Below are 60,948 nucleotides of genomic sequence, written 5' to 3'. Positions count from 1 at the left end.
TCAAATCCTTATAGTCTTTCTGGCCCCTAGATGTATTTTCATGTTGTGTTTCTCATATGTCTTTTCCATGATACAGATGCTCATCGGTTTTGCAGTTTCTGCCATTCTTCAATGTTGAATCTACAAATAAACTGGGAGTCTATTGGCTGTTAATAATTGTTATTCCTTCATTGTTAACATTGCTAGGTAACCCACATTCAAAAAAAGTAAAAAGATTTATGTGTGTGCTTGAGCTCATGCTTGTGAGGTGAGTGACTTCATCTGTTTTACAATCTTTTTGGTTTTTACTTTGCTGGTAGTGGTTGCTATACTCACTGTAAAAGACACGAGGTGAATCACTTTCATCGCTTCCTTCAGTTCTGTCGCTGTACTACTAGACTCATTATAACTATTTTTATGTATTAAAGGTAATGAGTGATGTCATAAATGATTGGTGTATTATGAATAACACACTAATATTAAGCCTCACCACATACAGTCGGATTGTGTCTTTTATATTTCAACGCCTTACAGAAATATCTAACCTTTTGTCTAAATGACAGGTTTGTTTTCCAAGTGAATCAGTCTCATAAGAAGAAGGTTGTGGATTCTATCCCACAGTCCAAACGGGACAGAAGCTTGTTCATGACTGCCAGTGGCTGTAACTGGTGTACTACCATCAGCCCTTTATTTCCTGTGACCAAGCAGGTTTAACTGTTGTTGAGCGCTGTCTGGCACCCTCTGGTGGTGGTGCCAAAACTGCAGCCGCTGTGTTCTGTGGAAGTGTAGCCTGAGTAGAACATGTTAATGCCACAAAACACAAGAGATGAACGTAGTTGGGAATGTAATGACATGTTTATTAAAATGGGTAATTGAGATGGAGCATTTTATCTGATCTGATTGACTTAAGTTGGGTATCATTTTGGATGGACAAAAGCAACACAAATGAGTTTCACTTTAATGCTGGACTTTACTGCACTGAACTAGACCCAGATGTGTTGGATGCTGTTTGGCAGGGAGAGTCTGGGCGAGCAGCTCAGGGCAGCGTAGCACTGGCACGTGAACTGTTTCGCCCAGTACTTGAGGTCATCAGCCGACGGGAGGCCCACAGCCACGTACTTCCCATTGTCCCGCAGGATGCTGAAGTGCTGCGGGTTCAGGTGGAGGTAGTGGTCTGAGTCGTAGCTCCTCCTGACACAGCGGCCCTTACTCTGACACAAGACCCGGCTGCACAGCATCGCAGCAGCCGTCACATTGGCTACATACGGGCTGAGAGTGGACGCCAGGTAGTCAGACAGAGACTGGCAGGAAGCCTGGCAAAGACACGATAGGTTTACTGGTCCGTATATATATATATATATATATATATATATATATATATATATATATATATATGCATATACATATATATTTTTTCATTAATGCTGGAAAACGGATAAAGTATTATGTAATTCATTTCTGAAATTATGATAAATATTGAATGGGATTTTTTTTCTGTATGTTCACCTCAAATAGATCATGCCACACTTTACACCCTTCAGCCAGCTGGAGCACCATGATATTTTACTACTACGCTAATGTACAGTAAAACTGTGTACTTATATGCCAAGAAAACAGCATTCAGAAAGTTCAGATCAAGTAGAAGATCAACTTAATGAAAATCATTCCCCATATAAAAAAAAGTTACAAAAAAAAAAATAATAATAATCACAAGAAGAATCTTCACGCTCCATCTGAGTGATACACTTGAAGTAACAGATGGGTGAAGTGTGAACTGAACAATGACGTATCGACACCAAAAAGGCAAGTTGAAATGTTCTGTGCAGGTTTCCAAGAAAATCGCTTATGCATACACAGTTTGTTATTACAGAAGAATACTTTTCTCCCTGGAAAGTCTCGATTAGTATTTCAGACAGTGAGCAGTGTATTTACTGTACCCTGTTGTTGTAATCCCTGGAGCTTCCCCACATCACCACTCCTGCTGCTCCCAAGGCTGCAGACTCACCCAGGGTGCTCACAAGGTCCGTCTGCCAAAACAATATGGAGATTTTCGTGCAATATGAAGACTATGACAACGTGCTGAAGACACAGAATGATTGGGCTGTTTGGGGGTAAATGATGATGGTTTAAGACTTACTTTAGTTTGGAACACCTCAGTCTGGCCACGATACAGCGGCCTGGAGTAGACGTATATGGGCATGGTGAAAGGCTTCTTAGGCAGCCGTGCCACCCTGAGGGCTTCATGGACTCGGTTGCGGACAAAGAGCGCTGCGTTATGAGAGTTCCTGATGGACAGGTGGAGGTAGACGGACGGGAACAGGACAGTGCTTTTCTCCCACAGCCACATCATCTGGTTGTTCTGCGCCTGGGCCTTTGCGGAGCACTTCCCTGTGTAGTTGGACTTGGTCCAGCCATAGTTAAAACAGTCTGGGAACAAGTAGAAACCCCATCGCCTGCTTGGACGCTCACCGATGCCGAGGCTGATGGTCCTCTCCATGAAGTGCTGGCCTGCGTCCTCGAACTGGTGCTTGGCTAGCTGGGACACTGCATTGGAAGACAGGAACGGGGCTATTTTCAGGGCATGAGACAGAGACAGCCTCTGGTATATGCGCTTGGTTCCCCAGTTCTGGTCCCACAGTGGACGCCAGGACTCCCAGTCGATGACTGCGAGCCCAGGCGCGGCATCATTGGAAATGGAGTGGTCGATCTCATCTTGGGCTTTTGCCAGGTGCTCTGTCAGATTCCCATTCTGCGGGACACCTCCTCTTTCTATTTTCTGTTTGGGGAAGTCTACTTTAGGGTACAGTCCGAGGCGGTCCTCGTAGAAGATGGTGAGGAACTGCCCAGGGACTGCTGCCGGAGTGGTCACTGCCTGGAAGGCGGTGGTGTCCAGGGGGATGTGAAGTTGCTTGCACCGATGAGTGGGGGCATTCCAAATAACCACGAAGGGGTGACCGTGAATGAGCGGTGGCTCGGTTGGAGGTAAGGACGACACGGTGGTCACAGAAGAAAAGACAAGAATGACAAGAGAGGACCAGAGCGATGCTGCCATCGTGGAAACTCTGGAATAACAAGAAACGCACAACACAGTTACATATACCAAGAGTCACTCCATGAATTTACGACATAAAGTTTAATGGCAAAAACATCACATTCTAAACTTATAAATTTAAGGGTTCAAAAGCATATCTCAACCAACTAAACAGGTTTTTAAAAACACCTACTTCTGAGTTTATTAAGGCAGAACGCAAGAAAGATTAGACTAAACTCACCTGCTTCTCACTTGAATGGCGTCGCGAAGAGCTCTAAACTTCCTCATTTATTTTTGCCGCTTCATTTTTAAAGAGGAAGCTGATCGATTACGATCAAACAATATCTCACAGCAGGAACTCAGAAGTCGTGCAAGGAAGAGCAAAGGAAGAGAGTGAAACAGACCAAATTCAAAGCAACATTGCACAGTTTAAGATTGTTTTTTTCCGCTGGTAAAAGAGCTTCAAAGTCCTCATCCTCCCTTCTACCATGGCAAAACCGCAAAAAATGTTTTGACAAATATAGCAACACTCTCAAGCTTAAACTTGGTAAGGGAACTTTAGAAGCAACTATCATTCCACTTCAGGAATCAAACTCCATCATTCATCCAGTGAAGACAGCCGGGCTCCACTGAGAGGCTGAAGCAGTAGTAGTGAAGTAGTGAGACCACTTGATCTGGATAATAAAACTTTATGGCGACTGCACGTTTCAGAACAGCGTTCATAAACTCACTAACAAAAGAATGTGGATATAATATATTAACATGTCTATGTACCAATTGCTGTTTTGGTAAGAGATGGGAATATAATATTTTGTTACAGAGGTTTCTTTGTACATAATAAATGCACGCTGTCTTCCGAGAGCATGGTAGAAAAATGAGTGTGGTGCGAGCCAGTAACCGGAAACCAAATATATTACAGTGACCATAGAATAGTACAGGCGAAGAGGCAGCTTTTTTTCCAGTCTAACTTTATTACATCATGACTCAGCATGTTTCAACTAGGAGCAGAGCATACAAACAGCCCTGTTTGGCTAATAAAATGACATGTTTGTTCGCATCTCAAAAATATATACCGCACATTTGGTGTCACTCTCAGAGCACGTCCATAGTCGCCGAGAGGAAGTTACATTACAGATGTGTTATACGAATAACTAGAGCGCCAGACTCTGTGGTTTATAGCTGTTCAATATAAAGCATACTATTATTGAAAATATGGAAATAAAATACTTCAAAATCTGATCTTTTATTGCTTTGTGCATTTATAAACTCTTATTTGCAGAAACTGTGAAATGATGTGAACTGTATGAAACCAATCAGCAACACACAAACCCATCCTCGAAATATTTCCATCGAGCACAAGATGACTGCAAGCTAGAAAAAGAAATCACTTGTACTCCAGCACTCAACATTTTTTTTTAAAGATACGCTTGATTGATAGTGTAAATTTCATTTTATTACAATGAATTTACATCCAAAATGACAGATGTCTAGTCCTGAATTGGGGTCAGCACTGAGCAAAGTGCTACAGTCTCTCAGGAAGAAGGATGTAGGTTTGACTCCAACCTCCGACTCCTGGAGTAAACCTGGGAACCCGCCGTTTGGACTTGTGTATGTTACTTTTGGGCCCTCTGGTTTCCTCCCAGTGTCCAAACACTGAGGGAAATTGGAGACCGTCTCCATCTCCAAACTGTCTCCAGGAATGAGTGCACATCAAAATGTAAGTTTGGCAACCAGACCAGGGCGCCTCCTGTGTCTATCCTCAGGTAGATCCAGCCACCCATCGCCCCTTGTAGGGAGTGAGTGGAAGAAAATGAATATTTTTGCCTCAACAAAACTTCTTGTTTGGTTAAGGACATTTCATGAAGAAAAACAGATTTCAATTCCACTCAACTTGAGATAGAGAAGAAAAAAAGACATGTTTATGAATAACATAATAATAATTCCATTGGGCCAAACATATCTAGTTATTAATGTTTCATTCAGAGAACTATGTATCATCAGTAATGTGGTTTTGGTGACTGCTTTTCATTGGTTTTTCCACTATTCTACGGTCCCAGCCATGTGGTCTAACATTCACTTTAAGTGGATGCCAAACCAGATGAACTGAAGACAGATATTAATGGAGACTGTAAACACTGTGTCATTTAACCATTAACTGCGAGAACATTTGTTGTCTTTGAGTCCGATCAAATGGCTCAAGAGCTTTTTAATTTGTTGAGTCACTGCTGTTGAGAAACAGCGCTTGCACCGTCAACACCTCTTCCTCTTTTCGACTCAACACTCTTGTAAGTGCTGCAACCCCAGACGGGGGAAGGTGACACGGTACAGTCGGTTTAAAACCAGTTTGTAGCAACCTCGTGTTTGAAGCTACCTGTGGCCTCTCCGTGTGTATGTTTTCTCTGTGCTCAAAAGTTGTTTTTTTTCTCTGTTCTACTCCACATTTCATCATTCAAAATCACACTATGGTTAATGGATGAACGTCAGTGACATAGCTGCAACCTGTCGTGGGTCATGCCCTTCGCTCACATTCTTTCTATCCCCTCAACTGTAGAGCTACAGGGTGTTGATGCGCTGATAACTGGACCCCACACCTTCACGATCTTGTCGGACCCGTGAGGCCAAAGACTGTCTGACTGTCTAGCGGAGCTAACAGAGCAACCAGAGCTCACTTCAAAACTTTATTGATACTCATAGACAAAGTTTCAAAGTTTGCTTTGTGGTTTAAAAGTTGGTGAAAAACTAAATGCATAACAAAATGAATGTGCTCCAAAATGTGAATAGAGAAAGAGTAATTGTTTTTATGAAGTAAATTCATTCAAAGAATGCTAAAGATTTGTCTGGAAACTCAAAACTACAATAAAATCATGCAGAAGACAAGTGTTAGAATCGAGACAGTTCTTTAAAGTAAATAAATCATGAAATATTTTGCCATATTGCTCGCCCCTTTCTGGACACATTTGAAACAAATGCATTTTCTGCCATTTGTTTCTGCAAACAGCATGCCATTATTCACAAATGAATAGGGATGTTCTAAAGGACTTCAAGCACAAGGGCATGAGGCCGAGCTTCCTTTGGTGGTGTGCCTCGGGATTTTTTCAATGAACCAAGTGTGCCGTGGCTTGAAAAAGGTTGAGACACACTGCTCTAAAGGATCAAACTGCTCCCTGAATGTTTTGGTCGTCCATCTATCAGTTTTCACAATGTGGTAGACTTTATAACACAGCTTTGAATCAATCAATTGTATGCAATTTGGTTGTTTCAAAGGCCAAAAACAGTGACAGATATTGTGTGGCGGTGCTAACCAAATTACTGCTGCTGTATTATTTCATGATTTAAACTGATCTGAAGTGAATTCTTTGTATTGTGACATCATAGCAACTATGTGTTCATTCATACAGTAACACACCAGTACACACTGATGATTCACCACCAAACAGTTTTATTTTGCAGTGCATTCACATTCATATTACATTTCTCTTACGTTGTTCAGTCCTTACTGCATAGTTGAATACAATCTTTGGAGTGAAAAAAAACGTTATGACAGACAGCAAACACCATAACTCAGAACTATTTGCGTTTACTATTTACGTTTATATTTTTGATCCCTAATAAATCAGGCAGTAGGATATGAAATAGAGCCACTGATAAACTGGAACTTGGATCATGAGAGTCTGACAAGGCTGCTGATCTGAGTTTCGTCCTGTGTGGACAAAGATATTCAAGAAAAAATTCCAAAAAACACGTATGTGCCGCATCACAACTGGCAGCGTTGACGAACACTGCAGGTCAAAGACATGAACTGCTGACACATGCAAACACAAGCTCCAACTAACACAAGTGACTACAGCTAGTGTACAGCATCAAGTAAAACCACGGTTTACTGAACACGTGTATGAAACACAAGAATGTGTCTGTCATGGCGAGACATCCAAAATGAATAGCATTATATCCGCTGGTTCAATGCTACCTTTGGTTGGCGTCTGCGAAACCCATCCCAGAGTCCAAGTCAAGTTTTCAAATCTGTCGTTTATTGCTGATAGGAATGGCCTGCAGCGCCACCTTGAGGTTAGAGTGTCATTCAAGTTTTGAAACCCTTTTCTCTGAGCAAATCTGGAGAGGTGAACACATTATACATACATTCAGCTTCAGGTGGATATTATCTAGAAGCAGACAGAGGCGTCATTATTTGGTAACCATTTCAGGTAGTATACTATAATATCAGTCTGCAAAATCCAAAGAGAATCACTGGCATGTCAAAAGTAAAGTGCCCTGTACACAACTAGTCTACATGCAATGCTGTGTTTCCGCTTACAGTGACTGTTTTAAAGATTTGGTGTTGTTTATTTCTGGACTGGATCGGTTAGATACTGTATTTAGATGTTTGTAATTACAAAAAATAGCACCTAGTCTACTCCCACACAGTTGCCTTTTATAAGCTTGTTTTCCTTTTTAACCCAATATTTAAAATAAACATTTTGTCAAGAACAAATCTCACCTCTTGACCTCGTCTAAATTGAGGTGTCAAACTCAGTCACTCAAGGGCCAAAGTTCTTGTCACTAGCCAAAAAAAGAAATTTTATGAAACAGTCTCACTGGTATTAACAGAGAAGAGGAGGTGGTCTCTGTTTCAGTTATCTCTGTGGTTAGCTTCAACATACGCAGACTGCAGAGATATCAGCGCTGATGGACCGTGTACATGCTACAGAATTATAGCCTCCATACTATTCTTCATAGGTCACAATACTGACATGTAATTGAAGTGATTCACTTTAAGTGAATGACTTGGAGGACTGGATTTGGCCCTCAGGCCTTGTGTTTGATTTGTGTCCTGACTGTCGTAACAGTTTCTCTTTTATCATTTACTGGCCACAATGCTACAAACAGAGCTCGACCATGGGCCTCTGGTGAAGTGACTTACTTTCATAAAAGAGTAATCCAAAGCCATGGCACTGACTATGACTACTAGCCCAAGAGCTAACTTCATACGTGAAGTAGAAGGTCACACTTTGACCCAGCATTCTGGAAACCATAACCCTAAAATAGTCTATAAGGCACATTATTGTCAATAGTAGTATGCAGCTGGCCAGGTTGTTTTAAAGGCACTTCTATCCGACCCTGTTACAACTCCCAAAGTCATTTATTCTGCAAGCATTTTCAACAAGAACAGCACAATCAGGTGACTTAAAAAAACCTGGCAAAGATGGCGGTGTGTTGGCGGAGTAGTGTTCTGGACCGTCTCCCATATTTCACCCTGCTCATCCTCCCACTCTGTCCTCTTCTTGTCCTGTTCATTGTCCTCCTCAGTTTTCTGCTCATCGTCCTCCATTACCGAGTTAATGCTGTGACAGTCTTCGCCCTCGTGACCCTCGTAGCAGTGACAGCGAAACCTCTCAGTCATCTGCTGAAGTTCATGCGGCGAGTGCCAGCCAACGACAGTGAAGTCCCCATCACCAGATGGAAGTATTTGGTAGCTGTCGGAGCTCAGGTGGAGGTAATGTGGCGCCTGCGGATCCCGGCGAATGCAGCGTCCGTTCCCCTGGCACATGACGTCGCTGCAGACTTCAGCGGCCCGTGTCACGTTGGTGATGTACTGACCCAGGCGAAAGGACAGGAAGTTCTTCACTTTGGTGCAGTTGTACTGAAGGAAAGAGGATTTCAGTATCAAAGAACATCCTTGCTGCTCCAACACGCCCCAAAAGTACTTATTTAAAGCTAAACTATTTAAATCGACAATAGCGTCTTTTTAGATGCTAATCTGTAAAAACACTTTTTATTGATCAGTTACAAGAGCTACATAAGTTGTTTCATCATCAAATGATTATTTATTTAGCTCACAAAAAACGTACTCTCGATGAGGTCAGGTTGAGGTCGCCCCAGATGACGAACCCTGCAGCTCCCAAAGCAGCACTTTCCCCGATGGTGTAGATCAAGTCCTTCTGCAAAACCACACACATAAGGTCCGTTTTAGAAACATTCCCCACTGTTTAAAGTAGTTCTCTCCAGGCCACTCCATAAGAAGATAGCATTGTGATGGGCTCTTTGGGTGCTGTTTGATGGCCAGCAGAGGGCAGAAGTGACCAGATCAGGAGGCTTCACTCAGTTCTGACTCCATCCAGCCGCAGCTACTCTTAAAATACTCAATAATCTATGGGAATTTTGCCTATTCCTGTGAGATACACTGTATATTGTGAGTTTTTTCTACAAGTTAAACAGGCTATGTCACAAAAGGATGACTTAGGAGTGTGTTTGGGACTTCAAGCAACCAACCACAAGTGAAACACAAATGAAGGCGTGAGTGAGATGAGTACTTGCTTGTGCGTGAGGAAAACCTTGAGAAACCACTGGATTGAGTTACTTGCAATGTTGCACAAACCCTCTAGATGAGGCTGATGAAGAGCTTACCGTGGTGAGGAAGGCCATGGCCTCCTCTCGATAGCCCAGTCGCAGGTAAACATAAGTGGGGAGGTCGTAGTCCCTTGAGGTCAGTGAGGCCACACGCAGGGCCTCTCGCACCCGGTGGCGTGTAAAGTGCAAGTTGCTGATGCTGCTGGAGTAGCTTTTCCTAATGGCCACAGACGGGAAGAGCGCCGTGCTGCTGTTCCACAGCCACAGCAGCTCATCGTTCCTGACACTCTCGATCAGTGGGCAGAAGCCTATTTCGTTGGCCTCGTGAAAGTTGTAGTTGTGGCAGTCGGGGTACAGGTAGAAGCCCCACAGGCCGTTGGGCCGCAGGCGTGTCCCGAGCTGAATCGTTTTCTGCATTAAGGCTCGAGCGCTCTTCTCAAATCGGCGCCGTGCTAACTCCTCGATCTGCATGGGTGTCAAGTTGAAATACGCCTTCGCCGTCAGCGCTCGAGACTTCTGCCTGTAAATGTCTTTCTTGTGCCAGTTTCGGCTCCACTGAGGCCGCCAGAACTCCCAGTCGATGACGGCCAGGCCTCTGAAGTCCTCAGCTGGGATGAAGTGGTTGATGTCCTGGTAGGCTCTGAACAAGTGGAGGTCCATGCTAATGTTCTGAGGGACGCCACCATGCACAGCCACACCCTGTGGCGTGTAATACGGGTAGTAACCCAATCGGTTGGCGTAGAAGATAGTGACATTTTGGCCTGTCCTGCTGGCTCTGGGACTTCCTTGGATGTGGAAGAGGTGGTCGAGGTTCGCAGTGACGTTGTACTTGATGGTGCACATGTCAAGTGGGGCGTTCCAGGCCGCGATGAAGGGCTTCCGCCCCAGCAGAGGGAGCTTGGCAGGTTTCTCAGTGCGGGCTCCCTGCATGAACAGCAGTAACCACACGCAAGTGAGGGCCACAGGTGCTGCATGCTGGGAGGAGGATGCCCCGCCCACCGTCACCATAGGCATCCTGGGTTTAGGATGAGCCGTTGTCAATCATCCTAGGGAAAACATACATTGACTCAGTGACGTAGATCAACAATGGTTTCTGCCACTTCTGTTGTTTTTTTACCATCTCATCTTATTCTCATCCAAATTCAGCTAGAGTCAGCTAAGCTCGAAGTATACAGACAGAAACTGTGGTGTCATTGTCTCCACTCTCACAAGAATAGAATAAACCAACCTTTTCATAATGGTTTCTGTCTGGACAAGACAGACAGAAATCCACTTAACTTAATTAAACCTTCAATTTGGATTCATTGAATCACAGTTCCACGCAATCCAACTCAATATAAACTGTCTTCATTGAAATAGAACCAATTTGTTTTTCTCTGTCCTCACGTCACTGTGTGGGACACATTCCCCAGCTGGTAACCTCCACGTTCAAAAGTGTCATCAACTCTGAAAAATGATTTCTGACGCAAAATATGCCAATGTTTCAACAATATAGAGCTCTGTGGAGGAAGCTCTTATTTAAGATGTGTTTCATGTCTGACTGTGCAGACCGTTCTGAACCACAGAGTCTGGGGATTTACTAAAGACGGTAGGTACAGTTTAAATCAAATACAAATTGCTGGAAACTGTATAAATCAGACAGCAGGGTGCGCAGCATGGTGCATTTTGGGAGGCACAAGCACATGGAGCTTGAAGATTAAGAAGCCTAAACTTACAGTCAATACATCAGACAACACTTCAGAAAAAGGGGAATATTGAACTGTATTTGTGTCAGGAAAAACAACCAGCATTGCAAAGCTAATGAAAATGCTTCATATTAAAACTTAATAAAATAATAAATAAACAACAACAACAATAATAATAATAATAATCAATTCAGAACTAGCTAACTTAGCTTTATAAAACACAGCATACAATTGAATCACTCAAGTTTCATGTGATTATGGCAAGAAATATACATATTTCTATTATTCAGATATTATTTAGGGCAGACTTGGGCAAAGTGCAGCCTGGGGGCCAAATGCAGCCCTTTGACTGCATTTATGTGGCCCTCTTGAAGTCGGAGTATAACTATAAAATTGAGATTGTTGTTGTCTCTGACATTATTGTTATGCGCATTGTTTTTTGTTCATTATGATGCGACTGAAACATAACTTTCTCTTTTGATTATTTGTCTTAGTTGTCTTTTCCAATGGCTATTTTAGGAGTATTTGTTGTCCTGTAAAAGACATCAGTATTGATAGTAGATTTTAAATGTATCAGACACATCGGGAATCTCTAAATGGAATGTGGTTTAAATTAAATAAAACACAACGCACCGACATTTTCTGTGCATATTTAAAGTGTAATTTCATCATCGCACATGATGCCATCACTTGATGTTTATTTTCTCTTCCCCTCCTTTCTTTTGGTTTGACGGCCCCTCTCAACCGTCACAATTTATAACCTGGCCCCTGAGGAAATGTAATTGCCCACCTCTGATTTAAGAGTTACCAGAAGGCAAGTGTGAATCCTAACTCAGAGATAATGCTGGGTAAATATTACTGATGGCCTAGTGGCTGAACTTCTGTGTTGCCGCCATAGTTTCTCAGGTTCCATTCCCCAGCCAGGCATCGTTTTAACCGTGACTCAACACAATTCTTGAATCATGGACATTGTTTCATTGGATATGTGAAGTAAATCAATCGAGTAAATCTGAATAATGTATTAGATATACTCTGCTCATGTGTGCAGAAGTACCGTCTGATCTTTGAAATCCAAAAATATTCCACGTTATTTCCCCGCCAGTCGGGGGTCACGACAAGCAAGTCGGTTGACACCCAATGACTTGAACTTGTTCCCTCCTTCAAACGGCAGTTTTCATGTCCACATCTCGTCAACCCTCCAACCAAACTGACCACAATGAAGGGCTTCACTGCCAAGGATCTCCTTGAGGTTGCACGTCTGTTATGACTTCTCATGCAGCATGAAAAGGGATCCAGAGCCAATCGCCGGTCTGAAATGTTTGGGAAAGCATTGCGCCATAGTGCCAGTCAGCGACAATGTAAAGCGGAACAAACAGAGAAAGGTTCTTAAACTGCAGTATAAACAGTGATGGAATGAGACGGGATGTTCGGCCTGACATTCCAGAACCTAATGACTGTGAGCTGGTTTGGAACCAACCCCTCTGTTCCTCTGATTCCATGCCAGCTTTCCACAAAAGAACAGGGGATATTTCAAACCACAGTCGCCTGATCGGCACGGCCATTAAACATATAGACGGTTAATGACGTCGAAACACTTCCACTCATTTTTTTTCTGTGAAGCCACATGAACTGATGTTTCCGATTAGCTGCTGTTGTTGCAATTGAAAGCATGTTCTTATCCTCTACGTCCTTCAAACCTAAGGAATAGCTTGTTGATGTTAGGTTTCCAGATATTTAACTGCAGGTGTGAAGAATACGGCCTCCATCTTAAAGGGGAAAGCTCTCATCTGGGGAAAAAAGGCTCATTTTGAAGGTGTTGATATTGGCGCAAGAGGTTATCAAGGCTTCGGAAAATAGTATTTTCCATTGTATGGGAACGTGACTTAGCTTCAGCAGCAACTTAAAGTGCTCGCGATAAACACCTCAGAGAAGCCAGAGAAGCGCTGCGCCGCAGGTCAGTCTGGCAGCGATTAAGATAAGAGACTGTGATGTCTGTGGTTCTTGTGGTATGGCTGCCCCCCTCAATCAACAAATGCAAGCAAGACAGTCTGATTTTCAGTGTCTCCACTGGAAAATTGGGGAGAATCAAAGCCAGGTTTGGCAGAATCTCAAACACTGAAGGTTCTCAGAGCTAACCAGAGGACTGTAACTGAAGATGATGGAGGGTCTAGGTGAGGCAAGGCTGCCAGACTCTTAGCTAAACTTCAGTCGAGTCGACCGATGTGGATTCAGCGGTTTGGCTCGAAATGATTTCATAACCTTGATGCACTCAGGTACCGGTGGAAGGCCGATAATTCCTGCCAAAAGACAGCGCTTCAGCATGGAGACTAAACACTCTGTTTAATGGGGCCACTTCGAAGGAGAGAGAAAGTTGAGAACACTGTGCACATTTAGAGAAGCCAGCAGTGATGGAAGTCCTGCATTGGAGGTAAGAGCACAAAGCCCATGGAGTGCCCAAGAACAAGAGCCAAAATGACAAATTGTCTCATATTTGCCATCTGCTGTATGAAAGTGTTCCAGTACCAAATGGGCGTCGCATCTCAGTCAGACCCCACACATCAAAGAAGAGCAATAACACTGTTTTAAACAACGGGAGGGTGGGAGCTCTCTCTGAAAGCTCTTCTTACATTCTAGTGTTTCGTTTGGTCTTATGTTAGAAATGTTAGAATGATGAAACCCGGGAAGTCAGAGTAATGTGAAAGAGACTGTCTGTAGCTCTGTGGCTTGTTTGATTTATAAGCCCATTTGATACACATCTGCAGATCTGTTCTACTCTCAGGTGTGTTTGATTCTGGAAGAGGTGCATTCAAGTGCATTCAGCCCATGGGAAACAAAATATTCTGTTTAAATTGGCACTCATAGCTTCTGTTACGTAGTTTTCCATGCAATATCTACTGCACGACAAATGTTTTATGGACGGATTTGGGTGAAGTAGTCAGCTTTGGGAGTCATCCGGATCACTGTCTGGATACAGGAATTTTAAGTTTAAAAACTGCACGTTTGTGACTATGTCGATATACAGTACATTCATTTAACTCCTTGCAAGTAACTGTAAGTACTGAAATACAGTAGCTCAGGTGGAAGAGGCTGAAGCTCTAAAATTCTGGGTTTCACATGGGATCACTTTTGGGATCACATTAGTTTCATTTTCTTGTGTGACCTGATCAATTACACCCAGCTAGAAGGTTATATTTTGAGGGACACTTTGTCATCGGAAGGTTGTGTAGGGGATGGACTGAAGCTGCTTGGCAGAGGTCTGCACTCTCTCAGTGCTTTTCTATTTTAATTTTTTATAGAATCCAATTGGAAAACAATTCAAAAATTCAATGAACAAATGATGCGCACATTCACATTCAAACAAACCTAATATGGTGACATCTGTTATTCATAACTCCAATTTGCAGGTTTCTTCCTGCACAATCTTCAAACTACGGTAAATAAAAGTAGCTAATGTGGAAAAAGAGTGTTGTGGATTTGGGGATTACAGCACTCTGGTTTACCAGTCTATTTTTCCTTGGTTGTTAAGGCAGTAAACTACACAAGCATCAATCTGTGCGCTCACCCATTAGTGGTTATTTTCGTTTCTGAGGGATATAATCACATTTGGAAAAGGCTTTTCTCATGTACACGGCTGTCTCCATTGTTTCATTTGAGACACACTTTTAGATGTAGGTTGCTGGGGGTTCAGTCAGAGACGCAGAGAGGTTCCTTCTTTGACTCAGTAGTGAGGCAGTTTCTGAAAACTCTACAGTGAGAGTCATGATTCTATAATGCCGACGTAAGCTTTTGGGTTTGCTTCAGTTTATTTCACCATATTTCTTTTTAAAAACGGCCAACTGGACCACTTTTCTGTGAGTCCAAACTATCTGACTTATGCTTCGGCACAAGGACTTCAAAAGAATCAAGTCAAGTCAGCCTCTCATAAATGTGTCTGCTGACTGGACCAGGGTGTGAGTCCTGTTCTCACTGTGCTCAGAATTAAAAACAATAACTAGAGAACAAGTTCCATGCCAAACAGCCGGTTTTTCTTTTCACAGCAACTGCTGAGGGACATGGGAAATGTAATAATTCCCATATTAGAAAAACAGATGTATAAGAGAAATCCATATGAATAGTAGTGGAAAGTAATACAGGATGACATCTCTCTACTCAGTTTTCAAAAGAGAAGGATTGGCAGAGGTCTGCTCTTCACTTCAAGAATGCAGTGAAGCGAACCTTGGGTCACCTGATTTTGAACTTGAAGAGTTTGAATTTGTTTACAACAAACTGGCCTGATGCTGCAGTCAACTCTGGCACAGCACAGTATGTTTCCACAGTTCACAGTTTTCTTTCATCACAACTTTATCTCCCAGTACTGCAACACATTTTCACATTCTCATTCAGGTGTAATTCAGTCACATGGTGTTTAAAATAATGCTTTCAGGTGCATATTCATACGGCATATATGTACTGTTTGCAGTGATAGAGAGCCATAGTTTGCCTTCAAGTTTATATTGTAGTATTTGCTCATGCTATATGGTGTAACAGTAAGATATCTGCTGCAAAAGCACACCTGTAATCGGATGTGCTCAGACCTCATCCTCATGTACTTGTACAGCCTAATGGTGCAGTTATGAAATTCCTCTCACGAATCCAGTCTCAGCTTTGGATCTTCCACACCAGACTTCTTTAAGCTGTCAACTCATTATACAGCGCCGCTTTCCTGCCGAAGTGTGACCTCCTGTGTTGTTACGGAAAGTCATCAAGGTTCAAAGCATCGCTATGATGAGTAATTCTCTCCCGCTAATAGAACTTTATTCTCTGGTTTACGATTGCATGTGCAGATGTTTAAGCTGAAGCCACGAAAAAGTGCTGCCATGTGTCTGTTTTTCTAAACACTCTTTATAGAGCAAGAGCATTGTTAAGGGTGAGCCAACATTCCAGGCTTGTTGGGCAACACCTCCCTCTTCCTGCATCACCCAGGCAGATGCTTGAAGTCCCACGGCTGCTGTGCTCATATAGAAAAACAACGTGCCCTCCAAAATAAAGGCAGATCAGTTTTCATCTTGAGTGAGATTTGCTCACCTGTAGATGCTGCTTTAAAAGAAACCGTCGGTGACTTGTGTTGGGTCTCCAGTCAGGGGTCACGGCTGGGGTCATGATGGCCAACAAGTCTGTATTTACTCCCTCGGTCAGACTGAAGCACGAGTCTGCCATCCACTTATATAGAGCCCGGACGCTGAGGAGAGGGAGGAGAGAGCGTCACTACCACAACAGAGCGATTAGGGAGTAGGGAGGAGTGAAGACGGAACACATAGACACACACAGTGACGGGGAGGAGGGAGGAGAGAGGAGGGAGGGGGGGTTACTGTAAATCCCTGAGCTCCTCTGAGGTCTGATCCTCTCTGGAAGAAAGTCTCATCCACTTCAGTGAGCATCAGCAACGGAAAACACGGGCTGAAGCTCTCCACATGCTTTGGATTTCGATCAGATCTGGCAAAGATGTCAAGCAAGGAAAATCATTTCGTTTACACTTAAAAAGTAACTGGGAAATGTGAAAAAATAGATGTCAGAATGATAGCTGGTAGCTGCAGAATGGAGCTCTGGTGAGACCAAGAGCTCCAGATGAACGGACCAACGATGAGAATCTTGTTCTGAGCGTGAGAGGCTAAAATTAGCCTCCTAATCTGTCACAACAGCTGATAGCCAAACGCCGTAAAGCTGCACTCTTCTATTCAATCGCAAACATACGGAGCCACTTTAGCTTGGGTTCTTTAAGTCAAGTACTGTTTCAGCTTGAAAAGTATTTCTATCCTACTCAACTAAGTTAAGATAGTTAATTCAGTCAGTCCTTGTTAGGAGTTTGTACAGGCAGTTTTGTCAATTCATTTCATTTATTATAGTAGGTATCGCTGCTGCGTGATCCTAGAATTAAGGCAATAGGGGAGCTCATATTTTCTGAATCCATGGAGGTAGGTTTGGAGTGATCCTCACAACTCATGTGCATTTCAATACTGTTATTTAATAAAAAATAAATGAATTAAATAATCTCAGCTGTCTGATTGAAGGTATTTACCCTGAAGCGTGTTGTACTTTTTCAGTCTCCTATAGGCGGAGCTTCTGAGTGTCCAGAATCACATCAAAGTTTAAATAAATACGACTGATATTCCCCTCTGACCCGTTTTTGTGGTCTTGGTTCTGACGCTTTTTCCTGTTTCGGAGAAAATCCCTCTCTTGAATTCAATGAACCGAACAGGGAGTGCCACATTTGTACAGATTTTACGGACAAGCATGCAGAGTTCACTTAGTCTCTGTGGGAAAAGTGTTACTTGTGGTTTGAAACAAGAATTTCAACATTGCTGTAGAAGCAGGGAATTTTCAAAAAGTACCTCTCTAGGTTATACTTGCGTGTTGTCCTGCAACTAAGGCATCAGGGGAGTCCTAACCCTTGAATCCAAAGAAGCAGAGTCGGTATGGTCCCATTGACTCAAGTGCATTATGATACTGTGGTTTCATTATGTATACAGCATATGAACATGTTGTCCATCTATAAGTCCACAAATGAGTCCAGGGAGACATTACTAGCTCTGTGTAGTTTAACCCTCGAGTATAGAAATAATAGTCCTGGCAAAATACAGTCCTGTTTTGAAGTACGACATGGCCATTTTGGAATGAGTGTGTTGCTTGTATTTTTGAGTGTCACAGAACTGATGAGAGGACAGTACATGTGAACCCGTCTCTTTTACCGGGGCTGGAATTCCTGCGGTTAACCACATGTATTTACACTGTAGGAGACAAAGACCCAGCAAACTTGATCCCTCAGTCTTCTGTTAAATATACACTTATTCTGCCTTTGTTACAGCATGTTTACTGTTGTGTAAATAAACATGTCGCACATGAAACTATTAAGATTAAAAACAGCTTTGATTCCCAAATGATGCCACAAAGGTTCTACATGCAAGTGGTAATGATAGTATAGTTGATCAGTACTGCAGTGTTTCCTTTCCGGAACATAACAAACCTTGACTGGTAAATAAACAATGGATGTTCAGAAATTGTTCCTCGCTCAGGCTGCCTCAGTCGCCCCAACTTTATTAGATTGTCCATGTGTTTGGACCAAATACTGCCCACACGCAGCAGCCGAGGAACGGACATGTCATTCAATACTTTACCTGATAGCATGTGGACCAACTATTTGAAATGACTGATGCATTTTTCTATTCTTAGAGTGGCTTCTCTTTAAAGTGCACATGTTTAAAAATGTCTTATATTCTGTAGCAACGTGTTGGGGAAGTGAATATCCTGAGGGAGAAACTGCATGGGATGTTTGTCTCTGAAAGCACCAAAAAATACATGCACAGGTGAAAACCAAATACATACAGAAGTAGAGGGGGAAAAAACAAGAGAAAAGGGGGTGAAAGCAATCCACTGAGGTCAAGAGACACATAAAGACAAAGGGCAGATAAGACGATTTTCGATGTTCAGAATGACAACAATGGCAATCTCGCATTGGTCATCAGGTGCATGGAATTCAGCAATGCTGCAGACAGTCAGGTAGCCAGGTGTCAAGCTAAGGAGGCGAGGATCAAAACAGGAAGTGCTAGCATAAAATCATAGTGGACAGGAAGTGATATCACTATTGCCTGGCTTCATGAAACCTTACTTTGTTAACTCAATAGTCACTTAAAAAGTGGGTCCAGCAATTTTTTTGTATGTCTGTATGTTTTTTCACTGGTATTCTGTTAATCCATGCATATGTTTTTCACATAATTAAATACTCTCCGACTGACGTCTCTGAAGGTATTTCCCTGAAGTGAGTTGTATTTTTTTCAGTCATCTTCAATCAAACAACCTTATTGTCCAGAATCACATCATTGTTTTCAATAAAGAAGACCGATATTCCCCTCTGGCCTTTTTTGTGGTCTTAGTCCTGACACATTTTCCTGTTCTGGAGAATTTCCTTCTTCTGAATTCAATGAACGGAACAAGGAGTGCCACATTTGTCCAGATCTTCAGGACCACAAGCATTTGAAGTTGAGTTTCTCCCAGTTGGAACATTGTTGTTTGTGGTTTGAAACAAGAATTTCAACTGCAAGTTGCTTCAGAAGCAGGGAATACTCAAAAAAGGAGAGGAATACAAACGTCACTTGAGACTGATTTAAAAATAAAATGAGAATCTGAGCAGCATGAGAGCCAAACAGGTTCCAAATAAAGTTTTGTTTCTGCAAATACACTGGTTTACTGACGTGGGATTAATATGACAAGGGGTAATTTCACCCTACTCTCTTATCTTGCTCATTTTTACTCAGTGGTGTATTGTATTGAGTTGTGCAGGACAAAATACAGATGTCTGGACAGTGCACTGACAACACGAATGAGCCAGTATCATCAGTTCACTGCTGCAGTTACTCACTTCGCCACCTAAATCTATACCCCAAACAGTTTCTTATCTTCATACCACAACTGCACAGCCGTGCAACTCTGGATTGGTACTGCAGATAATCACGAGCCAGTTGCACTGACTTCCACCCTTTCTAAAGCAGCGACATATGGGTGAGGAACAGTTGGCCACATGACCTCAGGTGGCTGGGGCAAGCTTCTGGTGCAACTGAATCATCATAGCCACATCTTTGTCCTGACTTTGGCTTGTCAATGAAACCATGGCTTTTGTTGTTCTACTAACTAACTACATCTGTGGACAAGTAGGAGATGCAGACCTCTACCAAAAGACCCATTTCACAACAAAGCCATCCTGGTCTCTGATGTTTACCAGGACTACAAATAACTTTCTTCCATCCCCTGGCAAAGAATCCTTCAGACTTCCTGCTTGTAGTGTAGTTGAACTGCATTGATTCAATCATCCTTTGCACATTATCAACATTTACTTGGGATTTAACTAAAAGTCTGTTCAGGTTATTTTGCAAACGCACTGACGTGAAAGACTGATGATGACATAACCATTTTGCCGATGCTGGACATCATTCTCTGGCTTTGGAGCATGTTGGGGTCTCTCATGAGCTGGTAGATACACTCTATATTACCAAAAGCATTTGCTCACCTGCCTTGACTCACATATGAACTGAAGTGCCATCCAATTCCGACTCATGGGATTCAATATGATGTCGCTCCACCTTTTGCAGCTACTACTGCTTCAACTCTTCTGGGAAGGCTGTCCACAAGGTTGACGAGTGTGTTTATAGCAATGTTTGACCATTCTTCCAAAAGCGCATTGGTGAGGTCACACACTGATGTTCTATCGTGTTCAGGCCAGGACTGTGTGCAGGCCAGTCAAGTTCATCCACACCAGACTCTGTCATCCATGTCTTTATGCACCTTGCTTTGGCCACTGGTGCACAGTCTTGTTGGAAGAGGAAGGTACCTGCTCCAAACTGTTCCCACAAGGTTGGGAGCATGGAATTGTCCAAAATGTTTTGGTGTCCTGAGGCAGTCAAAGTTCCTTTAACTGGAACTAAGGGGCCAAGCCCAACTCCTGAGAAACACAATTCCTCCTCCACCAAATTTCACACTTGGCACAATGTCGTCCAAAATGTACTGTTCTCCTGGCAACCTCCAAACCCAGACGGGTCCATCAGATTGTCAGATGGAAAAGCATGATTCATCACTCAAGAGAAGTGTCTCCACTGCTCTATAGTCCAGTGGTGGCGTTCTTTACACCACAGCATCCAGCGCTTTGCATTGCACTTAGTGATGTATGGCTTGGATGCAGCTGCTCGGCCATGGAAGCCCATTCCATGAAGCTCTCTGTGTACTGTACTTGGGCTAACCTGAAGGCCACATGAAGTTTGGAGCTCTGCAGCAATTGACTGTGCTGAAAGTCGGTGACCTCTTTGCACTCTGCACCGCAGCATCACCACCTCTCCATCAGTTTACATGGCCGACCACTTCGTGGCCGAGTTGCTATTGTTCCCAAACTCTTCCATGTTCTTAGAATAAAGCTGACAGTTCACTGTGGAATATTTAGGAGCGAGGAAATTTCACAACTGGAATTGTAGCACAGGTGGCATAAACAGTCTGCAGGCCTCCGTGCTGGATTTGATACACCTGTGGCCAGGCCAGGAGATTAGGACTCCTGATTCTGATCATTTGGATGGGTGAGCAAATTCTTTAGGTCATATAGTGTATGACTGCGTGATCCACCACTCTGTGAAACAGGTGAGAGGTAGTGGATGTATTTAAAAGTATAGTCAGCCAGTAGTGAAATATCAAACTGGGATGTTGAGTGTCCATCGATGTCTCAACAGTACATATCCAGCTTACCCCTGTTTGGTGTTGCCCTCAAAGCCCTCTTGCAGACTCAGTGGAGGGTACTTGAAAAACACAGCACTTCTTTGTTCCAGAAGGAACTCTTTCAGGAAAACACACAAAGAAACATATTTCATAATTCCCAGGCTCAGGAAGCTGTTTATAGTGGAAACCACATTCTCACAGTGGGTGGTGGTGGTGAGGGTCAGTATTTGGATTCCCTCTTGTTGGAAAAGAGATCTTGATCCATTTCTACCACCTCAGTGGATGAAAGGCCACACAACATCCCGCACACACGCAGCATGGAAACCTCTCAGTCCCCGCCGTGGTGGTTTGAGTCCCAACATACACATGTGGATTGAGTTATGATTAATATCTGGACTGCGGGGACTCGCTGCAAAACTTGCAAAATGCAGGAAGCAGTCAGTCAGAGTTCCATTTGCACGTCACCATGCTTAAGAGGCTTTTAGTGTCGCGCAATTTGGGGTGATTGGCACAGGGCAATGCCGAAAATGGCTTAGCGGAATAGGAACATTTAATCATTACTTACCTGGAAGAACATTTAAGCCATATTTGGTTACTCTTCCAAAGAGCCGCCCCTTCACCACAGAAAAGACCACATCATGACTTTCATGTGGCGCGATGCCCCAAGGATTAGTCAGTCATGTGACTTAGACTTCCAAACAGGTTAGGAGCCAAGTGATTAAAACAATCTAAGGTCTTAGTTACAGACGTTTCATAATGGAGACTGATCCTGAGTGATTCTCAAGGCAGAATATAAAACGTCCGTCTGGTTAAACCTGTGGTCTCCACCCTCCTGAATGTTCCTGGAAAACCTTAAAGGAATGCTGCCTTGGCAGGTTCCTTCCAATAACCTGATATACAAGTCTTTGGGGACAATAGATATTACAAGCTATATTGGGTTTTTAGTCTTGATCAATGGCACAGAAGTGTTAACATCTGGGTCTGCTCATAGAATGAAACAATGTTATTGGTACATTCACTATAGGACCCTGTAAGGAAGTTCCATTGACTTGATCCTTTACATAAATGGAAATATCTCACAGACTGCATCACTACTGAGTAACAATGAGAGTTCGCAATCATCAAACCACATCAGCACAAACTCATCGGCATGCCACATGGAAGACTCACTTCGGCATCAAGGATACCGCCGTGCAAATATCCATTATTTTACAGCATGGCAGTGAGAATGTGTAGAAAACAATCATCGCTAAAATTACATTGCTCTTGAAAAGTGTGTGCTTTTATTTTGTTATTTCCTGTGTCCCAGTTTGTTTCCTTTTCTCATCCCCTCGCTTCTAGCTTGATGGCAGCGCTGTCACGAGTCAAGGACGTGAGAGTGGGACCCAAGCGCAGTGGTGAAAGTCACAGTGAGGCAGGAGCGAGTCAAAAATAATATTTTAATAATTAAACAACGGAAACAACAGAAGGCGTCACCGAACCGGGAGAAACAAAGCAAAAGTCTAAATGTCCAAACACGAATAAGAGTCCAACGGAAAGCGTCACCGAACCGGGAGAAAACTAACTTAAATCACAGGGAACTAGAGGAGACGAAAGCACAATGAACCGAGAGTCGATCAAAAGAAACCAGGAAACGCATGGAAACAGGGAGAAACAAAACACTAACTCAAGGCACCAGGGTTTAAGATAGTAATCAAAATGAACAAACTAGAACACAGCGAGAGAACAAACAAGGAGAGCCACAAGAAACGAGGAGTTACCACAGGGAACAAAGGAGAGCGTCACCGAACCGGGAGAAACAAACGAACTTGAATCACAGGAAAACAATGGGACGAACACAGGGAGCAATAGGAGTCGATCTGGTAAACATTGCTGGAGTCCAGGTGCTTTTGCACTCAGGTCATTAGGGGTTGATTGGCTCCAGCCGTGTGCCACAGGAACAGGAAGAACAGAGGGAGAAAACAAAACCAGGACTCATGTGACAAAATAAGAGCAGAATCATGACAAGCGCAGCTGGATCCCATTCCGCTGATCAGTCTGCATGGATTTCTACACCTGGGTTCCAGTCTGCTTTGCCAGATGGTCACTGCTCTGTCTCGATCCTCGGATCTCTCCTGTTTATATCCCTGTTTTTTCTTTGTTTGTACCTTTTCTATAGCCTGTTTAGTTCTTCGCTTGCCTTCTTTATCTTTCTCGATCGCGTGTCAGTGTTATTGTTTAACTCGCCATTTCTGTTTCTCAGCATCATTGTTTATCCTTGTGTGTGTGTGTGTGTGTAGAACCACCACCTCGTGAGTTTCGTTTCTGAGCGTGTTTCAATTGTCCCGTTATTTCAGGTTTGAACTTAATTCACCAGCTTTTCTGTTTTCAGGATTTCATCCCTTCCCTACGTGTTTGTCCTCATCGCTCCACTTCTGGTGTCAACGTCCTCAGTTATTCCTTCTTGTTCGTGTATAGTTTGTGTTTATTGTATTAGATTCATTGTTAACTCCAACTCTTGTCGTTTGAGTTTTCTGTGAACTGGCAACAATCCTGCACTTGGGTCAGATTCATTGAGCGATCATGACAGAAAGTACTATATAAAGGATAAATAAAAAAAACAAGTCAGATCAGAATCAAACAAGAACGTGCGTCAAATGTTTTAAAAAATGTGGCTTCTTCATTCATCCTTGTAGCTGGATGTACTTGTTGGACATTCAGCTGTTCACGAAAGAGTTAATGCAGATGCTGTTCAACAGCAGTGCTCAGGGAGGAAGCAGCTGGGCACAGCCATGATGTCGAGAGATGTGGATGTATTTGTTTGACAACAACTCAATGCACACAGACATGCTCTCTTTATCACACACAGGCATCACGCACACACAATTTAACCTCAAAACTGAAGTGACAAAACACAGTTTGTGCCATTACAAACCTGTCATACCATCATACGAGTGTTTCACAGCGCCATACACAGGCCTGGCATGTGTACTACACTATCCTGAAGTTCTATCATGCAAAAGGTGCTGTTACACATTATATTGTCTTGCACTTAATATTGCACTTTAAGTATTCACAGTATTGCAAGTCAATAAAGTTACGAGGCCGGTCACACAGCTAACCCCAGCCCCTGGGGAGATCACCGCCTCAACTCCGATTTTCTGTGTGCGGGGTAAAATAGCTCCCCTGTTCTTGGCAGGGAAAAACATTGCTTTCATCTTGTATTTTTTGCAAGCACAGGTCATTTTAATGTTGTGTAATACAGTCTAAACTCTGTTAACATTTCCTGTCAGCAGAATCTGAACAGCAGATGGGATTTTTCCTGTCACGGTTTGGAGTAACGCATTTTACAATGACCTCTCCCTCTTTCTGTTTAGGTTTCAAATAGAATGGCTGTTGCTGCCACTTTTCCACAGAGGCTTTTGTTTTCTGTATCCACCCCAACACTTGAAGAGTCGAAGAAGAGTTGCTGAGGTTTGAGGGGTCCAATGAGTTCAATATCAACAGACTGACGCCGGACAGTTTGGATCTTGGCCATGTCTGTGTTTAAACAGAAGGAGACCACTGAGATTCACTGTGTTGCAGCTCATTGTCCTGCTGATGTTTGCTTCATTTCTGTTGTGTGTTTGCACAGTATTTTTCCATCTCAGGAGCCTTTCCTTTACTTCAGTGTGCAAAATTCACAGGAAAGTCACATGACCTTTCTTATATAAAAGTGACAAACTAGACAAATGAGTGAGCATGAATTCATTCTAAATGACATGTATCTTGAGAGGACACATGTTAGCATTCAGTGACATAATGAAAGTTTTTTCTTTGTCTGTCTCAGATGACTTGAGGACTCGTCACTCGGTTGTGTACAAATGTTTTGAGATGTTTATTTCCTTTCTTTTTCCTCCTGTAATTATCAGCGTCATGAAGGAAAAGAAAAAGTTGAATAACGTGGAACAATTCTGAAAGAAGGATTCAGGGGAGATGAATAACTCTGTCTTTAGTAGGAGATCAACAGTCTGCATTCATGAAAGGCATTCATGTTTTTGTTGATGAAACTAGTCAGATTTCAGATCTTTGATCCGTTCGTAGCACTGTTGCTGTCAGAGAGGCATCAAGGGCTGAACTAATTTCACATTGAGACATTTCATTGTGTTTCATTCATTCCCCAGCCTCTCACCCAGAACCTCACCATCTGAAACAAACCAAGACCCAAACCAAGCATGAATTCAATTACAGATACCTAGTTGTTTTGAAGTTTTAATCCTCACATTGTGGCTTAACAGCCATTCTATTTGAAACCTAAACAGAGAAAGAGGGAGAGGTCATTGTAAAAGGTCCCCACAAATAGTCAAAGGTCCCCACAAGGAGGTGTGTTTCCAAAAATTGGTCCCCACAAGTATAGCTATACAAGGTCACATGTGCGCATACACACACTGATGGGAAAAATAAGGACAACAAAAAGTAGACGCAGACAAGGACAGAGAAAAAGATGAGATGGAAATATCCACGATGGAGCAAAAGAATCACACATGAGTTTACTGTCAGTGGGAAGCTTTACAGACTTTACAGACTGGGGTCAAAATGCCTTTATCCTCCTAGTCTTCAGGGGTTAGTCAGACAGTCCAGTTACAAGCGAGTCCCAGAAACAGCCATGCTAAATAAGAGAAGCCCTGGTGCAGAGAAAACAAATGCCCATGCAAAATAAAAATAAAATGCAAGTGAATCACTGCAACAATTAAGCATCACTGGTCAGTGGCCATGGAGAAAAAGGCATGTGACCATAGACGTGTTTTTTTCCACAGCCCATTGACAGACATGCAAATCTAATTGGACATCACAGAGATGAGAACCAAAATAACACATAAGATTCGTAATGAAAGCAATTGTCACTCATAGCTTTCGTTTCACTACTGAAAGAAGCCTCACACATAAAGATTTTCAAAATATTACGTGACGTGATTTTCTTTACCTGTCAGAGACCCCACATGAAGATAAAGATAAAAAGCAGCCTTATAATCGCAACACAGCACATCACAAACACATGGACGTGGAAGTGCGCAGGATGAGGGTGGTTGATATTTTCAAGGAAAAATGGCATGACAGCGACACGTCTTCTTATCATTATTCGAAGCTTGTACTTTTATTGCCATACATTTTCTCGCTTCTTGACTGGCCACATTCCATTCCACGTCACAGTTCATGCTGGGAGCGATCGGCTCTCCCCACACACATAAAGATGTTCGATTGTAAATATTGGTTAACATACTATATTATATTTAACATTTACGATTGGTGGCCCCGATTTTCTGAGCCGATTCACTGGAAGAATTCACTCTCAACACACCTCAACACACCACAAAAACAGCCCAGTTATCGATACATGTGTGGCATCATTTAGGATTACAAAGTGAATCCACCATAGGTTTGAGTCAAGGACTGAAATTATTTGTATTTTCTCCACCATCAAAATGGAGTTTAACCACATGATGCACACCTTGAAAAGCCTTGTATATCTGAGTCAGAGCAAACAGGTTTGCAGACCTTTTAGGACTGCCAAACCATGATGCTTTAAATATGCCAATGTCATATTTTTTTTTACAGTTCGAGAGACTTATGGTTTCACTCTCAGACTTCCATGCTGACTCTGTACTATAGCTGATTACTGTTATTACGGCGGCTCACTTAGACTTGTGCTGTGAAATTACAGGTATGTAGCTTCTGTGGGTTCAACACCAATTGCAAAGGTTTATTTCACAGAATGGATACAGGATGCAGATGCGCCGTTTGTTTTTGCTATCAAAACATGGAATACCCTTTTTACTGGAGTCTTACTCTGACATCATAACGTCAAAGTTCTAAGCAAGACGGCTTGAGGAGCTGCAGTGTTTACCTCTCAGCAAGTCATTCATTATAATGCGATAATTTCCGACAGACGCTGTCAGAAATATTCGAGCGAGTCAGCTCCAGTTCTGCGTGAGTCACGCTCAGCGGCGAGGAACAGTGAAGGGTGTGAAATCAGATTAGTGGTCCTGAGAGGCAAAGTCCTAATGACTTTGGCGATCCTCAGACGTTTCATTTTAAGACGCAAACTGGAAGGAAAGCAAAGTCCCTTCGGCTTACAATGATAAGCAGTTTATTCTATCATTACCCAAATGAACCTTTAGGAACCGTCTTTCAGGATCTGTGTCACCAAGCCAAATTCATTCATGTCATCATGTCATACCAGAAGTTCCAGGTCCCAGAGGGATTTATTGCAGGAGTTCAAGATGTTTTTTTATGCCAAAAGTTGCTCAAGTGTTGGGCTGAATCATGACTCTACACCAGAGGGGTGAAACTCTATCACCCTCAAGGCCAAAATTTTAAACACAGTGGGTCATGGGCAAAGCAAAATACACCTTCACTGAAGAGTCAGTAACTTTTTAATTATTGGTGGTTAGTTTTAGCTTAACACATTTCTGTGGTTCACCAATGACTTCACCACATGTGACCAGAGACACTGTGCTTTCCATTGTCCAACAGATTTTCCCTCATCCATTTATTGGAATCCAAGATTCATTGGCGACAGTTATTTTATTATCAGTTATCACCAGAGGCCTTACACATAGCATGTGGTCATGGTGTTTGACACCTGTTCCACAGTGACAGGACTCACCGAAACAAGGCGCTGACATAACAGATCTGTTACGAATTGAACACACAAATTAATTGAAAGAAGAGACGTTTTGGACAGTTTATTCAAAGGGTTGTGATGTACAAGGAACTAGGGCATCAACAACCTTTACATTCAATATGAAAAAGTCAATAGTTCAATGTGATGAAAGAGAGATGAGTGCACTGAGGAGCTGGGATGAAACTGATCATGACAGATCATTAAACAAATTCAAAAGACTTCATTCCTTCAACGTGTGAAAAGAGATTTGACTTGTGACTAATGTGAGACGACACACCTGACAGTTCCAGGCGTTTTCGTTGTTCAGGCTCCGTCCGAATGGCTCGATGAGCCGAGTAATTTCCTGAACATGACTGATGATTCATAAAACCACCAGAACATTTTGGCCAACTCATTCAGTGATGAGCCATTATATTATGACCGCCTTCATCCATGGTTCTATTCTCATGCTTCTGCACTGTTTGTGGGGGTAAAACAACTGACCTGCAGTACTGTGATCCTAAGGAAACATTCCAGGCTCTCTCTCTCTTCATCCTTGGCTGCTTGCTCGCCACTGGAAATGTCATCGGAGACAAAGCCAGCAAACATCTCAGACCAGCAACTAGACTCAGACCAGATTAACATTTCTCAGATGCCTTTTGGTGCAATCCCTCAGGGTAATGAGCCATTTAAATTAGGTTGGTAGAGTTCCGTATTTTTTTTTTTGTTCTTGAAAGGTGCTTGAAAATTTGTTTATCTATCTCCTGCACCCTGTCCTTTTTGACCCCATACCTGACCCCTACAGTATGAGACACTTGATGATGAGACAGAGTCCCAGGAACAGGATGATACACAGGCAGGAGAAATGATGGTAGAGAAACACCAGAACATGTGCCAGTAGGCCATAATCTCTTGGTTGGATGGGGGCAATGACGGGCTCAGTTGGATGCCGAGGAGCGTTCGCTGGTGATGCCTGAGGCATTTCACAGTAAACACCTGTCCAGCCCTGGTAGCACTGGCAGGTGAACTTTTGCTTCATGTCCAAAATGTCAATGTTGTTCAAATGTCCTCTCACCTGAAAACGGGGGCCCATGGGCGACAGGTTGCGATGGACGCTGAAGTAGCGAGGATTCAGGTGAAGGTAAGCTCCAGAGTCCAGGCTTTTACGAATGCAGCGTCCATTCTTCTTACAAAGCGCTTTGCTACAGAGCTTGGCTGCGGATGTGACGTTGACGACATAATGACCCAAGGGACCGTCAATGTACTTCTTCACTGTGAGGCAGTTCCTCTGGGCAAACAAGAGCGAAAAGCATGAACTGAAACACTTCCGTTTATTCAACTCTCTTCTCACGCAGCAAGTGGTGAGATGAAAACTGCATGTAATCACAGGCTAAAACGTATAAGACTGTAAGTTCTGTGTTCTGTATAATCAATATTTGGCTTATACTAAGCATGTGCAAAAGGTTGTATTGCTCCTTTAAGATTGTTTTTAATTGTTGCGCTTGTAAATTCCCATACTGGCATTGTCCTTGAACGCAGTGTGAACGTGTCCATGGTTTGGAGTGTTTCTGAAGTCAAAAGCAGTGAGTTATTTTGTTTGTCACATGTGCACTTCTGTTAGTAATTTTGTCCGTTCATCAGTTCCATTAAAACATGTCAGTCGCTTTGGTCTGGGGAATTTACATTAAAAAGAGTTACGATAGTTAGCATGTAGCATTAGTAGCATGTAGTTAGCAGCTAAAGGGAATTCATGCTAGCTCACTATCTAGCTAGGCACTGTTATTTGTGTTTTGTAGCTTTCATTTGTACCTCTCTGTTGTTTGATCAATGTTAAGTTAGAGATATTATTTTGAGCCTTATTTAAGTTATTTCTGATAAGATACATATATGATTGACTCCTTAAACTTGTGCATCTGCGTTTCATTGAATCATCTTGTGATCCTGTGCCTGTATTGCAGAAACCACGCATAAGAATATTCACTCGTAAGAACTTCAATATGGACTCCACCTACCTGCTCATGTGTCCTGACCGACATAACATCCACATACAGTACAGTCTCCCACAAGGCACGTTCATATTGGCCGTGATGAGCTTTGCAGCTCTAGCTGTAGCCACTTTTACATGACAGAAACCAGTGATGTGTTACCTGTGTTCGAGCGTATTCGGATGAACCCCACAGGACAACACCAGATGCCCCCAAGGCAGCACTTTCCCCAATTGTATGAATCAAGTCGCTCTGCAAAACATATTTGTTAGATGAGTTTAAATTTGATTTCGCGGTTTAATCACGTGCAAGTGTACTTGTACCTCTGACAGAACCATGAAGGTGTAGGCGTAGAAAGGCCTTGAGTAGACAAACACTGGCAGGGTGGAGTCAGTGCGTGCGATGGAGGCAATTCTCATTGCTTCTTTCACTCGATAGTGGACAAACTTGACTGCGTTTGTTGAGGATTTGAGCTCATAGTCCAAGTAGATTGATGGATATAAGGCTGTGCTCTCCTTCCATAACCACATCAGGTGGTCATTGCGAACAGGCTCGACATTTGGGCATTCACCAGAGTACCTGTGAGGGTGCTGCTTGTAACCGTAGTTGTAGCATTCTGGGAACAGGTAAAAACCCCATAAACCAGCAGGCCTGCGACTTTCAGCCAGCGCGAGGGTTTGGTTCATGAAGGCCTGACCAGCTTTCTCAAAGCTTTCCTTGGCTTCCTTCTCCACCTTGCTCTCAGGCCAGTTTGGGTGAAGTTTCCTCATCTGTTCTTTGGATTTGTTGCGGTAGATGTCTTTCGAGCCCCAATTCCGCACCCACTGAGGTCGCCAGTTCTCCCAGTCGATGACACCCAAGCCTCTGAAGTCTTTGTGCGGGATCAGTTTGTCAATGTCGGCTCTGGCCTTGCTCAGGTGTTTAGAGATGCTCTGGTTCTGCGGCAGTCCACCGTTGATGGGGATTCCGGAGTTGGAGTAATATGGGTAATAACCCAGGTGACTGTGATAGAATATTGTAACATTTGGTCCACTGAGGGTTTCGTTCAGGTTTGCCACAATATCGAAAACGCTCAGGTCCAAATCCACTTTGAATCGAAGACGGCATGACTCAGTCGGAGCATTCCAGACGACAACAAAAGGACGGTGTGGGATCAGGGGTGCGCGGGCTGGTTTCATCTGGTAACTCTCACCAATGTTGCCAACCCACAAGGCCAGCGCCAGGAGACAGAGCCCCGTCAGTGCCATGGCCCCGTCTTCTTCATGGAGCAATTAGCGGCACTGCACACACATGAAGGGGAGAGAAACTGCATGACCACATTAACAGGTTCAGTACACAGAGAAAACAAAGCATTTCTGTGGAGAATACACAAGCCATTATCACTCCAGTGATTGCTCCAAATTCCAAAGCACAAAGCTGCCTTGTTCACTGATCCTGTGGCGTAATGATGGAGAGGATATTGGTTCAATTCCCAACATCCCAGGATGAACCAAGCCCTGTGAGGAATACGGAGCTGCAACAGAGCTGCTGGCCATCTAGTTAAATGCTGTTGTTAAAGCTATATTGTGTGCGTCATAAAGATTGAATCAAATTTATCTGACTCACAAGGAAACAAAATAAGCCGCAAAAAACTTGGAGGTTAGGGACAAAATTTACTACCACACAGGCTGTGAGTGGTAGATGGTATTTTACAATTTAGAATGTCATGGAAAATATCGGTTAAAAACCCCATCAATTTTATTAGCTTTGAAATGATCATTTTGGTGCAATGGGAGCCTTCATTTTGAAAATGAAAATATGGATGGGTCCAGAGTTTTGCTTTCTGTCTCCTGCCCGCAAAAAGTCTGAAGTACCAGTATCATCTGAGCTGCTTTCACTTACAGCAAAATCTTTGTGTGGGAGAAACAAAGGGCAAAGCTGATGCATAAACTCAGAAATGTAAAATCACATTTCTGTCCACATTACGTTTGACACCATCTCTCTGAATAACCTGCAGCAAAAATAATTGTGTGCGTGTTTACACATGCACTTAATGCGTAATTATGATACTGAAGAAAGTTCTGACATGACGCCCACGCGGCTTCATCTGTCCTCTGCACTGATCCCATGTCCCAGGTTCTTTTAGTCTCGGAGCTGCTCCACCCACAATGGTGGCTGTCTATTCCCTTTACAGCTCCTTCTTTTGTTGCAGAATGTCCTCTCTCTATCCTAGGGGACCGCAGCCCAACTCATCTCTCATGTCACATCATACAACCCTGACGGTTATTGTTATTTGTGCCAGCCTTTCAGAGAGACTGCAGTCCCCCTGGATCAAACCTCAGGATTTTTGAAAAATACAGTTGAAACCTGTAGACTGTCCTCACACGGGAGGATAAAGATTTCCAGTCACACGCCACTAAAAGCATTTGCCATGTTGTATCATAACTTCAAAGTCACATAAATGTGATACTATTATGTTAAATATGTTCCCGACTCACTCATGTGTTTCAGATGTTGAAGTCGACCTCTCCACGATGCAGTAAGTCCCTCATCATGATGATATTTGAAGTTTTATAAAGTTCTCCCTTGTCAGAAATCTCAGCGAGAGGTTACCAGAGTGAAGCTCCTTGTTACGTCACAGTGGGCTTCACTCTGCCTCCAGCGCAGCTCTGACTCTGGGCCAAACAGAGCAGCACCACTGGAAACCATGGGGGCCGTGTTGCTGTTACTACCCGATATATAGATATATGGTGGTGTGTGTCTTTGAACAACAGACACTCATGTAGGTGAAATTATCTATTTACTCTGGAGCAAATGGGTCTTCCTACTGCTGTGGACACCTAAACCATGCCACCAAAATGGTAACAAAGAGGCAGAGAACAAAGTCAATGCTTTGGATTGGTCATCCCAAAGATCAGAATCATATTGAAGGTTTGAGCGCCGAGCTGTGTGTGAGAGCAAGGAGGCCTACAAACTCTTCAGTCAAATCAGATAACCTTGTTTACAAACAAGCTCTTGCTCTCACTTGCTCAGCGGAAATACCAATCTCTGCATGCATCCCGCATGTCAGGTTTTACCCTTTACTTGATCTTATCCTCGGTATATCATCGAGGAAAGTGACAAGTACAGCGAGGAGGCTCAAATGGATTGCTGGTGAAATAAAGCAGGACAGAATCCGAGGATGGCTCTCATGTTTTTGCTCTGGTGATGCAGTTTCGTCTCCATACAAGAAAGTAAAAGACTTTCATAAGGTATCTGGATTTCTGGGTGTTTATGGCAACACAGAGCAGGAGGGGCCATGTGCCTCAATATCTTTTTTTAAAAGAGCTAAATTGTGAATTTTATTTCTTATAAGATTGGCATGTTTTATTAATGCAAACAAAAAAGGAAATGAAAGTCTTGTTTTTTCATATAAAATGAATGAAGGGATGTTTATTTCAGTCAAGTTCATTTAATATTTGCATACCATTTTTGAATTATATAACATTCCTTCCAATACATTATATTTCATTAAGGCAACATTTCTTCTAACATTTCAATGATCAGAGTGTTGTACATTTTCTATCATTTCTGGCCCTCATTCCCACTTTTCCCTACTGCAAAGGTTTGGGCAATGAGCAATTCCAATGAAATTGCTAAGGCCCACCCCCTTCATACACAAACAAATCATATTTCCATTGAATTGTAACCCAGCTCTTGGGAAACATGAGGTTTCCTCCAAGAACACCATGGAAAATCTGTCATTCTCTCTGCAGAATTGTAACCAGAGCAGAGAATGAAGAAACCGCCAAAGGTCTCAGTGTTCTGCGATCATTTTCATTCAAGCGCTGGCATGATGCTTCAGATGGTTTTTAATGGCATGAGAACTTTATGAATCATCTCAGATGTGGATCAGTCAGACGGCTCGGTAGGTGGTGGAAGACAGAGTGGAGCGTTACGGTCATAAATATTTCCTTGACATGTTTCCTTCTTAACGTTTCAAAGACGCTGTAATTCAGCAGAAAGTTCACTCATCTCCGGTTCGTCCGGGCAAAGACTTTTCAAATTCTCTCCTCATGTTTTTATGGTTGCATTGGTCCAAGGGAAACAAAGTGCGGTGAAGCCACTCAGGCTGCCCACCAAAACCACAGAGTGCCCTAAAGTCTCTGGAAAGAATTCAAATACTGGCCACAAGAAAGACCCCCCAAACACAAGCCTGACTCCAAGTGAACAGAGAAGATCTGGTTATCTCAGACAGACATAAAGAATTAGTGGAAAACCGCTAAACTGAACCCAGATGGCAAACTGTTGCATTCATGCTTGAGCCATCCAAAACTGTGGGGCAGACTTTTTTTTAATAAGTCCAGTATCACATGACCAGCAGTGCTGTATCAACATCTCAAACGCTTCTACAAATTCAAGGCAGACCCTTATTATTTAATTCATCTATATAGTGGGCAGCCAATCAGATAAGAGCAGAGCCTACCAGGACTGAAACACCTACAGCTACAGTCAACTGTGAGTACAAATATCTGAATGAAAGTTTCACAGTTTTGTACACTGAAAATGTTCTGTATTTTTACTGCCTCTCAAAGTAAATATTACATTTCTTACTCTTTTATTTCATTACTAGTTGTTTTTCTTCTCTTCTGTTACACCACCAGGGTTGCCCTTTTATATTTTGACAATGAAAGCATTCAGTTGAATTTAATTCAAGAACAGGCACCTATTTCAGTGGTGGGCAGCTATCCAGTGCAGGGTTATTGGGAGGGCAGAATGAATCGCATTTAAAAGAAAAAAAAAAGATGGCGGCGCAAAGGCAGGCCTGCAGCTATGTCGTGCACACTCCCTCAGACCATCATGTGTAAATCAAACTATAACTGCTAATATTCTGCTTTTATTTTAGCCAGATCAACTAAAGTAGGTAGTGCAAACAGTTTGATCTATGGTGGCCTGGAATGAACAAAAAAGACAAAAGTCTCACTAAAGAGGGATTCATGAGAATTTAATGAAAATTCTTTAATAATCCTGTGTCACGGTGCATGTTTAAGCATATCTATCTAAGTGAGGTCCAATTTCCAGGAAAACACCTCCTGGTGGGTCCGTTTTGTCTTTGTGGGGCCGTTTTGCCGGACCCCACAAGGTTAAGCTTGAATTTGAGGGTGAAGACTTCAAAATAACTGGGTCATTATAATTGGATTTGAGTTTGGTTCAGTGTCCTGGTTAAGGTTAACCATGTGTTTTGGATGGTTAGGGTTAGGGTGAGAGGCTGGGGAAAGCATTATGTCAATGAGAGGTCCCCAAAAAAGATGGTGTGACAAAACTGTGTGTGCAGGATCCCGGGATGTGACAACTCCAGACAATGAACATTATTCCGTGTTAATTTAAGAGATACAAAATGCACCTCTCTATTCTAGTCTTTGGTCTTTTTAAAGCTACAGCAACAGCAACTACAGGTAGGACAGAGTGCGAACACTTAAGACGTGAACTAAAAAAAAACTTTGGTTTTTAGCATGGTGGTTTCTGCCTATTCTGCACGACGTTAAGTGAGACCAGCCGTGACTTATCATGTAATGATTTACTGTTAACATGGAACAGGCATGGTGACGGTCATTATGCCCGAGCACCACATGTAATTATCTTTGTGCAGGCGCATGAGTGTGTGTCTGTTAATGTGTGTTGGGGGGCGGTGAAACCCACAGAAAGTCTGAGTCAGACAAGTTAATCGACTCCCAACATGAACATACAGCGTTCCAAATGAAAGTGTGTCTGTGGCTTTTTATGAGAGAAAGAGACTAACAGCTCTGCACACGGAGGATAATTGTTCAAAATGAAGTGGACTCGTTCAAAATATCCAGCCAAGAACCGTCTGATGTTTCAGTGTAATTCGTGTGCAGTATTTGAAATGGCAGGTATGGGACATGAATGCTCATATGGTTAGTTGTATTCAACGCCACGCTGACACACAGAGATGTGAAGAAAAGCAGAGGGATTCATGTTGCATGTCACAAGCAACCGCCCCAGAAGCCAACCCTTCAGACAGGGTGAACTTTTTTTCCACCTTTTTGCAGATAGTTATCCCTTGATAAATACCATTGGGGCGCGATCGCATAAAGATATGGGTACTCTTCATATGGTTTCATCTCACGCCAATTCTACTGTATATACTTTATTTATTAAGCTTGACTTTCTGACCACTAGATGACATTTTTATAGCCTTCTCACTTTTCTACAGACCAAATAAGAGGGACCATGACTGCAGACTGTAGAGCTGTATACAGTGTAAATTTGACTGACACCCTTCAAAGCAAGGGAATCTGCTCACAGAAAGGACGCAGGTTCCCCTTCAAACCTGGCATCAAACTTGCTTGAACCTGTCGACCTCTTGTTGTGAGGCTAAATCACTGAGCTACCACGAGTAGAGTGGCAAAGTCTCGATAGAGTCACGAGATTAGAAATAAAATCACAGACAAAATTGACTGAATTCTTCTATGAACTGAACGACTCGACGTACCGTCTTTAGCGGTTCTGAGAGTGACCTTGCAGTCCTTCGTCTGTCCATCAGATGAGCAGGTGATTCTGTGGCCCATCGCTCAGATGAGCCCCTGTTTCTGTCGAATGAAGCCGCCCTATTGTTGGTTTGGCCCCTCCTTATCTGTGCCCAACAAAGCCCTCATTAGACGGTTTATTTGAGCTGACAAAAAACTGTTCCGTTTGAATATCAAGGTACAAGATGTGGGGCAATGTCGCAAAGCAGAAGTTGCTTCACAAAACCTTTCGACATTCATACCAGGCTTTGTTGCTTAATATGGATCAGTTTAGATACTTGACATCGAAAGAATCCACCTGTTACTTTTCCAGAAAACATCCACAAAATATACAATGTTTTGTAGCAAATCATACATGCCACATATTTTGCCTTTTAAAGGCTTCTTTTATACACTTGCATAACAGCCCTTAGCAAAAAAGAAGTTCAAAGGTGTACTATGTACATATTTTATTGAGGAAATGTTCTTAAAATTTACTTTTGACACACTGTAAACATTTGAAACATTTAAAAGTAGCACAATGAAGCATACCTATACTTGTACTGAAGTATACATTTAACAAAGTTAACTTCAAGTATACTAGTTGTTTGGAAGATAAATGTAGTCATTGGGATGGTGTACATGTTTTACACGGGTTATTGACCAATAATGGAGTGAACTTTAAATATACATTGATTATTTGAAATGCTGATAAGAAGTATGCACCTACTACAAGTAGTATACTTCTTCAATAGATACTGGCAAACTGATTGCCATTTAATCCAAATAAGAATAGGACTAGAATACTTTCTAGTATATGGTCTTGTGTATCTACTTACAGGTATATTTACTCAAGCATACTTAATAAAATGAACTTCAAGTACACTACTTTTTTGCTAAGGGAGAGTACAAAAGTGATTGTCCAACCTTTCCTCATGAATCATGGTCGAACCGCGGAGAAACCAATCACTGTGTATTGGAAAGTGGCTGAAAACGTAGCAGAGGCGTCAATTCAGACAGAGCTTGGAGGAAAGGAAAGCAGCACTGCCAATACTCACACAAGCTCCAGTCACATCTCAGCAATGGTTAGAGCTCATCCTCTTGATCCACACAGTTGTCGGTTCGGTGCCTATGTCTACTGTGCATATTTAAATGAAAATGAAATGCATTCCGCATGATATCACAGTAAATAACAAGGCCATTTATTTTATTTTATTGTATTTTATTTTATTTTAGTTTATTTACCAATACTAACATTTAACAGTGTTAGCTGCCTGAATCCTGCCTTCAACACCTGGTCCTCCTCCCTCTTCCTCGGGGGCAACATTGGAGCCATCACCTGCCTTTTTTTGATGGAAGAATTAATCCTAAATTCTCGGCTGCTTCCTTCCAATGTTGTGTTTACGATGTGTGTCAACGATATATTTGGATAGGATCGGACGCAATGATCTAAATCAGACAGCAGGTGGCAGTAGTACTACAGAGGTGGCTAAAGTCATCCAACTACATACCACACCCAAAGTCGAATCACATCTACTGTAAGTTCTGACCAATCCTTGTCGCTTCATGCGTTCATTATATTTGTTTACAGGTGAATCAGTGCACCGATTACAGAACCTCCAAATATAAATATCAAAGAGAGCAAAACACAAAAAAATGTCTCATGTCTAAAAACAAATCGCACGCCACCTGGCCCATGGTGAGCGTGCACCTTCTGCAGTGCAGAGACTTTTCCCAGAGAAACTTCTGAACAGAAACAGAAAATGGAGTTTTTTGAGTCAAAACCTCCGGATAGTTCGTTGAGCTGGGCATTATGTAATGTATTGCGTGACATCAGCCGATATCATGGCTGTATATCTGTCAAACGTTTACCTACTGCGTGGCCCCTTCTTCATGAAGACAGACGAACCTGAGAGGAGTCATTTACGGTAATGATGTGGTGGTCCTGAACTTCTAACGAAATGTGGTTTGGCTTGTAGAGACGTGGAGGAGGAAAAGCACTTTCTCTCAGCTGAAGAAATATCAGACCTGCTGAGCAAAGAAGGTGGATGTCAGACCGAGACAACAACAGTGCAGAAATGGCTGAACATCTGGTTCCCATAAAGGTTCAGTCAACATATTAATCCAGAAACAGCTTACGTGCATAATTTCATACGTCTGACTCGAAAACTCTGTTGGAGTTGTAGTCACGGATGTTTCATCAAGATAAACGGGCAATGAAAGGTTTCAGGATTAAGCCAGGGTTTTTTTTTATTTATAATTGCTTTCTTAGTTATACTTAACACTTGATGTTTATTTTCTTTGGCTATTCATCCACTTTGCCTGAATTTCTAGGCTCCCTTCGATGAAAACATATTTGTGAGAAGTGAACTTGAGTGGAATGCAAATGAGGTTTGCCTGAAGTTCTAATCTGAAGAGAAACAGAAAATAATAAAATAAAATACAAAATAAATGTAAAAAAAAAAACCCCTCCAAATTATGATTATTTAGCAGAATTTAAGCAGAATGCCTCATTATTTATGTCTCACGATCACTACCTGTTCTAATACACCTTTCTCTAGACACATAGTCAAGATCACATGAGACCAAGAGAAATATGTAGGTGCTCATTAAGTTGGATCACCTTTAGAACATTGGGTTTTTATCAGGATTACCTTCACAGTTATAATATATTGTTAAAGAGACTTCTTCCTCTTTGTCATTCACCATTTCCAGGTTGCCACAGCCTCCTGCTCATCCTCCCTCCTCACACCTGTTCTCTACTTCCTTTATCCTCCTTTGCCTGGTACTTCCATCGCTATTCTTCGTTCCCTGTCTCAGCTCTCCACATGCATGACCCTCACAATGAAAACCTGAGCATGGCCTAACTCTGCTTCGTGTCTTCATGTCATCACTATGGTCTCTAAACTTCAAACTGATCCACAAAAGGGTTTTACTGTTGTTATTGCTCAACTGATGATCTTCCCGTGAGATGAATCCAGCTTCTAAAGATTTTTGTATTTTAATTGTCCTAACGAAACATCCCTCCCCCTTTTTCCGTGACGACACGTTTCCTCCTGAGACACATTTAGATGCATTCCTTTGGTCCAGATAAATGTCCGCCTGAACTCTATTCCCTTGTGTTATCCAATGGAGATGTAGGAACATGCACTGCCTTGTAACCATTTACCTGCTCTCAGAGTAGGTTTCAGGTTCAGAGTCATGGCTCCTGACTGTCCTCCAAACACTGGTGTCTGATGATGTCACTCCGGAACGTCAGCTGTTCAGACTAACCAGACATGTGCAGACTGAGCAGGAATTTGTTTGGTGCCTTTTGTTTGTGTACAACTGCACTTAGAGTATTGTGAGGCATTTAGAATGATGAAGGTCTGGAGAGGCCAGTCAGACAGAGCAATATGACAATTCCCATCATGCCGTTCTGCAACAGTCAGGTCTAATAATCTTCTGCCGTTTTTCAAAATAAATGTCCCCTGATAAAAAAAAAAAAAAAAAAAAAAAAAAGAATAATGTTTTGAGAGCCAATTACACTGTGGTTCTCGTAAAAGCAAAATATCCATCTTGATAAATGCTAAATGTATGCATTAAAAACGATAGGTTGGTGTGGCATTATTCAAAAAGCTATCGAAATGTTATTTATTATTATTTTATTTTATTTATTACATGCTTCCTTAAGTCTTTAAAACAGTGTTGCCTAACCTCGAGACAAATAGATTAATAAATAAATTCATTGATTCATATTCTAGTGGTTAATCATGCACTCCATAAAGTTCAATCAATTTTAATGTGGTGTGCAGACATCGTTCAATGCAAATGCTGCTACTGCGCGCCCTCAACAGCCTTTCGTGCAGCGCTTCAGCGTTATCTACCACGTGGCTCCCTCTCGTGGCCCAAATGAGTAAGCAGCATTAAACAGGAAGTGGGACAGTGACGTCACAACATTGCTAAGTCAGATACGCTCTGGTCACTTTCGCTTCGGTTGGTCTTTTCTTCCTCCAAAATATCGGTTTTTGGATGATTGATAGTTCTTACTGAACTGCTCACTGATTGGGTGATTCGGTTGTAGATTAGCGTGAATGTTTTATTTCCCTTCTGTTCTTTAAAGACGCATCTGTAAAATATAATGTAAATAATTGAAGCGTCTCTTATTTACATTCACGTCCACCAGCTGGCACGTACGTGTGACGTCACACGCGCCCCTCCTCCTCTCTCCGCAGTTCCTGATGTCACCATGGACCAAACCATTACAGTCCAGTTTCGTCAGCTTAGCTTTTGGCACAAACGAAAAGATACACATCAACATCCAATATTTCATTGATAGGAGAACACTCGGCCCAGTTTTACTCATCGATTGTGATAAACTTGTTTTGCAATGGATTCTTTTAACTTTCAAGTGTAGCACGACATCACCCCTCTGTCCTTTGTTAAAGTGGTCTGCCCTGAGAGGCTGCCATTACGCATCGATACTGCAGCTGCGGGAGTTTCTACAGAAAGTTCAGCGATTTTAAATTGATAAAAGACACCGAACAGTTTGGTTTTTATATTCCACCATAAGAAGAAGCGACGAGGATCGTTATTGGAGTAGGTGGCACCAAGGGAGAGCCCCTCTGAAGCCCCGCCACCGACAGCCCTCAGTCGGTGGAGATGATCCGGCTGCAGGCCACAGCGACCAGAGCCCGCATGGATTTGGTGTAATTCCGAGCGTTGTACCAGGCCTGCCCCGGGAAATCGGCATCATTTTGGCGTGAAATAGAAGAATTCCAAGCCATGAACAACCACCCGCCGCCCCGAAGAGCTGCTAACGTCGGCTCCATTCTGCTGACCCCCCAGGAGAACGAGTGTCTGTTCGGCTACCTGGGCAGGAAATGCTCTGTAAGTTTGTTTACCTCCTGCTGAGTGAAAACAGAAGCAGGTGCACCATCTGCAAACATTCAACTGCATTCACCTTTGCTTCTCGGTGTATACGGCTACAAATGGGGCGACTCGTGAGCTATATGTCGGCGTTCCTGTTTACTGCCAGTAAAGAATGTAGCCAGACAGACCGTCACCACTATACGAGGAAACTTGCTTCTACCGACGAGTGGTAGTTAGAAGTGACACTTCATTCAATGAAGTCATAACGTTTGTGTAGCTGTTTGACTGAATGACATTTCTTGTCAGTCACTACAGTTAGTGAGGAAGGAATTTAGTTTTTCCCGTCTTTATTCTAAAAGGTTTCCTGAGTTTTTAACCGCACCTAAGTTATGTAATCCTGCCCTGGATGTATGTACTCTTCAACAGTGAGGACAGGTTTCTGTCCGAATAGGTGGAAAAACTTCCCAGACGACCTCAGCAACGTCCAAGGCAATTGTCCACAGATGGGTTTGACCTACTCCAAGGTGGTTCAATAGACGACTAGGCACTTTTTGTAATTGGCTGATTCTGCCGCATCGACCCGGAACACCTGAGCTGAATCACCACAGCAGCAACTGAACATAAGCGAGGCTGTCCATCTGCCAGATGTGACTTTCCTATTACGTTACCAAACTGCAACGCTTTTTATGTTTTGAACTGTTTATTCCAGACTGTGTCAAGTTACATTTGCAGCACAAAGAATCCTTAATGCCTCGTGACAAGACAGGTTTGGAGACCCGACCATGACTCAAGTGGAGATTACTTTCTATAGTCCACGCTGCATTTAAAATGGCCATATTAGTCAGTGTTTTGAGACTATTATTTTGAGGGTAAAAACATTTACTTGCGTTAATAAATATCTTTGTAAATTAAGGAAATGATAATGGTTGAAGAGCCTGATATATATATATTTAGCATGTACTTGTTTACTTAGTGTATAGGGCTGAACGACTTGAGAAAAAAATAGAATTGCTTTTTTTATTCTGCAAGATTTGTTCTAGCTTTTTTTCTAATCAAGCGTCTGTGGAATATTTGCATTGTGCTGTAATATTCAGAAAAATTCCTTCAAATATTTAAATATTATATCTTGATACTAAGGCAAGAATGCACACTTAATTACCAATTTCATTTATATTTTATTACAAACATAGATGCATGTTCTATACAACTGAAATCGCATAAACAATTCCTAGAAACCTGGCTGGGAGTCACCTTCTGCTGGTGCAGGTCTGCAGCCACAGTGTTTTTCATGGTGATCAATCCCCCTAAGTGTGCTTCTGGTTCAGCTGAAGCCTCTTCAGAAATTGAGCACCAACTGGAGCAAGTTGTACACACCATTCCACGAGTGAAGCGAAACAGAATAGACTAGTGGCGCGGCCTTCTGCTACATACTGTACTGTCTAGTGCTCAAATGGGCTTGTGATCTAGAAAGACATTGTCGGGCACGGTCACTGTTTTTCACTATGTTTACGTCTGTGATTGGCAGGAGAGAGTGAGAGAATATCTTCCTCTCTCTCTCTTTAGATGTTTTAAGCATTTGAAGTAATACTATATTGTCTAGTTGAGCCCTATGAAATAAATTGCTTCAATTGTCTTACCTTTCTATTTGTTCCCTGTGGTCTTCAATTGCAGTACACCATTTTGTCTTGGGTTTTTTAAAAGAACATTTGCTGAGGCAGCTGTAAGACAATACCTGCCATGTTGTCTCTCTTTTAATTGTGTTTGCTAACACAGTTCTTGTTTGTTTTAGTATGTTGCACTCGTTGGTCCTTGCTGACTGCTGTAGCTCCGCCGACCTGAACATGAAGAGAATCTTCAGTTCACCTAAACCTGTCTAGAGTTTAAAAGCGAGCCACACTGCCAGTCATAGCTGTTGAATTGCTGCACAGTGTTGAAGTTTTGAGGGCTGGTCTTGTATGCATCTGTTATTATTAGTTATGACACCTGAAAGTGTCACAGACTGGAGTAATGTATAACTATGCAGTATGTCATAATTATGTATTTGCAAAGCTTGTTGAATTACAAGACAAAATAGATGTGAATCAAATTCTGAGAAGTGTTGCACAAAGCGAGAACCAGAAACAAGCCTTTGTGGTGTCACTAGAATAGATCCTGTTGCCGCACCATTAGAATGCGTGTAAACAAGCGCTTCAGTATCAGATCATGGTACCTGGCTGTTCTAATCGTGCGAGTGAGGATGTAAGCCTGTTTTTATAACCATGAAGAGCATCATATTAAGTGGCGAATCAAGTTTAAAGAATGACAGCCAAGTGGCAACCATCGGCATTTTGCCGCTTTGCAGGATTATCTTGCCCTGAAAGTTTGCCTCAAGTGAGTTTCAAAACTGACTGGAAATGGCCATGGTTTTCAAACCAAAGTGATGATACCAGCACTATCAAAACATTGGCATCAATAATTGCCGTTAAATGACCTTTTATATGTTTAGTACTGCTGACCCTTCTTAAGAGAGTTTCACATTACGTTTACATAACTGGTCCTTCTCATAACCTTCATGTTCAGACCCTTCATCCTCTCACAGTAGTCTGAGTCATCGCTTCCACAACCACGTGGTTTGAATAAAAATAAGTCCTTCATTTACATGGCTCTTCCTCAAAAACTGTTGACCGATTGTTGGCTGGTATTGCAGCTACTTCCACCGTTTCAGTGCAGAGCGCACCATTGTCTGTCGACATTGAGTACCTCCAGTGATGTTGCAAGATGACAGCGACGTTTTACCCACTTGTAAGAATATGTCAGAATCCTAATGGAATTGATGGTGGTATGTGACAGAAACCTTTTTGTATACATGGAATAAAAAAAAAACGGTATTTCGTCTTTCTAGTTATGCATTGGTTGTTGTCGGTGACACTAAGCATGCAGTCATGTTTGTATCATTCCAAGTGTAGATAATCTGGAAGGAGATCAAGTTAGCAGGTGAAATGGAAGTCTTCACCACAGCATGGGAAAATCTCTGGGTCTCTGAGCCTGAGTTGGCTGATGTGGCCTGGGAAAGGAAAGTCTGGCAGACCCTGATAAAGCTGTTGCCACACCACTCAGCAAATGTTTAGTTGGCGATGCTGAGATAAGTTGAATAATAAAAGAAAGACTTTGGTCTGGTTACAGTCTTTTGTTGACCTTCATAGTAAAACAAAAAACTCTGGCTTGGTGTTCGCAACTTTTTTGCTGATGATGGGTCTTATCGGTCTTTAGCGCTGCATACTTTCCCCAGATGAGGATTTTGCAAGGCTGCATTATGAGGCTTTAAACTGCAAACATTTGACCTTGTCTGATGATTCCATGTTGAAAAGTGTTTTCCCTTGCTCATCATAAATCACGGAGAAGGAAACGGGCTCATTGGCATTTCCTTTTTCCTCCCTGTTGGATAAATCTTCGAAACTGGGGCACAGGATTTACAATGAAACTTGGGCAGAAACCACACATCACACGTCTGCAAGGACTGAGGAGTGCTGAGGGTAGCAGCGCCACGTCCTGTCCTCCTCACTGCGAAGGTCAACCACTGAAGAGACGCTTTGATTGGGAGATTTAAAAGTTTACTGTCAGCTGTTTAAATTCACCCCCACTTCCTGTTTGACCTTTATAAAAGCATGCTTGTGGATTGTTTGGGGAATAGCATTTTTTAAGATTTATATTCATGATTGGATTAAACATATTGGCTAACCTGTCTTTCTACTTTTAAGCACATTCCTTCTTTTTGCCGCAGTCTTCATGAGCCAGAACATTTCACTGCGGCTGACAAAAAAAGCATGAGTAAAGTGTGCGGATGTGTGGTCAAAAGTGCAGCTCTATCTAAACAAAACTCTTTATTTGGATACTAATCTCTGTTTTAGAGTAAAGTCACTTGTTTGTACACCTATTCAACATACGGCATTTTATTTAAATAGTTCTGTAAAACAATCCTTAAAATGTCTCTTGCACATAAACAAGATTCTTCAAGAACAGCTTGGTGAAAGAACCCCTGGAGATTTGCTGGACAGAGTGTCAAGGGTTTTGGCAACTCAAGACGGTCACATGACCTCAGCCCATCTGATAATGTGTTTAACTGCTGACTGGAGGCACAATTTCCATTCTAAACAAAACAAAAAAGGACAGGAAGCTGCTGTCAGTTGAGGCATGTTGGCGCTAAAAACCACTTGGAGGCTGTGAGGAATGATAATCAGCTGCATTTAAGTTTCCTTCCTGTCGTCTGTCAAGAGCTATAGATTTGTAGAATTGTGCAACACTGTAAATTTGAGCTGTAAATGATGCACTTGATTCGTTCATTTTATTCGACTACCCTCCTCTTGTGAGAAGCGTTTGCCCTGGTCCTCAGATTTAAAATGTTTTAGTGAGTTCAAGTCCACTCATTCGTGATTTAGCTGCTACATTTTCTGTTTGATCTGACATCTGTGAGTCCTCAGTGGAAATGGAGTTAGCCAAACCTGGGTCCAATGAGAATGAATGGCATATCATTCACAGGAATTCTGGCCTGGATATATGCAGAACAGAGCGACGGGCTCGCAAATTATTATCAGTTGTGTGGTGTTTGCTGGGACATGATAAAAAATGGTGACATTTTTCCATTGTATTTGATGTTTCCTGTGATCCAACATTTGTGAAAGCCTCATTCAACTTTCGTGTCATAATATTTAGGCATGTTAAGTGGCTGGAGTCAAACAGCAGTGATTGAAAACCTGCCTCGTGGCAGAATACTAAAATTGCTGTCCAGGGTCTTGCCCCAAGGAGAGCTGCAGCTGGGATTGGCCACAGCTCCCCTGCACTCTTCATAAGGGAATAAGTGCATGATGACACAGATTATTTGCTGATCATGTCGATGAATAAAGACACATCAAAGAACACTGCACATGAGAAGTCAGGACACACAAAAGAGAACCAACTCAACAGAGTGTAAAGCTAACCGCTAATAGGATAGTCATTGGAATGTATACTGTATTGTTCTACATCTTCTATGCTCTGTTCTGCTTTTTTTAAACTTTGTAACTGTTTGTGTTTCAGAGTCTGTGTTCAGCAGTGGTCCAGGTGTACGGGTCTGATCGGAGCTGTAGCTGGCTGAAGAAGTGCTGTGGAGTGGCCTGTTTGGTTAAAGACAACCCTCAGAGGTCATACTTCATCAGAGTGTTTGACATCAAGGTTCGTTTGTGTGGGGTTTTTTTTTCTGTACTAAGGCTGTCTTCAGTTGTGGTAGTAAGCTGAACCCGTCTCACCTTCAATTCTTTCCATACGCCCATTGACCGTCTTCAGTTGTTTTAGCAATTTTAGCAGACATCTATCCATCTCGAATGCAAAGTATCGAACTACCTGGTTTATTGACAAGGTGAAGTGTTGTGTTCGTACCTCACCTCAACAGAGGTCATCGAGGAATTGATGTGCATGTATATGCCATACTGACATCGTTGTGTTTTTTGAGTGTTTGTACCGTAGTGCTGGTTCTTGTGACAGTCCTCATATCGGTATATTTTGTATTTATTATTTCAGGAAGGGAAAACCATGTTCGAACAGGAACTGTATCACAACTTTTCCATCAGCTGCTCCAGGTCCTACTTCATGACATTTGCAGGAGACGTGAGTATTCAGAAAGGCTTGTGAAGCCTTTCTCAGTCTGTTTTAATGAGGTGTGACAATCGCTGTTAGTTTTCCTTCTGAGGTTTTATGGTTTGCTCACCCTATTTAGTTTTACATTGACAGAAATAAGGAGTTGCATGTAGATTTACTAGTGTCTGTTGTCATTCACTGATGCTGCTGTAACACCTTGAATTTCCCCACTAATCTAAATCCTATTTGTGACGTGAACCTATTACATTGACTATGGCTTTGAAATAAATAAACTTAAATGTAAGTCTCATTTTTCAACATCATTGGAGGCTGGTGTTTGCATGTTCAAGTATAGAAGCTGCCAGCCATTGCTGTTTTGTAATAACTCATTTTCGTATGAGGTCAACCTCTGAGTTATGAGAGGCTCACGTCTCTTGACCCCAAAATGTTTTGTTAATTGTAGCTGTTTTCCCCTTATTATTATTATTGTAGTTGCTGTTTGTAGCAATGGTCTTTAGATTTATTTTATGGATCATTCTGACCATAGTTAATTTGGTGTCGCATTGACCCAATTGTTTATGCATTTTGAAACGCCAGATCTGTTCCTCCGTCTCTCAAAACATTAACTGCCGGCATATATTGTTGTTGATGATGCAATCTTGTCTTTCTCCAATTTTCATACAGACCAGTCAAGTTGGTCTGAACTTCGCCAGCGAAGAAGAAGCCAAAAGATTTCGAGTTGCAATAAATGACCTTCTCAATAGAAGGCAGCGTAAAACTGGTAAGTCTCTCCATTTTTACTGTTTCCTCCCTTGCTTTATAGCTGCTTCACCCATCGCTTTTGGAAAACTTCTAACGTCATTTTCTAACAATTCACATGTCCCTTGACTCACTCAAGTTCTGACTAATGTAACAGTTTCTTTTATTGAATCCAATTGTCTTGGAACACAAACATATTTGTCCACAGTGGTGATGTATTTTTGTTCTAGTCAGATAATGGTGAGACAGGAAATATCATCAGTGACCTAAATGTAATGTGCACTGGTCAGCACTCCAAGGTTTCCTAAGCTGTTCATGATGGAAATGAGGGGATTGAAGGGACTGACTCCTGATGACTGGGGTCTTGCTGAGTCAGTTGATGAAAGTCAACATTGCCCCTCCAGAGCAGTTTTTGAACACAGGTGTGTGTGTATGTGTGTGCGCTGGCCAGAGCTGTGAGGAGCTGACATCTCTGTAAACAAATGTCAGTCTGTTGCCAATATAGGTTTGTAATATATTAAGTGAACGCTGTAAATTATTGAGCAAGTCTACAACCAGAACACATAATTCATTGGCTTCTTTTATCACTCCATCACAGATAAGCCGTTCAATATTTGATAAGTAGCTAAAGTGAAGTCAACATATCATCTGGAATCATCAGTAACTACAAAAAAGTGAAATTAAAAGATCAAACAATGTAAAGTCAAAGTTAAGTCAATCGTCAGTACAGGGCAGTATCTGCTCTGTATTCAGTTCAACTGGAAAACTACTGAGAGTGAGTTGAGTTCCATCAATGTTTGTTACCAGTTGTTGAAGTGTATGACGGCTTGTGTGGGCAAATCCAACACAAAGCAGCTCTTGCTTGCATGTGGAGCATATCTGCATATAAAGCAGCTGCTCTCCACATGGAGCTTTATTTCTGTCCATGATTGTATTGCCTCTCTGGACCAGGACCGAGGTCTGTATGGGACGGGTTTCTTTTTCTGCTGCTCTTAAGTTGGGTTTCTTCTTCTCTGCTTGTGAAGCTGTCTGTTGTGAATGTCTGCAGAGCTGCTCTGGCTTCTATCCAGCACCCCTCAGTGTGCCGACCTTTTGATGTGAACCTCTCAAACTGTGATGATGGCAGAGTTCAAACACTCGGAGGAGTGGCGCAAGGGTTTTTTATGGTCCACGCTAGAGAGCCTGCATCTCTTCTGCTTGTCTCGAAGACGTCCTAAACTGTATCTCTCACTCGCTCAATCTTTGCCTCCAGCTAGCAAACATGAAACAGCATATTTGTCCTGCAACTTTCATTATCATACTAACTCTAACAATGAACTCAACAAATCCTCCCTTCGCACCCTTATTCAGTATCCCTTGCTATTAGAATCTCAGACTTCATTTTCAAGCTTTATAGCTGACTTTTGAAGTTAAAATTGTTTTAACTTTTCTTTTGCAGACAAGAGAGGTGATCCTAAAAATGGTATGTTGGATACTTAATATTGTTTTTGAGCTTTTTTCCGAACTTGTTCACTCTATATCTCTAAGAGAGCCGTGTGTCCACTTCCATTTTTGCTTCCTCCTTTTTGTATCTTCATTACCAAATTGCAGTGTCACTTTTGCGAAAAAAAAAAAATGTTCTGAAGTCACAACAAAATATTTTTAGTCATACTCACACATGTGGTGTCGGCAGTCACCGTGGTGGGATCCTACCATTCTGTGGGTCTACTCGTCACATGATGCAGAAGATGTCACCTCCTCCTTCTGATCTGTCCTGTCCCTGTTCTGTAACTGACTGGAATCATTTTATTCACATCCCAAAAGGCTTTGTTATTCGGTCTGTATAGTAATCATTTGCACTATTCACCACAGAAGTGGTTTATTGTTTCAAAGCTAGTTTTTGGCACGATTTACTGCACGTTTCGCTACAGTTCAAGTTAATGTCTGTGCTGTTTAAATGCAGCACAGTGCCTCTGCATTTATCAGTACTTACGTTTGTGCGGTGTCATAAGTTGCTTTAGAAACAGGAGTTGCTTGTTATTTGGGCGTGGTGATTAAATAATTTATGTTGCAGCAGGAATCGTGAATGCTGTGCTCCATCTCATTCTCATACATGATGAGCAGACACAATGGAATTTTAAATCAGCTCACCCCTTTCTGGGTTTTAAGTAGGACGTCTCATTTTAGGTCGACAGCGTCCTACTCGTTTTTTGGGTTGTTTTTTAATTCTGTTCCATTTCAGCAGATGAGTGTTATCTTGTATGTGATGAGATCCACTGCAAGCAGAGTTGCTTGAGTTTTTAAGAGTTGTGTGCCTGAGGTCAAACCAGGACCACTCACTGTTTGGCTGTGGTTGGGTTTAAACATGTCTTCCTGCTAAGTGCTCTTCAATATTAGCGTGACTGGATGACAAATAGCTTGAGAGTCGGGGCATTCCCTGACACGTCAGCAGCACACTGACACTGAGTTGAGTCGGTCGCAGGTTAATCGGGTCAGCAGGAAGCCATCTGTGCCATATGCAGCCCACATGGATTCTGTGGGTGAGTGGTGGGTTCTAATCTGTAATCCTTGCTGTGACTGAACTTTGTTTTGACTTGGAATTCCAGTGTGTGAAAATGCATTTAGCCTTCACAGAGCACTGTGCTTTCTGTCCTTTTTTGAAACGTGTTTTGAAAATGTGTATTTTAAAGTCTGAATAATCGATCATGTACTCCTTAGTTGTTCATCTTCCGTGTTACCTGAAACACTCTCCTTGGTTGGTAGTGCTACTGGTCCGTATGAGTGAGATGAGAATCAGAAAACTTTATTAATCCCAAGGGAAATTATGTAATGATTGACGATTGATTCCATATCCCTGCGGAGCAGAGGGTTAGTCAGTGATCAAAGTTGTTTGTTTGTTGTTGCTTGCTGCAACTATGAAGTTATGACAAGTAACTGAAAGTCTTGAACACTCAACTGCTCATGTAATCGAGAGAGAGAGAGATGTTTCTCAGCCATGCTGTCGCAGCGGCCACAGACTTGCTGTCCTGTGTCAGTCAATTTGATGTGTATTTGCACAGCTGGGCTCTTCATTCCTGATGTCATGTGGAAATACATATAGGTTTCTCATCAATTTTGTTGAGCACATTTAATTCATTGTGTTTACTTCGAGTAATTCCTGTGTACTTTTTGTTTTTTTTGCACTACAGTATACATAAATATGCCGGGTCCCATTTCGTTAAAACAAAAAATAGAACACTGCCACACCTGCGCTGCACTAATATACTGTATATCAGCCCCAAAAGTCACGTCTTACGTGTCTATAAGTCTCCTGCACTGTCCACATAACTGAATTTCTTTATCTACTTTACGTAGCATAATGTGATTCTCCTGTGTTTTGTAGAATTATTATTATTTTTTGCTATTGTTATTGTTTAGTATTGGTTTTTAGTTCCTCATAACTTTTTTATTGTGCACTTGTTGGCCACTTTTTGAAACGGATCCAAGTGACCTGAGTCACAGCGAAGATCAAACTGCTTACTCAGTTTCTTGAGGAACTACAATATGTGGTCTCTGTTACAGCTTAACATTAAAAGCCACTCAGTGTTTGTCCAGTTCTTTGATTCAGGTAACTTTTGTGCCATTCAGTACCGTGCAGAAGTATCTCAAATCTCCTCTTTGCTTTGCCTCAGGAGATGTTTAATCTGGAACAGCATGGGGTCCAGCTGAGCCATGTTAATCAACATGTGATGAGTCCGTCTTAAATCCTCAAATTTAAAGTAGTTTGCTCTTTTTTGCAGATGCACCATGTCTGTACAATTCGTCCCTTCGGGTTCTGACAGCAGTTTTCTGGTGGGATCTGTTTCAAAGCTGCGCCTCTTGACTTGCCAAGGGAGATTTTCTTGATTCTTGAAACAAACAAGACCCTTTTCATCTCTTCTTTCATTTCCGCGAAGCATCTTTGAGGGCAAGGTTTTATTATTAGTTTGCCTTATTTCTCAGAGATCTGCTCTTGTTACTGGAGTATCCGTCCTTCTGATCTAATAAACAAGCACCACTGGAACCCTCTCAGTTGACGTGTGAAAGACTGCAGACTTCAGACATCAGTTGGTCCTAGACACGAGTGGTCATGGGGCGTCCAGGGATTTGAACTTGGATTAGTCATGGATTAGTGCTCTTGCTAGATGCTGTGAGTTACAAAGATTATGAGCTCTTGAGGACCAAATTAAAATCTCCCTGATGTTTGATAGATTATTTTTTTGGTTTTTTGTTTTGCTTTTGTTCTTCACCCCTTTTTGGTCAGAAATGGGTGAATTGGTTGTTGAACACTTCTGACATCTGGGTGTTTTTACTGACTTTTGGCAAAAACGTACATGTCAATTGTGAGTTTACCAGTACTGCTAAAAACTAACCCTAACTTCTTGGTTTGGCCTGTTAAATGAAAAGTTATCAATTCCTTTAAAGTTTCCTTAATATTATGGTAAACATTTTGACTTGAACAGAGATATTCATAATATTAAATAGTAACAAAAAAATCATCAGACCAGAGAAAATCATTTGATGAAACGACACAGCAGCACATCTGCTGGGTACAATCATTCTGTTAGTAGTTCTTTACTCCATGTTAATAAAATCTAAATGTTTTCAGATGATTGAACAAACACTTGTTCTTTTCTGGACAGATTTAACATTGGCAGTGTTGCGTTTAAAAGTGCCTGTGGGTTGCTCACCTCAATGAGGTTTTTTGGGTTTGTTGTGCATTGATCTCTTATAATGAGGTTCTTAATATTCTCTGAGGAAATAGTCATACACCGTTGTTGTGTTGAATACAACAAAATACTGGCCCCACCGTCAACTTTCCATTCCTTTTTATTTGAAGTCATAATTTCTGGATTACTATTATTACCTGTGGTTTATAGTGTGTATCGGCCCCCGAAGAGAGGTTGGATCACTGGGGCGATGTGTTGAAATGCTGATTGACGGCTGCTTTATGGTGCCTCAAGTATATCAAATTAGTTTCTTCTTTTTGGTAAACCTTAAATAAAACATGAAGCTGAATGTTACAATAAGTCAAATGTGGGTCAGTATCGTGGAACAGTCGGTGGATTGTTTCTTTCTTCCCATTGAAGGTTGACACTACTGTCTGTGTTCAGGTCCAGCTCTACCCATGGCCACTGTGGACATCAAGAACCCCGAGATCAACAATGTCCGCTTCCACAACTCCCACAGCCACCAGCAGCCATACCACATCAACAACATGCTGAGTCACGGAGGGCTGAGCCGCAAGGACAAGAAGACCAAAAACAAGAAGAAGAAGCTGACGAAGGCAGACATCGGAACGCCCAGCAACTTCCAGTGAGTCCTGTTTCCTTACTCGGAGTGCATGAAAGGTTAGCTGGAATAGCTCAGGTGGCCCAGCTCCTTCTAGATCCTGGACTTCTGCCTTGTAACAGCTGGCCGTCAGTTTTATATTACCCTCTTTCAATTACTTTTTTGATGAACTATAACTGCAAATAAGAGATCCTGTATAATTCCTAATATCTAAGTGGATTTTGTTTTAGATATGTAATGGCAGAAATCATTTCAGTGTTTCTGCTTGCGTCCAAATTATTCTGAAGAATGCTCATTTGCCTTTGACAAGCTTGTAGGTTTGTTAGAGGAATTCATTTACGCATTGTACTGTGGCTTGTCTAATGTGTTGTCTTGAATCAATGTTCACACCACTGCGCTGAGGAAACTTGGCAAACCTCCAACTTTGTATCCTGCTGCCTCTACTAGTCAGTGGATTCCAATTAGGAAAGCTGCATGTTAATGTGCCTCGGCAGCACGGGAGTTCCACGCTGCCGCTTGATAGTGCCTCTTTTATTTCCTGCTACACTTCTGTTCCAGTGCATTAGAGAGTCTAAAAAAAAAAGATAGATTGAGCTCATTTCTGCCTCCTGGTTGTGTTGTGCACTTGCAAGAAAATACATATATATCTGATACATTGTAGGTAAAAAACACATTGCACTAGAGTGTATTGCAACTAAATATCTTGCTGGTTTGTTAGTGTTTTGTCTTCTGAGCCTGCATTGGTTGTGTAATATTTGCTTTTGTTCAAGTGGCTAGAATAAGCAGGTCAAGTGTCTGATAGGTTCCCTAGTGTCTGTAATAAGCGGCAACAATTTACACTTTTTTTTTCTCTCAGCATAAACATGTGACGTAGAGTCTTAAGCACATGAATAAGGCTTATTGTTTTTGTGTCTATGCACATTCTCACAACTGACTCGTGTGCTGGAGGACTGTGCGTATGTTTGCATGTATTCATGCTCCTCTCAACATGTCTCTTCCGCCTTGTCCAGGCACATCGGTCACGTGGGCTGGGACCCGAACACAGGGTTTGATGTGAGTACCCCTTTCCCACACTCAAATTCTCACTCACGCACACACAAGCAAAGGGACAATAGTGACCTGTGTAGCGGCTACATGACGACATCACACAAAGGGCGTTTGTTGCTTCCTGCTCACATGCATCAGGCTGCATCTGACAGAGTCACAAGAGTCACGACGGTTTGATGTGTCTGAATAGTAGATTTGCATCCAGTATTTGAACGTGTGTTTTTGAATGACGTGCTTTTTCCAAATGATAATCACAGAGTTTCTTTAACTCTGCAGTTTGCTGCTGAGTCAGCGACACATTAGCGTCACTTGAGTATATACAGCATTTTTGCTGCCTTGGTTTATGTTTTTAGCACTTTTGATTGAATGTGTTTGATCAATAACTGTGGTTTGTTTGAAAACTTTTAAATGCAGCACATCCAATGGGACTTTGGTTAATCTATTGATTCTATTATTCCCAGTACTGACTGACTCTTCATAAACATAGCAGCATGTCTTTTGCCCTTTACAGTTTACTAGATGAATATAAGCTTGTGTCTCCAATAAATCAGTTTGTGTCTCAGATGCTTGTTTGATTGTGTAAAGTCAGAGCTGCTGGTGAGTATCACCCAAAACTGACCAGCATGCAGCTGCTGAAGGTCCAATTTTCAAGGAAGAAAAAATTCCACCAACTGGTCAGTAGGGGTCAACCATGTATCGCGAATATTGAGTTCAGCGGCAGCATTACGGTTTAAATGCCAGAGACGTATGTTTAAATGTCATTGTAGGTGATGTGAACTTGTGTTTGAAAACTGTTGCAGCTGAACAACCTGGACCCAGAACTGAAGAACCTCTTCGATATGTGTGGGATCTCAGAAGCTCAGCTGAAAGACAGGGAGACGTCCAAGGTCATCTACGACTTCATTGAGAAGAAGGGAGGTGTGGAGGCCGTGAAGAACGAGCTAAGGAGGCAAGGTGAGGTGAACACAGGCCAGGTATGCTGTTCCTATTTGAGACTCAGAGTCCCAGTTGGTTTTGTTAGATAAGATTTCAGCCGTGTTGTCTGACTTGAATCATAACAACACGTGCAGGGTTCCACACAGCTGTGCCACCCGGGAAAAACTGCTCCCTGCCTTGACTAGATTCTCCCAAAACATCGTCATGTCACAACAAGGCCGACAGATGCACATTATACTGGATATATAAGCACGGCGTCTTGTCTTTTGCCAGCCACCACAAAGCTCCAAACATCCCTGAGCACTCATTGTCAGCCCCGACTGGACCCCAAGATAAAACCACAGTCTCTGAGGTCACGTACACTGCAAGGCTATACCTTTTACAAGAGACTGGAGACATTGATTTGCCAGTCACTACACTTTAAATGGTACTTAAGCACAAACACATTTTCAGTCGATGTTGAAGACGCACTCCAGTATTTCAAAGGAGTTTCTAACTATTAAGTTTCACCTTCGAACAAGGAGGTGTTCCTGCCAAAATACAGAGAGCCAGCCATCCATAATGCAATTTGAATTTATTTATTGTGATTTCTCATCTCGGGATGGTTTTAATAACCTGCCTATCTCTACCACCAAACAGTATTTGTACTTGGGTAAAGGTGAAGCACCCAGTTCTCCAACCTTCAAATTGTGTCACTGATGTTAGAGATTTTTGAGATTGTAGTCGTGCTGTGGTTTCCTGCCGTGTGAAATTGATATTCCGGTTCAACTTTGGCTTGTCAGTCCTGGTGACCGACTGTGACACTGGTGTGCATGTTTAATTCATGCTGCACTGCTGTGACAGCAGGAGAACAGAGAAGTAGAATCTCAAGTCAAGCAGACTCGCGCTCTCGTCACAGAGCGCCGCGAGCCGTCATTCACGTTCACCTGTTCTCAGCGCCTCAGGGGAGCGTCAGTGAGTTCCCTCCTCATGGCTTAACACAGTTCCAACTAGTACAGGTGCTCCACATCATATGATGTGATGTCATCACCAAAACATCCGTGATGGAGACGGTTGAGCTTGTGCTGATGGATGGAAATTTTCACTAACAGTGGTGTTCTGTGCTCAGCATGTGGTTTTATCATCACCGGAGCACTTTGACGCTGATGTCTGAGCTTATGCGCACAGATTCCATCATATTGCTGTCAAATATTCAGAAGTGATCAATTCATGATAAGGCCTATTATTATATTTTGGTTTTTAAACTCATCTGAAGCCGAGTTCAGACACGTCACTTTTCTGTGGTGCGGTTTGAATGGGTGGTTCACTGAAGAGGCCAGCAGCTGCCGTGTTCTTCCAACATGTCTTCCTCTTTCCTGTTCCTTGAGTGTCCAGCAGGAGTTGGTTAACTCTGATGCTTATGCTCTTTCCTGCAGCTCCTCCACCACCCCCATCTCGTGGGGGTCCGCCACCACCTCCTCCACCCCCACACAGCTCTGCTCCCCCTCCACCTCCACCACCTTCCAGAGGAGGACGTGGAGCTCCTCCTCCCCCTCCTCCATCACGAGCTCCAGCCTCAGCTCCTCCTCCTCCGCCACCTTCCCGGCCTGGAACCCTGGGTGCTCCGCCCCCACCGCCGCCTCCTACCAGAGGAGGCCATCAGCCACCTCCTCCTCCGCATCACCACCACCACCATCAGCCCCCACCTCCGCCTCCTCCATCATTGCACTCTAGCTCTCCTCAAGCTCCACCCCCTCCGCCACCACCGCTGGCCCATCAATCTCCCATAAACGGTGGCTCCAGCTCAGCTCCTGCACCACCTCCTCCTCCTCCTCCGCCTCCCCCCGGACCACCTCCTCCTCCAGAGTTGGATGGTGTCGGGGAGTCCTTTCACTCACCAAACCTTGGGGGGAAGTCTGCGCTGCTGGAGCAGATCAGAGGAGGAACCCAGCTGAAGAAGGTGGAGCAGAACAACAGAGAACCAGCCTCCAGCACCGGGAGAGATGCCCTGCTGGACCAGATCCGACAAGGGATCCAGTTGAAGACGGTACGTCTGACAAGTAGCTCACTCTGGTAGTCATTTAGTCTGGAGGACATCTTGGGGTCACACTTGGTGTCATTGTCTATGAGGTGAGCTGATCAAGTGTGAAGAGATTTTCTCTTTTTTTGGCTGAGGGAATTTGGTTCTGTCTCGGTGCAGACCAGGCGACCATTCTGTTGGCTATGGAGGCCTTCACCCTTTCCATAACTGGGCTTCTTTTTCCTGCAGGTCTCAGACCACCCGGAGTCCGGTCCTCCGACTCCAGCACCGACTGCAGGCATCGTGGGCGCTTTGATGGAAGTGATGCAGAAGAGGAGCAAAGCCATTCACTCCTCAGGTCAGTCAGCTGATGAGAAACAATGTGACCAGATGTTTGGTTATCATGTACCTCAGTGGTGACAACACTGTGGAGCGTAGTGTCCTGGACAGACACCGTCCAGTCAATTTAGCCAGATGGTCCCAATAGATGATGATGTGTCTGTCAAACTGCCCCGCCTCTCACTCAAATCACCAGTGAGAGGCGAACCACTGCTGCAGTACCACTTCTCCACCACTAGTTATCAGTCCTGTCGTGGTGACCGTGGTATCTTCATATTTACTTATCATGGAGCGTGTGACTGGATGCTGCCGTTTATGTCAGCAAGTAACATTCTATCCGCTCTCCAGTCATGACACTGCTGTTACCTTCTGTATTTCCTTCAAAATCACTCAAGTATCATCAATAGTGGTTCAAAAAAAGTCAGTGGCGGGAATATGATTTCGGTGGAGGGGAAAGTGTTTCAGAGTGAGTGTGTCGAACATGGCTGTAGGTCTGCGCTCCTACTGTTCACCGCAGCTTCAGAAGCCTCGCTGGTGCGTCCAGTGCTCATGGAGCATTTTTAGTGCCATTGGATTTCCAACCAACTGCTTTGCCAGAAACATTGTTCTGCGAGTGGCTTTTCTCAGTCTAATGGAAATGGCAGTCTCGTGTGTGGGTGTGTCAGGATGATGTGGAGGACTGGGCCACTGTTTTTCTAGACTTCAGGAGGGAGCTATTTTGACTAACAGGTGTACCGTGTCATTTAACCTGAATTAGAGAGACGCTGAAGTTCATTTCTGTCCAATTCAAATGTGCCAGGTTTGAAGTGTTTTCCATTATGTCTTGGACAGATGACGAGGATGATGATGAGGAAGACGAGGACTTTGAGGACGACGACGAGTGGGAGGACTAGTCAAGAGTTCTCCCAGCATCAACAAGGCTCGCTCCTCATCCAACATACCTTCAGAACACCACTGACTCGAAAGCCTAATCCTACAAGTCCTTTGGAAAACTGACTAAAATAGCGGTGTACATGTCAGAATTAGCCGTATATTTATTTCTCCCTTCTTGTTCCTTTAAAAAAACAAAAGCTCTATTTCAGGGGAAAATACCTCGACCGTTACGTTTGTAGAGTTGCTCTCCTAGTTCCAGACCCGTAACTTCCCCTGACAAGTCGTCTCGTTGGCACTTATGGAGGCGTAGGACTGGTCAGTTCAAGGTCAAACTTAGATAGGGTCAATAATTTGCTGATGCAAACACTTCATGCTTGTTACTTCCCAAGAGTATCTTCGTCTTCGTCCGTGCTTTCCTCCGCTGTCTGAGCGTCTGAGCAGGAGGCGTGTGTGCGACCAAACAGGCAGGATCCTCTTTGTGTTGGATTGCAGTCGGTTTAAATGTGAGATAACACTATTTTCTTACTGTGCTTCTTTTCGTATCTTGGGATTTTCTTAATACGTTGTAGTTTAGCCGCGTTGTTTTTGTTCTCCTTCGACCGTTGACCAAAACACCGGAGGCCCACGGCCTCGTGTGGGGTTCTTTTTTTTATTGTCATTGAAGCAGTATATTTGCACACATTAGCTCCGTTTGTGTGTCTTTGTTTGTATATTTGCAGACAAATCTTATTTCAGACCTGTTACATTTCACAGACGTCGAATAAAGAGTTTGCGATAGTTACCTATCACGACTGATAACTTCCTTTAGCTTTACGTAGTGTGATGCGCATCAACAGCTGCAACACTTGATGGGAATTTTGTTCTCTTGGTTGTTGTCATCGTCTTTTGTTACCTAGCATTCGCCGTGCTCGGGTCATTAACACAAACAACACGCGTGGAAAAGATACAAGAAACCATTTTATGCAATGCAACGCTAAACGCCTCCCTACGGAGCAAATAAAACAGCAAATGATGATAAACCAAGTGTGGCATTTGCGAGCAGCTTGTGGTCTGCGACGACGCCTGTGATCGTCCGTCTGAACAACTAATGGCTTGTTCTAACTATCAACCCAAGCTGCAACTGAAACCTGAGATTCTGACGTGAAACCTGTGAAAGCGGTTGGGAGGAGGGACGGTGGTGAGAATACTAAATTGTATACTTAAATAAATGTTATTTACTGAGACCTGTGGCTCCTTGTTTCTTTGCGGCTTCAGATCAGTTCACTTCTCTCACCACAGAGTGATGCGTTTTGAAAGTCACTTTCCATTGTCGCCACATGGCTCCATCGTCTGCTGACACCTGAAGATGCCCACAGATCTGTCCATAAAGCTCTGTCTCTTGTTGGAGCTGGGTATTGATTCAGACTTCCCAAATCGATCCCACTATGGAAGAGCTCGGTTTGATTCAGTATTTCAGTTTTGCTTACGTATGAAAGAGATTCTCAGGCAGCCATTGCTGTCAATAGAACCCACTAGATCAGTGATAAATTGAAAATATGAATCTGTCTTAATTTAATTCTATTTCAGACTCTGGGCCTTACTGCACTGTATAATCGATTTGGGGATTTCATATATCTATATGGGATGTTGTCGAGGGAAATTGGTTCAGATTATTTAATGCATTTTATATTCTTACAAAATTATGCCTTTTTTTTTGTTTTTTTTAAAGCAAACCCACCCATAATTCTTGTGCTTGTCCTGTTGCATCTGAATGCTGTCAACGGCCAAATAGCCATCAAAGTTTCCACCAAAGTTTCATCCCACTGTTGAGGCCGACAGACAAAGGAAAGAATGTTTACTGTTTACTCCATAAGCGAATGAATCAGTCAAGGGGAAGCTCAGTAAAAATGTAGTTATGAATGATTAAAATGTTACACGAAATTGTACTCCCGTCCGACAAGACATAAGACATAACAGGGAGGACAGAAGTAGTGATCACAGTAATAATAGAGAACACGAGGCAGGAGGAGGGAGAAAAAAAGCGACTCCCAAACTCGGCTCCTGTGAGTGGGGGCGCATCGGAAAAAAACACCTCAGCACATGAGCACATCGAAGACACAACAACAGAACTCAAGGGCTGCACATATCGGGGGTGGGGGGGGTGGGGTGGGGGAGTCAGTTGGGATGGGAGGACTCCCAGTGCAGATGAGGGAAAGCGCTGCCATTTTTCTGCACTGAGAGGGAGGGAGGCACAGTGGGGGCCAAAGAAGGCGTTGAAGGCAAGGGTGAAGAGTCAGTGATGGGAATCGGAGGCAGAGGCGGAGCGGCTTGTCTGCAAAACTTCCAGGAGAGTTGAGCGACCTTGGGAGGCCGGTTGTATTTGGGAGCCACTGGGGCTATATGTTTATTCTCCGTAGGCGGAGTTGATAAAGTCACTTAACTCCACAATATTTTTCCAAAAGTCTGACATTGTTTCTGAAATAATGCTGTTATGAGTGGCGCTCACTCTAAGAAGCTATTTGTATTTCAATAGAAATACTATAGAAACAGGGGGGCCAAAACATTTACATGAATTTGGGAAAAATATAAGGACTGAATCAATAAATTATAAATGATGATATTTAGAATTCTAATAGAAGTAAATGATGGGGGAAAAAAACTATTTTTTATCTTTTTTGTAGTTTTGCTCTGACCTTCTTTGTGGGTGATTTGTTTTACAGTAGGTTGCAGTTATGGGTTGTGTCTCGAGAGAGTGAAGGATTATGTTAAACCAAAATTGTTGAGTTGTTTTGGTTATAGTCTGAGTTGTTTTCAGGAGAGTAACCCAGTTGACTTGCATTATTGGACACAATATTGAACCTTGTTTAGGTGAGTGCAAGTGTCAAGCCATGTCCTGGGTGCCAGGGATGGTGGCACTTTCAACAGAGA

The 60,948-nt window shown here is 42.6% G+C and overlaps 4 protein-coding genes across 10 annotated transcripts; 1 reads left to right on the top strand and 3 right to left on the bottom strand.

The window, feature by feature from the left end:
- Positions 1 to 815: 815 nt before the first annotated feature.
- Positions 816 to 3,286, bottom strand: LOC128770964 (hyaluronidase PH-20-like). The gene is made up of 4 exons (XM_053885998.1): positions 3,252 to 3,286; positions 2,117 to 3,041; positions 1,917 to 2,006; positions 816 to 1,292 (listed from the first exon to the last, which is right to left on the bottom strand). Exons 2-4 carry the CDS (start codon positions 3,029 to 3,031, stop codon positions 963 to 965), a joined length of 1,335 nt encoding a protein of 444 aa, XP_053741973.1. The 5' UTR covers positions 3,032 to 3,041; positions 3,252 to 3,286; the 3' UTR covers positions 816 to 962.
- Positions 3,287 to 6,453: 3,167 nt separating this feature from the next.
- LOC128771261 (hyaluronidase-4) lies at positions 6,454 to 19,981 on the bottom strand. 6 transcript variants are annotated; one of them, XM_053886583.1, is made up of 8 exons: positions 17,766 to 19,981; positions 17,409 to 17,466; positions 17,096 to 17,330; positions 16,346 to 16,512; positions 16,105 to 16,258; positions 9,413 to 10,401; positions 8,857 to 8,946; positions 6,454 to 8,648 (listed from the first exon to the last, which is right to left on the bottom strand). In XM_053886583.1, exons 6-8 carry the CDS (start codon positions 10,367 to 10,369, stop codon positions 8,148 to 8,150), a joined length of 1,548 nt encoding a protein of 515 aa, XP_053742558.1. In that variant the 5' UTR covers positions 10,370 to 10,401; positions 16,105 to 16,258; positions 16,346 to 16,512; positions 17,096 to 17,330; positions 17,409 to 17,466; positions 17,766 to 19,981; the 3' UTR covers positions 6,454 to 8,147. The 6 variants fall into 6 exon arrangements, with proteins under 6 accessions (XP_053742558.1, XP_053742555.1, XP_053742559.1 ...); XM_053886580.1 differs by having other exon boundaries at positions 17,409 to 19,981; XM_053886584.1 differs by lacking the exon at positions 17,096 to 17,330 and having other exon boundaries at positions 17,766 to 17,819.
- A 7,975-nt stretch (positions 19,982 to 27,956) lies between these two features.
- hyal6 (hyaluronoglucosaminidase 6) lies at positions 27,957 to 36,443 on the bottom strand. The gene is made up of 4 exons (XM_053886208.1): positions 36,347 to 36,443; positions 30,198 to 31,154; positions 30,037 to 30,126; positions 27,957 to 29,177 (listed from the first exon to the last, which is right to left on the bottom strand). Exons 2-4 carry the CDS (start codon positions 31,119 to 31,121, stop codon positions 28,689 to 28,691), a joined length of 1,503 nt encoding a protein of 500 aa, XP_053742183.1. The 5' UTR covers positions 31,122 to 31,154; positions 36,347 to 36,443; the 3' UTR covers positions 27,957 to 28,688.
- A 4,331-nt stretch (positions 36,444 to 40,774) lies between these two features.
- wasla (WASP like actin nucleation promoting factor a) lies at positions 40,775 to 59,264 on the top strand. 2 transcript variants are annotated; one of them, XM_053885944.1, is made up of 11 exons: positions 40,775 to 41,228; positions 46,263 to 46,397; positions 46,743 to 46,829; positions 47,484 to 47,580; positions 48,997 to 49,020; positions 52,670 to 52,871; positions 53,858 to 53,900; positions 54,695 to 54,848; positions 56,246 to 56,856; positions 57,079 to 57,187; positions 58,000 to 59,264. In XM_053885944.1, the coding sequence occupies exons 1-11, from the start codon at positions 41,124 to 41,126 to the stop codon at positions 58,059 to 58,061; spliced, it is 1,629 nt and encodes a 542-aa protein (XP_053741919.1). In that variant the 5' UTR covers positions 40,775 to 41,123; the 3' UTR covers positions 58,062 to 59,264. The 2 variants fall into 2 exon arrangements, with proteins under 2 accessions (XP_053741919.1, XP_053741920.1); XM_053885945.1 differs by lacking the exon at positions 48,997 to 49,020 and having other exon boundaries at positions 40,776 to 41,228.
- The last annotated feature ends 1,684 nt before the right edge of the window (positions 59,265 to 60,948 follow it).

The sequence above is a fragment of the Synchiropus splendidus genome, chromosome 14, assembly GCF_027744825.2.
Source record: "Synchiropus splendidus isolate RoL2022-P1 chromosome 14, RoL_Sspl_1.0, whole genome shotgun sequence".
In the NCBI taxonomy this organism is placed as follows: Eukaryota; Metazoa; Chordata; class Actinopteri; order Syngnathiformes; family Callionymidae; genus Synchiropus; species Synchiropus splendidus.
The sequence above is the reverse complement of the archived record's forward strand: the minus strand, read 5'-3'. Positions and strand labels throughout refer to the sequence as shown.

Coding starts and splice junctions, on each gene's coding strand:
- LOC128770964 (XM_053885998.1), bottom strand. CDS start 3,031: ATGGCAGCATCGCTCTGGTCCTCTCTTGTCATTCTTGTCTTTTCTTCT. Junction 2,007..2,116: donor CTGAGGTGTTCCAAACTAAA/GTAAGTCTTAAA, acceptor TTGTTTTGGCAG/ACGGACCTTGTGAGCACCCT. Junction 1,293..1,916: donor CCAGGGATTACAACAACAGG/GTACAGTAAATA, acceptor TGTCTTTGCCAG/GCTTCCTGCCAGTCTCTGTC.
- LOC128771261 (XM_053886578.1), bottom strand. CDS start 10,369: ATGCCTATGGTGACGGTGGGCGGGGCATCCTCCTCCCAGCATGCAGCA. Junction 8,947..9,412: donor CCATGGCCTTCCTCACCACG/GTAAGCTCTTCA, acceptor GTGGTTTTGCAG/AAGGACTTGATCTACACCAT. Junction 8,649..8,856: donor TCAACCTGACCTCATCGAGA/GTACGTTTTTTG, acceptor TCTTTCCTTCAG/TACAACTGCACCAAAGTGAA.
- hyal6 (XM_053886208.1), bottom strand. CDS start 31,121: ATGGCACTGACGGGGCTCTGTCTCCTGGCGCTGGCCTTGTGGGTTGGC. Junction 30,127..30,197: donor CCTTCATGGTTCTGTCAGAG/GTACAAGTACAC, acceptor TATGTTTTGCAG/AGCGACTTGATTCATACAAT. Junction 29,178..30,036: donor CCGAATACGCTCGAACACAG/GTAACACATCAC, acceptor TTGTTTGCCCAG/AGGAACTGCCTCACAGTGAA.
- wasla (XM_053885944.1), top strand. CDS start 41,124: ATGAACAACCACCCGCCGCCCCGAAGAGCTGCTAACGTCGGCTCCATT. Junction 41,229..46,262: donor ACCTGGGCAGGAAATGCTCT/GTAAGTTTGTTT, acceptor TTTGTGTTTCAG/AGTCTGTGTTCAGCAGTGGT. Junction 56,857..57,078: donor AAGGGATCCAGTTGAAGACG/GTACGTCTGACA, acceptor TTTTTCCTGCAG/GTCTCAGACCACCCGGAGTC.